Source organism: Lolium perenne, chromosome 7, assembly GCF_019359855.2.
Source record: "Lolium perenne isolate Kyuss_39 chromosome 7, Kyuss_2.0, whole genome shotgun sequence".
Lineage (NCBI taxonomy): Eukaryota > Viridiplantae > Streptophyta > Magnoliopsida > Poales > Poaceae > Lolium > Lolium perenne.
In genome coordinates this window covers 101155248-101227032 of record NC_067250.2, presented here as the reverse complement: position 1 = coordinate 101227032, position 71785 = coordinate 101155248, and the positions used below count along the sequence as shown (strand labels likewise).

At 47.9% G+C, this 71785-nt stretch overlaps 3 protein-coding genes across 3 annotated transcripts; all 3 read right to left on the bottom strand.

Annotated features, from left to right (window-relative positions):
* Nucleotides 1-20949: 20949 nt before the first annotated feature.
* Nucleotides 20950-23243, bottom strand: LOC127315792 (uncharacterized). The gene is made up of 4 exons (XM_071823986.1): nt 23235-23243; nt 21653-22483; nt 21356-21539; nt 20950-21253 (listed from the first exon to the last, which is right to left on the bottom strand). The coding sequence occupies exons 1-4, from the start codon at nt 23241-23243 to the stop codon at nt 21003-21005; spliced, it is 1275 nt and encodes a 424-aa protein (XP_071680087.1). The 3' UTR covers nt 20950-21002.
* Nucleotides 23244-30361: 7118 nt separating this feature from the next.
* Nucleotides 30362-49352, bottom strand: LOC127315794 (uncharacterized). Its single transcript, XM_071823985.1, has 3 exons — nt 49323-49352; nt 33755-34049; nt 30362-32951 (listed from the first exon to the last, which is right to left on the bottom strand). Exons 1-3 carry the CDS (start codon nt 49350-49352, stop codon nt 32239-32241), a joined length of 1038 nt encoding a protein of 345 aa, XP_071680086.1. The 3' UTR covers nt 30362-32238.
* On the bottom strand, nt 30983-32239 carry LOC127315793 (protein FAR1-RELATED SEQUENCE 5-like). Its single transcript, XM_051346246.1, has one exon. It carries the CDS (start codon nt 32237-32239, stop codon nt 30983-30985), a length of 1257 nt encoding a protein of 418 aa, XP_051202206.1.
* Nucleotides 49353-71785: the final 22433 nt, after the last annotated feature.

Sequence of the window (71785 nt, the reverse complement as noted above, 5' to 3'; positions counted from 1 at the left end):
CCAGCAACAACAATAGCAGACAAGTGAAGAGGGAATGGAAGGTATTCCTACAATCCAGGTACACTACAACTTCTTCATTCATGAGTAATTACATGGTCAACAGTATCTTCCCACAGTCTGTGGATATCTAAATTTGTGATATGATTGGCCTAATGTAGGTTAACAAGCCAAATGTTGAGAAAGTCACTAGCAGTGAGGTTACAGGTTGCAAAGCAAATGTAAGACGCAGCTTCTTCTTGCATGATCTGTATTGTAATCATACTATCCAGATGGTGCTGCTAAGTCTTTGATAATTTTGTTTAAATGCAGGAAACTAGATCAACTGAAGAAACACTTGTGAGAAGAAGCCAAAAACCTAGTCATAACTCAGAAGTTGGAGGATCTCAAGCCAAGGTAAAGTATCAACAGATTCATGTCCACTTGGCTCCTAGATGGTCCTGTTAATTGTGTGCACTGATTGTTGAAATGCAGGAAACTAGATCAACTGAAGAAACGCATGTGAGAAGGAGCCAAAAACCTAGTCATAACTCAGAAGTTGGAGGATCTCAAGCCAAGGTAAAGTATCAACAGATTCATGTCCACTTGCCTACTAGATGGCCCTGTTAATTGTGTGCTCTGATTGTTTAAATGCAGGAAACTAGATCAACTGAAGAAACACTTGTGAGAAGAAGCCAAAAACCTAGTCATACCTCAGAAGTTGGAGGATCTCAAGCTAAGGTAAAGTATCGACAGTTTCATGTCCACTTGGCTACTAGATGGTCCTGTTAATTATGTGCACTGATTGTTTAAATGTAGACCACCACAACTCATGAAGATAGAAGAGCCAGAAAAATAAAGGAGATAAAGAGTGTGAAGGAACCTAATAGTTCTATACCAAAGGTATGAGCTGGTAACATTGGTATATTTTTAACTGGTGATAGTAGAAATGGTTATAATAATGTTGTCATATTATTGGTAATTGAAGGTACCAAGACAGGAAGCAATTTATACCCAGGAAGGTGTATTTTATAGCCAGGAAGATGTATACAGCCAGGAAACAATGTATAGCCAGGAAGTAGAAGGGAATCAGTCAAAGACTACTTACAAGCAACTAGAGGCAAATGTTAGAAATTACTCCAGCAGTTGTACTTACTAAATGATTGATGCAAAAACTGAGGCTTATAGGGTGAAATAATAAAATCTGTTATCTGCAGACAACAAGTGTGAACAAGATCATTAAATTTGTTTAAATGGAGAAGGCAGAGGAGAATAAGATGAAAAACAGTGAGGTGAAGAAGAGAAAGAACAAAGGGACAGTCAAGGTGACAAAAGGGATGGATGTTGCATTAACTTCACCATACAGTGAAGCAGTAGCTGCTCTTGGGACTGTTCAGAATGCAGACACAGATGAATTCATTGAGGTTATGATCAACATGGTCTTGAAGAGAACCACAAGGTTACCACAAGCAAAGGGGAGAATGACACTACTAGGTCATGCTGAGGCACACTCAGTCTAGTGGCCAAGAAAAAATGTAAGTTCCACTTGCCTCTTGCCTCTTGAGAATGTCAATTATCACTTGTACTTCACATGATCAATACTTTACTGTCATGAATCAACCATGTGACACAAAACATGCTTGCAGGTCAGCACTGAAGAAGTGGACATGACTCATGCATCAATTATGAGCTGCATGGACAAGAACTTGCACATTCATTCCAGATCAGATGGTAAGGTGCTGACATTGGAGGAACAAGCAGCGAATCGGGAAATGAGGAGGAGAACAGAAAACCCTGACAGTCAGACAACTAAGAGGAGGAGAACCTTCACCTTCAAGTCAAAAGCCTCCATAGGTGATGGAAACAAGGCTGATGATGTGTGACCAGGCCTATGCTTGCTTGCTTGTAAGTTATACAATGTGTTGCTTGCTTGTAACCCTGCCAAGCTGATGCTGGATGATGTGTGTTATGACTGAATGCTTGCTTGCTTGCTTGTAAGTTATGACTGGATGTGTTTTATGACTGGATGTTTCAAAATGTTGACTGAATGCTTGCTTGTAAGTTAAATAATTTGACTGATAAATTGCTTGATGTCTGCTGGCAGTCCAGTAATTCAAAATATGCTTACAAAAAGAAACAGCGGCATCAGGCCTATATGCGTGAAAACAAATTTGGAGGCATTTGCAGAAATGCCGGCAAAAACTATGAACGTCATCTCTGTCGCGTGCCAGAAAAAGTTTCCGCGGCGTCTTCAGCTTGTGCCAGAAAAAGACTCCGCGGCATCTCCAAAAAAATGCCGGCAAAAACCTTCCACGGCACAGACAAAATGTGCTGGCAAAACTCTTAACAGGCACAAACAGATCTTCCTGAAATAGCTATTACTGGCACCAGTACATGTGCCTTGACTTACATACGGTGGCATTTCTTGAAAAGTGCCGGCAAAGACCTACCTCGACTGGAATAAATACACCACTTTTTTTTGTGCCTTGAAAAACCTTTGCCGGCACTTTTGGTGCCTTTGCTGGCACTTTTTTGTGCCGGCAATCTGGGTACCTGACGCATTGACAGGTGCACACGATGGCTCTCGCTCTCTGCGGTGAGCCACCTGTCCCTGGTAGTGCTTCTCCTTGCTCTCCGGCGAGGCGGACGTAAAGCAGGGTGGCCGTGCCGCGCACGGCGACATCCACGACGCGCCCGACTCTCCGAACAAGTTGTTATCACCAGAATTTGACCGAGTCAGAGGTGGGCCGCGATCAAGATGGGCTTGAAGAATATATATGGAAGAAATACGTGAATCGGCCTTTATATGCAAAGTTTGGGCTAGTTGGCCCGTGTATCTGTAATATAGTGGGATACGTGTCGGTTAGTTAGAGTTTGTCTCGTGCACGGTTGGGATTATTCCCACGTTAGAGAGTCTACGGACTATAAATATGTATCTAGGGTTTATGAAATAAACAACAATCACGTTCACCACAAATCAATCTAGGCGCATCGCCAACTCCTTCGTCTCGAGGGTTTCTTCTGGGTAAGCATCATGCTGCCTAGATCGCATCTTGCGATCTAGGCAGTACAAGTTTATTCGTTGTTCATGCGTTGCTCGTACTGAAGCCTTTTTGATGGCGAGCAACGTAGTTATCTTAGATGTGTTAGGGTTAGCATTGTTCTTCGTATCATATGCTATCATCGTGCAACCCTTAGACATCTAGCCGCCCTTACGCCTATCTTAGGCGTAGGGGCGGCACCCCGCTTGTTCATTATTTAGTAGATCCGATCCGTTATGGTTGCTCCTTGTTCTTCAAGGATTAGTTTAATATCTGCATAGTTAGGCCTTACAAAGGGTTGGAGGATCCAGCGACGCGTAGGGTGTAGTTTGCTAGCCCTAGACAGGATGTTCCGGGGATCAACCTCGTGTTGGTTTTTAGGCCTTGTCTAGGATCGGCTTACGATCACCGTGCGTGACCGCGAGGCCCAATCACGAGTAGGATGATCCGATTATGCGGTGAAAACCCCAAATCGTCGTAGATCGTTTTAGCTTTATCTTGATCAAGCAGGACCACCATATATTCGTACAACTTGTGCGAATCATGGGTGGATCGGCTCCTTGAGCCGATTCATAGGACAACCTGAGAGCCGATCGAGGCTCGTATTTAATGTTTACGTGTATGCCATGTAGGAAACTAAGCGAGGCATCTCCATCACCTTCCTGACCAGGTATAGGTCAGGTGGCACGCCCTTGCACCAGCATCGGACGTGCGTGCCGGAGTCTTTGCAGGCCGTCGCTCGGAGGGACCAGGGCCAGCCGCAGCCCTAAGTTGCTCCCGGCTCTCCTGTGTTGCCCATCGCTGCTCGCCGGTGGGTTTCTGACCGCAACACATTCTGGCACGCTCGGTGGGACAATCTTCGACATCAACCACATCGCCATCTACATCTGAGATGGCGGACGGCACTCCAATCACGTACGAGGATCTGACCGAGGAGCTCAAGAAGAAGTATGACGAGGTCAAAGCGATCCTCGAAGCCGACCTCATCGGCTCTTTTCACAGAACCCGTTCACATGGCATCAGGTGGAAAGGGTTCTCGCCTGAAGGTGCGCTCGATGGAATAGACCTGTCCGCCCCGTCAGAAGAACGCACCAGGTCTCTGCGTCAGGAGATTAACTACATGGTGGCTCACTCGCTGCACCGCCACTCTGAGAACCTGGTGAACACTTTGGAGCGTGTCGCTCTTCGGGTGATCCAGGAGATCATGAGGCACCAGTACTCTCCGTCAGGACCAGCTCTCGGGACATACCAAGGAGAGATGCCACCCCAGTCCCGTCCACCGCTGCCATTCGCGTTGGCAGCACCAGAAGTGCCGAATTCACCGGCATTCGTCGTCTACAAGATCGGTGGTGACCCTAGTGACTACCAGTTCTTGCACGAGGCGCCTAAGGAGATCCCTCACGGATACACGTGCACATACGTGCCAGACTGCGGTAACTGGGCGCTCACAAACCAGGCCGCAACAGCAGGGACTTCTGAAAAAACAGGAGGAACGTCAGCGACAGATCTTAAGAAGCAGACGTGGCTAGCTAAATATGCCACTCCGACAAACCTCCAGAGCTCAGCTCCTGCAGTTGGCTCAGAGCTGGAAAAGCAAGCATGGCTGGCTAAGCATGCCACTCCGGCGAATCTTCAGAGTTCAACTCCTGCAGCCAGCACCGCGGATCAAATCAGTACCATACTGAGAGACCAGTTCGGCATGGTGCCGAAAAGGAGGACAATCGGCTATTCCAAGCCGTACCCCGACGAGTACGAGTTGATCCCGCTACCACCCAAATATCGGCTCCCCGATTTCTCCAAATTCAATGGATCAGATGGTTCCAGCTCCATCGAGCATGTGAGCCGATATTTGGCACAGCTGGGCACGATCTCAGCAGCAGATGAGCTACGTGTGAGGTTCTTCGCACAGTCCCTCACAGGATCGGCTTTCGGGTGGTACACTTCGTTGCCACCAGACTCGATCCGGACTTGGAAGCAGTTGGAAGAACAGTTCCACATGCAGTATCACTCAGAGGCTTCCGAGTCTGGCCTTGCCGATCTAGCTCAAATACGTCAGAAGCGTGGAGAAACCGTGGCAGAATACGTCCAGCGCTTCAGAAATCTAAGGAACCGATGTTATTCGGCTCGTGTGACTGAAAAGGAAGCAGTCGAGTTGGCAGTGGTGGGCCTTGCATCACCAATCAAGGATATGGCCTCCCAAGCAGACTACCCTTCACTGGCGCACATGGTTCAGAAACTGTCGGCATATAAACAGCGCCACCCGGACTTGTACCAGGACAAATTCAAGCGTGCGGTAGTCCTGGTTGAGGCAGATGAAGACGAAGGCTCTGCAGGAGATCAAGAAGTAGCAGTGGCTGAATGGACTCGGGGGGCAACCCCCGTGTCCTGCAAATGGGTTAAGCCACCAAGTCCGCCCAGAGGGTTCGATTTTGACGTGACTAAAACTGAGCAAATCTTCGACCTCCTACTCAAGGAGAAGCAGTTGAAGTTACCCGAAGGCCTCAAAATCCCCACGGTACAGGAGCTGAACGGAAAGCCATACTGCAAATGGCATAACTCGTTCTCCAATGCCACCAACGACTGCAGGGTGTGGCATCAGCAGATCCAAATGGCGATAGAACAAGGACGTCTGATTTTTAACCAGTACGCCATGAAGGTCGACACCCACCCCTTCCCCGCCGTTAACATGGTGGAGTGCACTCACCCTGAAGGTTGCCAGCCAGGATTCTCGTTCAACATCAACATGGTAGGACCTGGACACCACTCTGGCAAGGATGGAGACGAGGGCAGCTGCTCTCGTAGCAAGGACACAGAGGAAGCTGCTCCACGCGATCGGCTCCGTCACGATGGCAAGCGCTACATCACAGAGGGAGAAGTAAGGAATGTGAGATATCAACGACCTCTCTCTGATCACCTCCTCAATAAGTATGTGAGTCAATATAGCCAACGCCGACGATCCAGCGACGATGATGATAGAGATCGTCTGGCTAGGGACGCCAGGAGACATCGTCGGCATGATCGCGATGAGGAGGAGTACGAGCGCCGTGCCAAGGAAGAATCGAGGGAGCAAGACGACGAGGATAGGCACTGGGACTGCCCCTTCTTCAGACACTGCTGGGATTCAGGAATGAGCCGATTGCCTACAATCGGCAACTGCCCAGAATGTAGACAGAAGAGGAAGGATGCAGCTAACGTGTCCGTGTTCAAACGTCTAGGGCCTCTCCCGCCTCGGAACAAGCGCGCTGAGTCCCCTCGGGTGGAAGATCTCGAGGATTTGGAAGACGATGAAGAAGAAGAAGAAGACAGGTACCACCGGCCAAGGTGGTGCCCTGATGGACTCAGCCGGTCCCAAAAGCGTAGGGTTCAGCGATTGCGCGGCTTGGAGGAAGCCGAAAGGTTATACCTGCACACGTTAAGGAAGGCGTGGCCTGATCTGGCCGCGAAAATTCAGTGAATCCTGGATGAAGAGGGTCGACCACAAAAAATGGAGTGGCGCCCCAAGCAAAGGAAAGCCGATGATGAAACATCGGCTGGCACAAACATGGTGTTCATCCTTCCTACGGAGTTCAGTGCTCCAGGATTAGACGAGACACCTGTGGCACAACTTGACTGCGGCCCATGGCCGATTATCTTTGAGAAGCCACGAGAAAGAAGCTACAGACATCTGAAGGCCCTGTACTTGCGAGGTTATATCGATGGGAGGCCTGTCAACAAGATGCTGGTGGACACCGGAGCGGCAGTCAACATTATGCCATACTCTATGCTACGTCGGTTGGGACGCTCTAGCTCGGATCTGATCAAGACCAACGTGACATTGAGCGATTTCAACGGCCAAGCGTCTGACGCACAAGGTGTTCTGAACGTGGATCTGACCGTAGGAAGGAAAACTATCCCTACGACGTTCTTCATCGTCGATAGCAAGAGCACCTATGCTGTTCTGCTAGGAAGAGATTGGATCCACGCCAACTGTTGCATTCCCTCCACGATGCACCAATGAGTAATACAGTGGGATGGAGATGAGGTAGAGGTCGTCCAGGCCGATGACTCAGCCGAGATTTCAACGGCTGGCATGAACGCTTGGGAAACAGCAGGCCAAGAGCCACTCTCAGGTATCAATTTGGACGACTGCGAGCGCATCGACGTGACGAAGGGCAGGGTTAGGCTGGTCTTATCCACCGGCCTGACCGTGTAGCAAGAACAAACCGATGAGCAAACATGGCGAGGCCGATCCTTGGGATCGGCCCTAAAGATCTATGAAGGAACATTACAAAACCTTCATTGAGCGCTTCGATCAATATGGAGGCCGATTCCAGCAATCGGCCAAAATTATCCTCACCACATGTTCTGCTTGTGTTCAACATCGATCTACTGGGAAGCGGTTTTACGTCGGCTAATGAGTTAGGAAAAATCAACATTGGTCCTACCGGAGCCGACGTGCAAGTACAGTGCCTTGGCTAAAGAGCCGATATCTGCAGTTACCTGACAGATTCGGCTCGGGGGGCACCTAATCAGATGAACATGTGCAGATGAACATGTGTGCAGTGAGATGTTGGGGGCCGATAGAAAAATCGGCCAGTAAAAAAAAATCAGCGTCACGATAGATAGCCGATGCACGGACATCGACTTTAGAACTAAGAAACAAAGCCGATGCACAGCCATCGACTCTAGTACAATTACACAAGATCTACCGGCTGCGTGTTCAAGACACGGAAGCATCAGATGTGGCATGCAAGGCAGCCTCTTGCTCGTTAAGCCGTTGGTGTTTCGTCTGCAATATCGGCTTTCAACGGAGGAAGAGGCAATCGATGGGGTCAAGAGCGGCTGAATCGGCAGGGTGGCTGTCTCAGAATTACCTGAGTTCAAAGCCTTTTGTCTGATCTGTGCATCCTCACCAGTATTCTCGCCTTGGCTGAGGCTCGGGGGGCAGTTGGCCCGGTAGATGCTCTGTTTTAGAAGCCGATTGGGGCGTCATCGGCTGATCCTTCATTGCAACCTTCTTCAAAAAATGGTGAGTTCTTGCAGAAGAAGATCATTGGGCCTGGTGGGAAGAATTTAAAGGCTCTCTTGAAGACTCCACATTATCCACCAGATCTCAAGGTCATCAGTTGAAGAATTGAAGGATGGATTGTAAAGGACCGATGCGTTGCTATCGGCTCATTAAGCATTGGCTAAGTGGACAAATCGGCAAAATCAGTATGAGGGGAAATCGGCTAAATTGGCTCAAGGGAATCGGCAAAATCAAATTGGGGAAATTCTTCATTGATAAGCAAGATTTCTTACATAAAGAGCTGATTGCTCCCAAAAGGAAGTACTAGGGGATACATTGCCCCGTCTACTACTACTGATCCTATGCTAATGGTCCTATCTATGGGCCGTCGCTGCCCTCGTCGTCACCGTCGTCGCCGCTGTCGGCGCTACTCCCGGCGGGCTCGTCGTCGCTGCTCCAGCGGCCGCCGGCCGGGCCCTCATTGTCCTCATCCTCCTCGTCAGCGTCGTCGTCGTCGCTGTCGAAGTCGCTGAGGTTCCCCGGCCAGGGACAGAAGCGTTTGGCCGGCGGCTCGTCGGAGGAGGTGTCGTCCTCCTCCTCCTCCTCCTTCTCCTCCTCCTCCTCCTCGGGAGAGGTGAAGTCGTCGCAGGAGAAGCGATCGTCATCGCTCTCCTCCTCCGTTCCCCCGTCGGCGAGGAAGCGGAGGTCACTTTCCCCGTCGGTCAGGGACTTGTCGTCCTCAGACCAGACGGAGAAATCATGGCTGGATTCCTCCCCGGCCTCGATGGCACGACGGGTGTTGGCCGCATGGACCTCCTCCAGGTTCTGCTCCGGCGTCGGCTCGCGGGAAGAGGAGGACTGGGTGGAAAGATCCGATGAAGCAGAGGAGGAAGAAGACATGGTGGCGCAGGAGGGCTTTTGGAGTGCTAATGCGAAGGGGATGCGGAAGCGAACTGTTTGGAGCGGTTAAATAAAAGGGGATATAGTGGAAATTCAATGCCACAGCAGTTTCCGAGGAAGTGGTGCTTAACAAAAAAAAAACTGCCAGGTCACGCGGAGAAGTTGAGAAGGCAAGGCATCATGATGAAGGATACTGCGACGGTTCTGCCACGACATGACCCGACGAAGGAAAAGCAGAGTGATTTTGGAATTATCAATTCCAAAACCAGGGGGGCATGTGTTATCACCAGAATTTGACCGAGTCAGAAGTGGGCCGCGATCAAGATGGGCTTGAAGAATATATATGGAAGAAATACGTGAATCGGCCTTTATACACTAGTGGAAAACAGGCCTTTTGATCCGGGTGGTTAGGGCCTTTTGTCGCGGGCGGCCAGCCGCGACAAGCAAGGCGCGATAAAAGGGTGGCCTTTTATCCCGGGTCACTTACGACCCGCGACATAAGGTCCACCACGTGGCAGCCGCGGGGCGCGCAGGGCACAGGCCCTTTTGTCGCGGGCGGTATTACCACCCGCGACAAAAGGCCTTCTACGTGGCGCGCGCACAACGCTTCTGCTTTAGGGTTTGAGGGGTGCAGCACCCCTCCCCCCCCCGCCACCGACCGCCTGTTATTTCATTTTTTTCGTTCGAAAATGAAAGTTGCATATATTTGTACGCTACTAGAAGTTGTACACATTCATTCATTATATATATATATATAGATCGATCAAACAAATATTGGAAGCAGAAGTCGATTCCCCTTACACATATTCGTAGGTTCCCTACATATATGCATGGAGCTCACGATCGACAAACGGTACTAACGACCGTCTATTTGGAGGTAGAACAACTATCTGGACTAAACAAGCCTTTGTTGTTTATTACTTCTCTAACCAAAAGTCCCGCCACTTCCTCCGCGATTCCTAGTGCGTGTTCCTTTGGTTGGAGTCTGTCCCGCATGAAGTCGACCTATATACGAAAATGAGATGAGTATGACTATATCAGTCTTGATAACGAAATATTGATGATAATAAATAAAGTTGTGAATGTTATTGCTTACGTCGAATTTATTTCTGTTCTGCTTCTCAGTGGTTAACATGCGAATGGACTCGCAAACGTAGTATCCACATAGATTCGTCCCATGTGGCTGCTGGGGGCACGCTACGGGGAGTAAATGTTAGCTTCTTTGTAAAGGTAATGTCCTTATGAACATTCTTCAAAGCTTGCCAAGCCCTGCCAGGCAAAAGAATGATTGAATGAGTGGATAATTAATTGATATCTCACGAAAGATAAAGCGCGGCGATGAAGGAAATTACACTTGGAGCAACTTCTGCAAGTCCTGGAACCCGTCCAGGCCTCTACTCAGTGGGTCTCTTACTTCAACTATTCCCTTATCAGGTTGAATGTCTAGTAGAATCCAGTGGAAGCTGCACATGTTATGCATATACGTCAGGAATTACACTTAACATCGAGTAAGAAAAATTGAATGTGCATAAAAGATCATTAAGACTCTCACTCGTAGTTGTAAGGAAACAATATTGAATCACAGAAATATTGCTGCCCCAAAAACCTTAGTAGGTTTCCCCCCGTTTCTTCGCGTTTATGCTTCACCGTTTCAACATGTATTTTATCTGGGTCAACAAACCCAACATTGATAATATTATTACTTTTGCACTCACTGATCTTCAGTCTGCAAAAGAGAACCCATAAGATATAATGAGTATATATATGCAATGAAAACGAACATGAACTGAATGAAAATGAACTTATATGTAGTTAACAACTTACAAGCAATAGCAACTCATGAGAGATTTGTCGAGGGCTTCTAGATATGCAAATTCCGCATATGTGTTGGCAGTTTATGCAGCTGCTCTCTGCTGACCAAGTCGGCCCCGTAGACAAATTTAGGAGCTATATCAGCAGTGGGTAGTGCAGCATCTGCGGCACCAAACAATTCCTCCACGGTAACTCCACATTGAGCCGCTAGAGTTGCAGCTTCTTCCATATTGACATCACCACCATGTTCCTCGTACACCTTGGGAACATTAAACACTTTGAGTGCTGGGATCGATTGTTTGGGCTGAGCACCGAGGAGGGGAACTTCCTTTCTCTTTTTGCCTTTTGTCGTTTGCTTGGCCTTGAGGGGTGCACTTGTTGAACTTGACCTTTTCTCATCTGCACTTCTAGCTGATGATTTGCTCGTGCCAGCAATGTCCTTCTCCTTGGCCTTTTCATCCTTTTTTTGGTCAATTACCTTCGCAAGAGTGCGTGTATAGTCATCCTTCTTCTCGTGTAACTCATACTGCGATGGTGTGTTCAGAAAACTAGTAGCATATTCTATTTGCTTCTCTGTGTATGGCTCTGGCGCTGGAGGTTTTGGCTTATGGAAATGATCATAGTTGTGTTTCGCAACAGCGGCCGCATTTTCCTCGACAGTAAGATCCCAAGGACGGGGGGGAGGAACCTTTGGTACTTTTGGGAGGGGCGACCTCTTGGGGACAGGACTCTTGAAACGCTTCCGGCTGGGTGCATTCCGAGTCTTAGTGGGCGGAGGCGGCGGCGCTGGAGATGGAGATGGAGTACCGATGTCGTGGTCGACGTCGTACCCACGGGGTGATGGTGGCGACATGTGATCAGTAGGAGGAGGTGATGGTGGCATGCGATCACCTGGAGGAGGTGATGGTGACCTGCTGGGACGATCGGTACTAGGTGCTACCCAGCCTGGCAGCCTGATGTTCTTCTTTTCCCAGAGAATGATTTCTCCCAGCACCTCTCTGAGTGTAAGCCCCCCATCACCTCCAGGGATATGGAGCTCCAATGTCTCCCACTGCGGGACAACTGAATCCACCCCGACACGAGCATAGCCAGCTGGAATCGGATTGCCATGCCATGTTGCCGGCTCACCTTCAGGTCCAAATGCCGGTAAGACATAGCCGGCCGCCACCTTAACAGAAACCTTCCTGAACACCTCATGGAGATCACAAGGTGTTGTCTCCTTGATTCCATCCAAGGGGTCGCCAGGACCGGCATCTATCATCATCCGTGTAGGAGGGGCCTCCGAGTCGGCCACGCTGCTGTCTCGTCGCTGAGATATTTCAGCGGTATTATCTGGCGGGCGCTGTCCTTTTAGTTCATTTATCTCCCGCTGCTGCTGCTGAAGCTCCCGCTGCTGCTGGTCAAGTCGGTGTTGGAACTCGGCCATCCGGTCATTCTGCACCTCCAGCTGGCGTTGTTTAGCTCTCGCTCGGCTTCTATAAGTCTCCGCGTCGGCCGGAAACCCAAGCGACCACGGAACACTAGGGCCGAAGCCTCTTGTTCGTCCTCCCTTCTCAGGATTACCGAGGACAAGCGTCAGCAAGTCTTTCTCTCTATCGGGAGCAAACTTTAGTTTTCCCGCCTTTATATCTGTCGTCACTTCAATCCATTTTTGCCTGGGTACCCTAACCCTGGTGTCACTTTCAACAATGTTCCCTGTCTTCATGTCATACTCACAGCCATGCGCGAGGAACCAATTTCGAGCCCTTATGTCCCATCCTTCTCGCGTGGGTTCTGGAGTGATCCCGTTCAGCTCCATCTCAGCCTCTTGTGCATCCCACTTAGGCATGGCTCTTCCGTAGCCCCCTCGCCCCGTATGATGGTGATATTTCTTCTCGCTTGCATTCTTCTTGTTTTTCGCTGACAGTTCACAGCCTCCTCTGATTCTTTGTAACTCACAAATTCTTCCCTGTTATGCTCCTGCTTCGCTAGGTAGTTCTCGAATAATGGAGGCTTCTTGTCTTTCTTATAATTTTTCCATAACCGGTTCTTATACGCCCGGAAAAGTTCCCCCATCTTCTTAAGAGCCCATTTCTTCACTAGCTCTTGCTGCTTAGCATTCTCGGACTCCGATCCCAAATCTGGCAAAGTGAAATGTGCCATCAGGTCTACGAAAAGTGTGTCCTTGTACCTATCGGCAACCTGATTTTCGGACACATTCTTCGTCTTGTTCCATTCTCTCACAGTGATCGGGACACGATCTCTAACCACAACTCCGCACTGATTTTTGAACTTCACTCCGACATTCTCGGTACCACCGGTTGGCCTTCCGGTGATATAGCTTCAATTGTGAAGTGGTCTTTCTTGGTCAACTTCTTTGCCGGGCCTCGTTTCTCTATCTTATCTTCGGAGGCCTAAGAGAATACATATAGAATTGCATTAATGCCTCTATACTAATGCCTCAATACATATGTACATATAGAATTCCATTAATACCTCGTCACCGGAGCCGTCGTCGGCTTCTCCGTCACCGGAGCCGTCGGCTTCTCCGTCACCGGAGCCGTCGGCTTCTCCATGACCGGAGCCGTCGGCTTCTCCATGACCGGAGCCGGCTCGGTCGGCTGTACTCATCGCGGATTATGTCCGCGAATATGTCTTCCTGTTCCAAGTCCCGTTCGAATTGATCCATTGTTTACGCAAAAGAATTAAATCGATAAGTAAATGTTCAAACACAAACCAAACCCTAACCCTAATCAAACACAAACCAAACCCTAACCCTAATCGGCGACACGTGTTTGCGAGAGGGAGAGGGTGTCGGCGGCAACGTGTTTGCGAGAGGGAGAGGGTGTCGGCGACGCGTGTTTGCGAGATGGAGAGGGTGTCGGCGACGCGTGTTTGCGAGAGGGAGAGGGTGTCGGCGACGCGTGTTTGCGAGAGGGAGAGGGTGTCGGCGACGCGTGTTTGCGAGAGAGAGAGAGAGAGAGAGAGGGTGTCGGCGTCGGTTGTTCGCGAGAAGGGAGAGAAGAGGGGAGTTGCGGCGTCGATGGTTTTCGCGAGAGGGAGAGGGGTGTCGGCTAGTGTTCGCGAGATGGAGAGGGGTGTCGGCGAGTGTTGTTCGCGAGAAGGGAGAGAAGAGGGAGTTGCGGCGTCGATGGTTTTCGCGAGAGGGAGAGGGGTGTCGGCGACACGTGTTTGCGAGAGGGAGAGGGGTGTCGGCGAGTGTTGTTCGCGAGAGGGAGAGCGGTGTTGGCGAGAGTGTTTGCGTCGGTTGTTTACAAGCTAACTAATATAAAATTTAAATTAATACAAAATTTAATCTAACTAACTACAAGATTTGAATTAATACAAAATTTAAACTAAGTAACTACGAAATTTGAATTAACTATCTACAAAAATTTAAACTAACTAACTAATACTAAATTTAATCTAAATACTAATACTAATACTAACTAACTAATACTAATTAAAACTAAATACTAATACTAATACTAACTAACTAATACTAATTAAAACTAAATACTAATACTAACTAAACTAATACTAATTAAAACTAAATACTAATACTAACTAACTAATACTAATTTAATCTAACTAAAACTAAATACTAATACTAACTAAACTAAACTAATACTAACTAACTAATACTAATTAAAACTAAATACTAAAAACTTAATGAAAAAAGAGGCCGGGGCATGGGCGCCGGCCGGCACCAGCGACGCCGCGAGGGCGGCGGAGGGTGGCGGCTACCTCGAGGGTGGCGCAGAGGCGGCGGCGGCCGGGGGTGTCCCAGCTAGAGGAGGCGGCGGCCGGAGGAGGCGGCGGCGGCAGGAGGTGGCGCGCGCGGGAGATCTCGTCGAGGTGGCGCGCAGAGGCGGCGCAGTGGCGGAGGTGGCGCAGAGGGCGGGGGCGGCGAAGAGGCGGCTCAGAAGTGGCAGGCGGCGGCCGGAGGCGAGGAAGATGGCCGGCGGCGGCGGCGGTGGATTTCGGCGGCTGACGGCGCGATTTACGCTAAGGAAAATGGCCTCCGGTGTCGCGGGTGGGGCTCCGCCGCGGCGGTAGGTATTTATACCTAGGGCCTTTTGTCGCGGGTGGGGGCTTGACCCGCGACAAAAGACCCCCTTTGTCGCGGGTCAAGCCCCCACCCGCGACAAGGGGGGTCCTTTTGTCGCGGGCCGTGGCTCGACCCGCGACAAAAGGGGGTGGGAGGGGGAGGCGGCCGATCCGCGTGAAGCGCATCCAACGGCTCCGGCCGTTTGAATCCAACGGCCTGGAGCCGTTGGACGCGGATCAGGCCTGGACCGTTTTTGTTTTTCTGTTTTTTGTTTTTCTGTTTTTTGTTTTTCTGTTTTTTTTAAATAAAAACTATTATTTCAATAACTTTTAAATGGTAACTCAAAAAGAAAAGTGTTATATATGAAAATTGATCAGAAAAATCCAATGAACATGAATATGACATCCATAGAACTATTTGCATCTCGCATATATAAATGCTGACACGTGCCTCGCCCGCCGGCCGCCGGCGTGCGACGTGTAGCCACCGCTGACACGTGGCTCACCCGCCGACGCCGGCGTGCGACGTGTAGCCACCGCTGACACGTGGCTCACCCCGCCGACGCCGGCGTGCGACGTGTAGCCACCGCTGACACGTGGCTCACCCCGCCGGCCGCCGGCGTGCGACGTTTAGCCACCGCCGACACGTGGCTCACCCCGCCGACGCCGGCGTGCGACGTTTAGCCACCGGCTGACACGTGCCTCGCCCGCCGACGCCGGCGTGCGACGTGTAGCCACCGCTGACACGTGCCTCACCCCGCCGACGCCGGCGTGCGACGTGTAGCCACCGCTGACACGTGCCATGCCCCGCGTGCGCTATATAGAGCGACGAGTGCGGGCGCAACCACACGTCGCCACCGCCTCCGCTCATTCATCTCCGGGATGCCTCCATGTCGTCGAGGGGCGTCCGGTTTCCGTGGCGTTCGAGTGCATCCGAGCGGTAGGTTCACCGCCGAGATACGCGCGGTGGCTTCCGCCTCACCCTCGGCACGTACAACACGCCGGAAGAGGCGGCGCGCGCGCTACGACTCGGCGGCGTGGCGCTTTCGGCGGCCAGGGCACGACATGAACTTACCGGATGTTTAATCTAAATATGTGGCGGAGTTCCTCGCGGCAACGCCGTTCCTCTTCACCGTCGAGGACCGTCACCGGCATCGCCAGTGCAGCGCCGGATCGCCATCGCCGAGCGCGACGAGCGGTTGATGCGCCGGTGGAGGGCGCGGTCCCCCGACGCGTTCTTTGCTAACCTTAGGGCACAACGCAGGTCCAACAGGCGCCACCGTCGGGCCGTCGCCGCCTTCGAGCTCGAGAACTCGAATACAACTTGGACCGAAAACGACCCTCGGTGGGATGACCTTTGGACGGAGACAACCTCCGACGACGAGTAGAGACTAGACTAGTAATTTATCTATTTTATTGTAATTTCAATAAAGTCGTTGTCGGTTCTATTAGTTTAAATTTAGTTTATAAAGTCGTTGTCGGTTGTTTTTGTTCAATAAAGTGGTTGACACGAAATTTATTACGACTGAACTGAAATTAAAGTACAGAGCTCAACTGAAAAATAAGATACATGGCCAGATTCGAATGTTGGAGCCATTCAATCATAGTCGTGCCTAGTCCTATACACGTCGCCACTGTAGTCATCAAAGTCGCCGACGTCATCGTCGCTAGCATCGGGGTCGCGGTTGTCGAACCTCGGCGGATGACCACGCGTGGGCTGGGATTGAGGGTAGCGCAGGCGGGGGCCACGATAGGCCAGGACGCTCTGGAGAGTCCGGCCGCGCCACCACATCCGACGGCCGGCCTCGTTGAAGTTCGAAGGAGGCGGGCCGTCCTCCTCGTACCTGGCAACCGCCCTCTCACGCCGATTGATGAAGAAGCTGTCCCAAGTCGGGCTGTAGTCGGGATGCCACTGGGGATTCCTCCGCTGCTCAGGCGTGAGCTCGAAATAGTAGTGGTTCGTGATGGCCATCTCGCGTGGCACACCTACAGGGATAGGAGGGACCGGTACGCCTCCGACGCTCAGCAACCAGCCGGTCGGGACGCGGTCATGGGACTTCAGGTTCTGGAATTTTTTCTCCTTCATATTTACTATCCCCTTTATATTCGACGAGAAACCAGACGGAACCTTGATACTGAATAGGGCTTCAAAAAAGATCTCCTTCTCTTGTTTGGTAAGAGCATAGCTGGCAGGCCCTACAAACTGCCCTGGATGATTGCCTTTTATTCCTTTATGCAGTTCCTGGTCCTCCCGTGCTTCTGTTGTATCTTTTGTCTTTCCATACACGCCTAGAAAACCTAGAATATTCACACAAAGATTCTTGGTCAGGTGCATCACGTCGATTGCAGAGCGGACTTCCAGGACTTTCCAATATTCTAGCTCCCAGAAAATAGATTTCTTCTTCCACATGGGCGCATGTCCGTCATCGTCTTTCGGAACAGGTCGACTGCCTGGACCCTTTCCAAAGATAACATTTAAATCCTTGACCATGTCAAATATATCAGCACCACTACGGGGGACAGGCTTCGGACGGCGGTCTGCCTCGCCATCGAAATGCTTGCCTTTTTTCCTTAAGGGATGCTTGCGCGGAAGGAAACGACGATTGAACGGGTACACAACTTTTCTGCTTTTTCCCAAATATTTACTTTCAGTCTCATCTAAACAGTGTGTGCATGCATTGTATCCTTTGTTCGTCTGTCCTGAAATGTTACTGAGAGCAGGCCAATCATTGATGGTTACGAATAGCAATGCTCGTAGGTCAAATTCTTGCTCCGTGTGCTCATCCCACACACGTACACCTGGTTTGGCCCACAACTCCAAAAGTTCATCGACTAATGGCCTTAGGTACACCTCACTCTCGTTGCCCGGGTGCTTTGGGCCTTGGATCAGCACTGCCATCATAATGAACTTCCGCTTCATGCACAACCAAGGAGGAAGGTTGTAGATACATAGAGTCACGGGCCAGGTCTTTGTGTTGCAGCTCTGCTCCCCAAAAGGATTCATGCCATCTGTACTTAGACCAAAGTATAAGTTCCTTGCCTCACCTGCAAAATCCGGGAACTCTCTCCCGATGTTTCTCCACTGCCGACCATCAGCGGGGTGCCTCAACATCGCGTCTTTCTTACGTTCTTCCATGTGCCATCGCAACAACTTGGCATGCTCTTTGTTTCTGAACAAACGTTTCAACCGTGGTATTATTGGAGCATACCACATCACCTTCGCAGGAACCCTCTTCTGGGTGGCTCGCCCTCAACATCACCAGGGTCATCTTTTCTGATCTTATACCGCAATGCACCACATATCGGGCATTTATTCAAATTCTCGTACTTCTCACCGCGGTAGAGGATACGATCATTAATGCATGCATGTATCTTCTGCACATCTAATCCTAGAGGGCAGACAAGCTTCTTTGCTTCATATGTATTGACGGGCAATTCATTATTTCTTGGAAACAGCTTCTTTAATATTATCATCAATTTCTCAAATCCCGAGTCAGTCACACCGACCTCTGCCTTCCATTTCAGCAATTCCAATATGCTACCCAGCTTTCTATGCCCATCTTCACAACCTGGGTACAACAATTTGTGGTGGTCCTCTAACATCTTGTCGAACTGCAACCTCTCCTTATCCGTGTCACAGTCTCTTCTTGCATCGAGAAATGGCCCGACGAAGATCATCATCAACAGGATCATCTCGATGCCTGTTCTTCACCTCCTTCTTCTTCATTGTCGTCCATTGCGGTATCAAAGCATTCGGAGAACATAGATCGATAATACTTCTCATCATTATCTTCTTCCTCATCGCCGTCTTCCATCATAACCCCTTCTTCTCCGTGCTTGGTCCAAACATTATAACTGGACATGAACCCAAACCGAAGCAGGTGGCTCTTAATATCTCTTGAGCAAGAGTAATCCTTCTCGTTCTTACATTTTAGACATGGACAGCACATAAAACCTTGCTTCGACTTGTTGGCCTCGGCCACAAGCAGGAAAGAATTCACGCCCTCTCTGAAAGCGGGAGCACATCGGTTACCGTACATCCATGGATGACTCATCTGCATCATAAGTACAATTATATATGTATCAGATGCAATCACCTTGCTAAAATTAGTATTGTACGGACTATGCATATATATATAGTCGAGAAAATAGTTGCTAACCTTTTTGGATCAAAAAGAGGAGAAATCTTATCAAATAAACCAAGTGGCATCCCTCTCACAAGCATTCCATCAAACACCTCTTGTGCACATGTAGAAAAAATGAGCTAGCATACACCTCCACCTTCACCACCAAGGAAAAAATGAGGTGGGGGGGTGGCTGGCTGCTTCTATATATAGGGCGGGGACATTTTGTCGCGGGCCGTATTACGACCCGCGACAAAAGGGGTGGCCACGTCGCTCCTACCCCTTTTGTCGCGGGTCGTAATACGGCCCGCGACAAAAGGCCGCGACAAAAGCCTCCGCGCGCTCCACATGGTTTCGGGGCGACGTGGCCAGGCCATTTGTCGCGGGTGCAGGCGCGCCCGCGACAAAAGGCTCCCACGGAAGCCCTGTTTTCCACTAGTGATATGCAAAGTTTGGGCTAGTTGGCCCGTGTATCTATAATATAGTGGGATACGTGTCGGTTAGTTAGAGTTTGTCTCGTGCACGGTTGGGATTATTCCCACGTTAGAGAGTCTACGGACTATAAATATGTATCTAGGGTTTATGAAATAAACAACAATCACGTTCACCACAAATCAATCTAGGTGCATCGCCAACTCCTTCGTCTCGAGGGTTTCTTCCGGGTAAGCATCATGCTGCCTAGATCGTATCTTGCGATCTAGGCAGTACAAGTTTATTCGTTGTTCATGCGTTGCTCGTACTGAAGCTTTTTTTATGGCGAGCAACGTAGTTATCTTAGATGTGTTAGGGTTAGCATTGTTCTTCGTATCATATGCTATCATCGTGCAACCCTTAGACATCTAGCCGCCCTTACGCCTATCTTAGGCGTAGGGGCGGCACCCCGCTTGTTCATTATTTAGTAGATCCGATCCGTTATGGTTGCTCCTTGTTCTTCAAGGATTAGTTTAATATCTGCATAGTTAGGCCTTACAAAGGGTTGGAGGATCCAGCGACGCGTAGGGTGTAGTTTGCTAGCCCTAGACAGGATGTTCCGGGGATCAACCTCGTGTTGGTTTTTAGGCCTTGTCTAGGATCGGCTTACGATCACCGTGCGTGACCGCGAGGCCCAATCACGAGTAGGATGATCCGATTATGCGGTGAAAACCCCAAATCGTCGTAGATCGTTTTAGCTTTATCTTGATCAAGCAGGACCACCATATATTTGTACACCTTGTGCGAATCATGGGTGGATCGGCTCCTTGAGCCGATTCACAGGACAACCTGAGAGCCGATCGAGGCTCGTATTTAATGTTTACGTGTATGCCATGCAGGAAACTAAGCGAGGCATCTCCATCACCTTCCTGACCAGGTATAGGTCAGGTGGCACGCCCTTGCACCAGCATCGGACGTGCGTGCCGGAGTCTTTGCGAGCCGTCGCTTGGAGGGACCAGGGCCAGCCGCAGCCCTAAGTTGCTCTCGGCTCTCCTGTGTTGCCCGTCGCTGCTCGCCGGTGGGTTTCTGACCGCAACACAAGTAGATGCCTCATCCAAGGGAGCGGGGTAGCGCGCATACTCGACCATGCAGGCGGCCAGGGATTATTCCGAGTCCACACGGGCGGACCTGTATCGCCTTTGCCATGGTTCTGCTTGCTCTCCGGCGAGTTGGCCATGGAACGAGGCCGTGCACGGTGATGTCCTCGACGCCTCACGCACCCAGCATGTAGATGCCTCAACTGCGACAGCACGCATACTAGTTGATGCAGGCAGCCACCATGGCTCCCGCCCCTGCGGGCGTACCCGTCTGACCTGCGCATGCTCCTGCTTGCCCTCCGGCGTATCAAGCCATCAAGGAACAGACGCACAGAGAAGATAACGGGATTTCTTATCACTTCGCCCGATTTAGCTCTTGTACAGCGGGCCCTACTTTATTGATGGGTTATCAAAACTGTTAATTAATGTTTTTGTGCCTGTCAACATAGATAATTACGGCTTCCTAGGTCTGTTTGGGTCTAATCTCCACCGGTTCATCTGTACCGTCCCTACAATTCATACCACTCCTTCTATTATGAGTGGTAAAAGGTACTATAAAAGAGGCCTATTTTTTTGCTTACACATACATACAAGTATATAGATGCAAGTTTCCACTACAACTTAACTACCGAATTATTATCATATCGTACTCGCTGACCCATTCTTCGGTGCTGGAATCGGTACCAACAGTGTAACTAGAACTACTGACCATGTGTCTGGAACCCCAAAGGTGCCGAGCATATTTGATGTCCAACAGGTTTGCAATATCAAAGTCAATGATATCCAAGGTAGCATCAACCGGACTGCGGAAATTGTATGCTCCAAAAGGTGGGTGGATGATCCTTTCTTCGATACCCTCGCAAAGACTGCAGTGCCCTGACGAAAGCATAAACACACGTCTTATTTCACAATCGCTTCAAAACCCCAAAGGTTTAAGATGCGTGTAGGAGGAAGGGGTGGATGGGCGCAGAAGCTTACCGCTTTGAGAGACAGAGTCCTGCACAGGACAGCATAGCACGACACCCATTGGGTGTTTATATTCTGCAAAGAAGAGCTGTCTGGCTGCCGGATTATCTCTTGGAGTGGCCATGAAATTGATATGTTGGTAATCACGGTCGCCAATGCTGACGCCACAAACAACCTTGAGCTGTAGCTCAGGTCCCTTGAAGGAGTAATTTGGCGCATAGCAATGAGGATTAGATTTAGAACAAGTGACCAAGAAAGGAAAGAGCATATATATGCAGATGTGAATAATGTTTGGATACAGAGACTGACCCCAATGGTGCGGTTCCAGTGATCAATCGCCATGTTGGCGACCTTGCGTCTCCATGATTGCCAGCTTCTGATGCGCTCCTCCCTCTCCACATTGAGCTGCTTGGACTCTGGCACCAGGCAAGCTTGGAGCCGAGGGGCCGAATGTGGAACCAGTAGGGCAGACAGTCGCTCGATATCCTCGGTGGAGAGCACACCGCTGCTATTCGCGAGCAGCTGCGTGACGGCAGGGCTTGTGGCGACTCCGGACTGCGCGAACGCAGCGAAAGCCTCGCAGTTGGGGTGCCTGGCGGCGACAGCGGCCGCGTGGTAGTCACGGCCACGGTCGTCCAGTAGGAGCACGCGAGTAAGGCCGAGGAAGGAGCCCAGCTTGATGTGATCCAGGCTGACGACATCCACGACGGTATCTGCAGCGGCGAAGCGACCGGGGGGAGAGGCAGCGTGGAGCCATACCGTGTTGACGATGACGTTGGAGGCGCCGTCGGGGAGCGGTCCGAAGCAGTGGCCGCCAGCGAGGAGCGCGGGCAGGAGGGACGGCATCGTCTTCGAAGCGCCGTCGGGGCCATTGAAAGGGAGGCGCGCCAGGGCGCGTAGGTAGGCGTCGTGGATGGTGTTCCTCAGGGCCGTCTTCCTCTCCCACGCTTCGTCGTGGGCGACGCCAGGGCCACCGCGAGTGTGACGCGGGAGGTGCCGGAAGAAGAACTGCGCCGCCTCTGGGAGCGCCAGCGGTGGGCGCTTGTTGGAGAGGGACGGCGACGATATGGCCTTCGCCCACCTCGCCTCCAATGGGTTCACCGGCTTCCGCCGCGGACGATCGCGGCGACGAGGGCTCGTCTCCAATCACCTGTCCTCAACCCTCCGATTTGGGAAATTTGATCTGCTGTCCTCGCCGCCATACCTGTCACTGTGATAATAACTATCGAAGCGCCGTGAAAGGCAGATCAAATCAGAACTCTAAGTTGAATCGGATTCGATCTGTTTAGGGGAGCTGGCCGACTTTTTCTAGGACAATTATAAGGTTGTGAATAATAATAATACCTAATTCATAAAGCTCAATTTCTAATACGTGCTATAGCACTGGCTTGTCTTACACGGTGCTCACCCGTCCGCTCCGTCCGATTTAGATCCTACGGCCAGAAGCGATTTCCGACACGTATCAGAAAGCCGAAGCGAATCCCCGTCCTTCTTCCTCTCGTTATTCTCTCCGCTCGCTTCCGCTCGCTTCCGCTCTCGCGTCTGCCGTACTTCCCAGCGTCGCCCACACCAAATCGGACCTCACCGTCGGCGAGTTGGTCTCCGGGAAGCCATCTGCGAGGTCTCATGTAGCATGGGGCACTAGGCGAGAGCAGAATCGGTGGTGGGAACCAGTGGATCGGCTCGTCCTCGCCCGATTTCGCTGCATTCGAGGTGGTGTTAGGTCTGGATTTGGTGTTGTCTGCCAGATCTCTGGATTCTGCGTCTGCTTCTCGTCGGTGTTCTTCGTCAAGTGCTGGTGAGTGCTTCGATTCGGCGCATTTGAGCCTCTCATGTTTCCGATTTTGCGTTTTCATGTGATGCGCGCTCGGTTTTTTTGCGGTGGAGGTACATCCCCCATCCCCGGCTAGGTAGCAATTCATGTCCCCCGTGAGTCCGTTCTAGTTCCCCCACCCACGATTTTTTGATTACACTGTTAGTTTCCCCACCCATGAATTGTTGATTACCCTGTTAGTTCGTTCTAAAATTGTTTCTGCAATGCTTCATACATGCCTTCCGTGTGTGTCCGTACTTGTTTGGTATTGTAGGTGTTGATTATGTGAACGAATAATCTCCAGAGTATATTGCTCAGCTTTTAATTCAGTTTTTGTTCAGGTTGTATTCAAATAATTTTGAGATTCATATGGCAGACTAGTCAAATGTTGTAGATCTGGTTTGTAGGTTTCTAGGTTTTTGTGATTTTTGCACTCATGTGTTTCATTGTAGCTTGTATAAAACCTTGTAGCTAAGTACTTCTCTGTATTGTTAATTTTTTGTTGTTGCATGGCATAGGATGTATATTTTCATGCATGTAATGTATATTTTTAACTGTCTGTTTTTCCAGTGTATATTCATCTGCAAAATATATATTCTCAATTGTAGGATGTATATCCTTATACTTATGATGTACATTTTCTATTTCTGGGTGTTGTTTTTCAAGTTTTAGCTGTCTGCATAGGATGCATATAATGTATTTTTTTACGGTCTGTACTTGCCAATGAAGACACAGTAGTGTGTTGCTGTTGCCACTGAAAGGCTAAGCTGACGGCACAAATTAGTTTGCTCTTTGTGAACTTCAATCATGAATCGTGTTAATTGCTTCCAGTTTTCGAAGTGGTTATGAATGTGAAGGTGAAGCAGAGCCGTATGAATGTGAAGTGGTATTGAAGCCTTGTACTACCTTATTTGGTTTTAGGAAAAAATTAGATAACGGAGGGAGTAGTACTTGTATATCTGAATCTAGTACAGTAACATTTCGTTCCTAGTACAGTTTTCTCTCAAGTAGCAGTTCTCCATCCCCACACAAAAAAATTAGTAGCAGTTCTTCATGCTCGAATGTTGCTGGATATGATCAAATGTGATTGAAAGCATGGTGATAGCGCAAGTGGAGCACAAACAGGGGAGGGGGTAGCACTCCCATTTGCTGGTTCTTGATCACTAACACAAAAGTTGGTTGTCATTAGCTGTAGTAAAGGGTTTAGCTCTTGGTCACCCAGAAGTCGCACAGCCAAACCCTATAGCAAACTGAACCCGCCGCCGCCACGGTGCCACCGCCTCCATCCCATCGCCATTCAACTAGTTTTTGTCTTGCAAATGTACATCATATTTTGTGTAGATGTATATTTTTCTATTTTTCTGTGCTACTGTGCTGTTCTGGAAGTTTGATTGTACCTCTGAGTCTGGTCATGATTGGCTGGGCAGGGCAATTATGGCCACTGTTTGCATGGCGGGTTTTCTTGCATTCACCTGCGGGGAAGGGGGTAGCATGTACAATGTTTATGCTTAGGATGTACATTTTCATATTATTACATCATGTAGGATGTATATCCTTATACATATGATGTACATTTTCTATTTCTGGGTGTTGTTTTTCAAGTTTTAGCTGTCTTTGCCAGTGTATATTCATCGGCAGAATGTATATTCACTTTTTATAGGATGTACATCCTTTACATAGCTGACCACAAAGTATTGAACAATGTTTATGCTTAGGATGTACATTTTCCCAACTTTCTGATTTTACTCAAGCTTTTTTTAGCAAACTATTTTGTCTAAGTGCTGTATATTTCAACTGCATAGGATGTAATAATATGTAGATAACTTCTGTTTTGATCTATGCAGGGTTTTTTTGGACGATTTTACTTTATTTGATCAGCTAAGTTGTAATGAAACCAGTCAATCCAATTGTAAGTTCTGTTCCCTCAATTTTTTTTTTCATTCAATGTTGACTAGGATGATTTAGGGGGGTTGTAATACTTATGGTGCTTTGTTTTCTTTTCTTTTCTCTTTGCAGATACGTTCTAAGACCCCAAAGAGCCGGCAGAAAAGTAACACTAAATTAAAAAGGATGAAGCAGAGGTTACAGTATAAAAATGTGTCTGCGGGTAACGGGCATGACGAGCAATCACCATTGCAGAGTGTCCCTCCTTTGCATGATGTGCACCCAATTGCATTTGAGCCAGCCAAACAGTGGATTGCCCATCAGTTGAAGAAGAAATCCCTGGGGTAGAGACTAATGTTGCTTCCAAGAAACCGAAGGTACATGATAACAAATTTGCTTCTACTTACCGTTTCCTCTTTATTTTTTTATTTTTTGCATGCATTTGGTGGGTGTGCTGTGATGTGAAGTTTATATTTGATGCAGGTCAACTTATTCAACCGTTCTTCTCCAATGAAGGTTGTGAGGGTTTGCAAGGGAATGACGAGCAAGCAGCGTACCTTGATCAGTGAAGCAGAATTTTCCGCCATCCTAGGCATGAAATGCTCCAAGCTAATACCAGAGTTATGCATTTTCCTGATGGAGCACTTCGATCCAGTCGCCTGTGTTCTTGATTTTGGTGATAGGGGGAAGATACCTATTGATGTCCAGTCAGTTGTCAATGTAATGGCAGTACCCATGGGTAATTTTCCTGTCCCATACAAGCAAAATATTGAAGCAACAAGTTCTGTTCTCGAGATGGTGGGGATCAACAATGGCAAGCAACCAACTGTCGCAGCTGTGGAGTTGCAATTAGGGGAAACATATCCTGTTGATGCTGCTTACTTGAGGAAATTTATCATTTACCTAATCTCTTCTGTGTTTGCTCCTACTACTGGAATATATGTTAGTCCAAAGTGTTACCCGGCGGTTATTAACACAGAAGCAATCCCAAGGTTGAACTGGGCAAGATTTATTATTGACATCCTCATTCAGACCGCGAATGCCAAAGGAAGCAAGAATTGGTTTAAGGCTTGCATGCCATACCTCATGGTTAGTTTTTTGTGATTTTGTCTGTTTTTTCTTTTTCCACACATTTCTCAATGGCTCTAGATAACACATACTGATGTGCACTTTCTAATTTGATTTCTAGGTCCTATATGTTGATTCATTGCAAACAAATGCCGTAAAGGTACCAGTTGGTGGACCTCGCATATGTGTCTGGACAAACAAGCTCATAAAGCGTGTCGTAGAGCTGGACACTAACACGGATGGATCGTTTGGAAAATTACCGGTACTACCCCGCTTTTTCCTTATTCTGGTGAAATTTTCTTATAGCCTAAGATTCTGGTGAAAAGTATCTCTCTGTTTTTCGATATTTGTTTTACCTGCATAGGATGTATATTTTACACAACTTTTCTGATTTTGTACATGTAGCTAACAAAATGTTTCTTAAATCTGTTTTGATATATTTCATAAGAAGCTAACAAATGCTTTATACATTTGATGTTTTTATTTTTGTACCTTTAACCCTATAGCTAATTTGTGTCTCCGGTTTCGATTTATACATAAGAAAGAGAATTTGATCCATATAAAACTATAGCTAATTTTTTCACCTTTTTGCATTTGGGAGAAATATACACTGAAGCTTCAAATAAGTTCCAATTGTTACCCTTTTTGCAAATTTACATATAAACTGTATTGTTCCATAGGTTTTTTACCCTCCATACGTTCCATCATATGATGATTTATAATTTTTATTGATAGCATGTATTTTTATATCACTTGCATGATCTCATTTGTTGACCATTTTTCTTTTAAATGTCCCCCAGCTCAAGGCTTGCTTCAGGAACAAGCCATTTTTGTTTTCTGCTGAACCATCTGTTGTAGACATGTTCATCAAACGACATGCACCAATATCTCCAAATGATGAAGTAAGGCTTACCATTTTTTGTTACTTCTAGCGCCATGTTCTACTTGTTATTACAAATACACTAGATTTTCCACTATCCTTTTTTATCTTTTCTTATGTAACAGCAACTGGTAATATACAGAGAAGCTGTTTCTAGCATGTGCAATGTGTTTGAGGATGGTCTTGCGGAATTTGTGAGGTCATTTGCAGTTAATCTAGTGAAGGAAAGCTCTGAAAATCCTCACCAGGCAGAGGAAGATGTGCAGATCATTAGCAAGAAGAGACGTCGTACAAGGCAGAAGGTGACAGAAGCTAGAAATGAGGAGGAGGTGTTACTGGACCACATGGCAGGTACCACAGAAGTGGAGGTTGTTCCAGAAATGGGGATTGTTGCAAAGTCTAAGAAAAGAAAGCCAGATGACAGAATTATTGCTGCTGCAAGGCCTAAGAAAAAGAAGATGAGAGGCTCTGAAATTAATCCGGAAGAGCATGTTGTCATTGAAGATCATCAGGATAATTTTGGCACTGAAGTGCATAAGGAGGAAGCGACTGCAAATTTGTTTGAAGAAAAGGCATTTGGTTGTCAAGCTGACCACATAGTAGGAAACTCTGAACTTGCTGAAGATGAACAACAAACACGAAGCAATGTACAAATGGAAGAACCTGTAGAAGTCAACAAGGATGTGTCAGCTGTAGCTACTCAGGAGACAGAAGTATCCCTTCAACAGACCAACATGGGTGATGCCCTGAGGAATCTCCAAGTTTATGGTACAGGATCTCAATCAAGCACTGAAACTTCTCCAGCTGTTAATAATATGGAAGGAAGTAAAGGGAGCCAAGAGGAAGAGGGTAGCCAAGGTTCAGGCCAACTTAGAACAAAGAGAAAGAAACCAGATTCTTGTAGCCCGATTGGCAGGAGGCCTATCACTAGATCAATGTCACCCATTAAGCAAGATGTTTCCGCCAGCCCGATTGGGAGGAGGCTCACAAGATTTGCTACTGCTGAAGCACGGGCCAATGCTAGCATGAACAAGGTTTCTAACTCGCCATCAAGCGATCAAAGTCACAACCCTATTCACGCTGCAAAGCTTGACAGGGGGATAACCAAGGAATTGGCTGTTCAAACTGCAAATGAAACAAATTATCAGAGAAAGGTGAGAGAGATGGCGGAACATTGCCCATCGTTCGATCTTGGTTTCAGTCAAGTGGAAGAAACAATAACTGAGCAAAAAGACAGTGAACATGCAGTAGATGCGCAAGCAGTACCTGAGAGGGCAGTAGCTGATCAAACAGTAGGTCAGCAACCAGTAGCTGAGCAAGCACTAAGTGAGCAAGCACTAACTGAGAAGACAGCAGCTGACCAAACACTAACTGAGAAGACAGTAGCTGAGCAAACCATACCTCATAAAATAGTAGCTGAGCAAGCTCTACCAGAGAAATCTGTACCTAACCAGCAAAATGTCATGGAAAGACCGGAAGAAGATTCAGAGGTTCAAGAACTTGTTGTTATTTCCAGCAATGATGATAGTGGTGACTCACTGGATAAAATATATGCTTCTATTGAGATGCCTTCCTCATCAGGGAAGGGCATTGTGTTGCAAAATGCAAGAACTTCTCCAAGGACGCCTGGTAGTACCACACCTATTCCGCAAACGAGGAGGGTAGTCAAGCTAGGTCCACATCAGAAGTCTCCATTCGTTGCAAACGCAAAGAAACCGTATGTTCCTAAGTCAGATTCTGAGTTATACGACAAGGTTTGCATGTATGGAGGGAAAACTAAAGATACATTGAACGGCGAAAGGATTATTGATTATGGAGACTTCTACATTTCCCTCAGTGATTTGGCTGACTCTGTCAAGCCTGGGGGTTGGTTAAGTAACTCCACTTGCGAGATCGCGTTGCAAGCACTTTCTACAGAGATGGCCAAGCAGAAAAAATTTGTCATGCCACTTAGGATTGCGGTTAGTGCATTACCACGCATTTTGTTTCCTTTCAATGTTTCCATTTTTCCAGTACTGCCATTGGCATCAGTAGTGCCATTTGTTTCAGTATTGCCATTTTCCTGTACTGTGATTGTGTTCTTCAATGAAGTAGTGCCATTTTGCAGTAGTTCCATTTTATCAGTAGTTTCACTTTTTTTTAACGTGTTATCCTCTTGTTTCCTTCCATATGCAGACAAAACTCAGAAGTGCTGCCACTTGTTTGACGGATAGATCAGTGAAGAAAGCATTCGAGTGTTCTCCTAATCACCGTCTTGATCACAAAGACATGGTAAGTCCCAGGTTTTTTCTTCAATTATTACTTTTCACATATAAACTGTAGTCTTAGAGGAAATAGTTTTAGAGAAAAGATGTAATTACTGTCTGCTTCACTTCGTTCTTTTGGTGAATCTTTTGCAGTGTTTGGATGTAGTTACATATTTTATAGGTGATACAAATCTCGAATGTGATGATTTTTTATACATTTAGGCTTTAATTAAAATTGAGTTGCAAACCTCTTGTTTAGAACAAATTGAGGTATTCATGTTTTTTCAAAACCATGCATGTAATGTTCTCAGTTCTGCAAGACTTGACACCTGACTTGGATGTTATGAATGGGCACTACTACCTTATCGTGCTGAACTTGAAGTCCGGTAGGTTTGAAGTGATGGACTCAATGAGACGTGAGAGTGATCGTGGACTCATGAAAGATTCTCGAACAATCATCGGAAGTATAAAGCATTTGTGGGCAACGAATACAGTGAGTCAAAAATTGATATCTCAAAATATCAAACAGTACACATAAGTACGCCAATGCAGGACACTAAGTAAGTTCTAACATATGCTTTTTTAATTGTTCATCTCAATGTATTCTATTACTTCTTTCTACAGGAAAGTACATTCAGCTTACTAACATTCTTTTTTTCAAGGTATGACTGTGGGTACTTCGTTCTAAAGTTCATTGAAGAATGGAATGGGAGAAAGATGCTAGCATTTAGAGGTTCAGACATGCCAGCTCTCAGGAAGCTTAACTTGAAGAAATGGGTGGACTTTCACAAGAACACAATCAACTGGGAGGAACTTCTCTTCTCATAAGAAGTTAACCAGTGGTACATTCTTCATGTATGGCTCAAAGGTACTACTTTTTGTGGAGTACAAAATGTATTTTTCATGTTTTACATGTAAATTCAGAATTGGATATATATTTTCTCTTCATGATTTGTGATGACCAATCCAGCAAGTACAAAGCATGTATTTTTCAGCATGAAAATTCAGATTTTATGAATGTTTTTAAGCATAATCACTGTGAATGATTGATGTCCATGATTAAGCACCGAAATTACATGAATGTAATTAATTCACAGAACTTGGATATAAGACACCAAATCCCCAGTGCAACAAATAGTTTAGTATTGGACAATGTATAAAATAAATTTTTCACAAAGAACAATTCCACCAGTACTTGATAGCATGAACAAAATATGAATTCCCTTATGTGATTACACCATTTCATGGAAGAAGTCAAATTCTTTGGGCTCTGGTGCTGGTGTTATCTTATATTTGCACATAGTCGCAGTGTGTTGATTAGACCCGCATAAGCTGCATTTGACAACTTTGGATGACTTCAAATGCAAACCAGACTGTTTTCTTTTCTCTGCTGGACGACCTTGCTTTGGAACATATACTGGATCCTGAACATGATCAAACTGCGAAAAACTGTCAAGCCCACCATCATTTATCCCTTCTCCATCTTGAGCAGTAGTAGCATTTTTTCTTTTCTTACGTTTAGCAGACTCCGAAGCTTTCATGTCTAACAATTCTTTCTCTAAAGCTTGCATGTATTTATCTGCTAGTGCCTTCCCCTTATCAGATGTTGATGCAATTTTGGCTACTTTAGTGAAATCATTGCACATAGTTCCATAACGTAGTTGCTGCCTTTCTTTGTTACTCATTTTTCTGTCTACTGGTACCTTTGGCAATTTCAATTTCTCCTCCACGATAATTTCCTCTGGTATTCACCACCTCTTGAGGATGTACTTCTCTGGAATTCTGTCAATGTTACCCAATTGCATCATCACTCTAAAAATATGGCAGCACAACAACCCATCCCTGCTGAACTTGCAGCACTCGCAGTTGTAATTTTCAGCTTCCAAATTAGCCTCTACCCTGTAGCTTCTACTGCCATAGCCATAAACATAATTCTTGATAGGGCTAACATCGTACGTTTCATGACCAACATGTTGTACATTATAAGATGTCACTTTACGAAGCTCCGCACGAAAGCGCAAGTAAATGGGCCGTGTATACACCTGCAAGGCTTGCTCTTCAACTGGAAAATCTCCCCACGCCCTAAGAGTCTTGTCTTCATCCTTGAATTCAACTGCATCCTCCGCTACATCAATCTTTTCTTGCAACTTCATGTACTGAAGGAAGAAATGATGAAAATTGTTGTGCGGGTCAATGTAAGTTTTCAAAACAGCGTTGAACCCCTCACTACGAGCAGTAGTCTGTAGGAACAGAAAGAACCTTTCTTTGAAGTAGGCTGGCACAAAAGTGGCTCTAATATGATATAGATCATAGAGATGGGTGTTGTCCACTACATTGTGTTTGGTAATCATTTGTGCCCACCTAGTTTCGAACTCTTCAACCGACATGCTATAATCAATTATCTCGTTCAACTCTGTCCTTAACTCCTCATGTTTTGACAAGAAGTTGCCCAAAACGGCCTGCGCATTTTGTATAATGTGCCACCTACAATTTCTGTGGCAGCAATTTGGAAATGAGACGAGAACTGCACTTCTCATTGCCGCATCTTGATCAGTTATGAAGTTATCTGGCAGTAGACCACCCATAGCCTCAAGAAACTCCTGAAACAACCAGACAAAACTCTCGATGTTCTCATTCTTTAGGAACCCACATCCTAGCTGGATTGTTTGACAATACCTATTGATTCCAACGAATGGTGCGAAAGGCATATTGTACATGTTGGTCATGTTGGTGCTGTCGAATGAGAGGCAATCACTGTAATTTTTGTAAGCAGCAATCGCTGGCCCATCTACCCAGAATATGCGGTCCACTTTGTCCGCATGATCTGTATGTATGTTGAAATAGAAATCTGGGTCTTCTTTTTTTATCCTTGCAAAGTGAGCTAGCAACAGGGACATGTCTTTGTGCGTGTGTTCTTCATCAATTTTAGCCATGAAATTGCTCACATCCTTACTGTCATAGGGTACATTTGCGAGACCGCCATAGACCTCTCCCATAATCCTCATTACCCAGCAGATAGATTCACCTTATGCAATAGCTGAACAAAATCCTTCTCTTCCTTAGGTATACCTTTATGAGATCTCAAATACTTTTTCAAGGAAAACTTCTTCATCAAACTGTGATTGTGTTCTTCAATGAAGTATGTGACATACCACTTTGTTCCTCTCCTTTTAATCCTCAATCTCGCTTTGCATTCAGTTTTCTTGGTGATGCTTTTGTTCCTTTGCCTAACAGGTGGTGCTTCTAACTTATTGATGTCTTCATTTTTTCCACTCTTGTTGCAAACAAAAAGCTGTTTGTCTCTTTGATCATCAATTTTTGAAACCTTGGATGTACTGCATTTGATGGAAAACCCAATCTTCTTAGCATATCGGTTGTACTGCATCTTCGCATCCTCCCATGAATCATAGATCTTCCCTTTGAAAGGGGTTTTAACTTCAGTTTGGCTGCATGGTGTTGACTGGACTTCACCCTCATCTTCATCACCACCGGAATCATCAGTTGATAGTGTTTCACCAGTTTCCGGGTTTGTGTCAGCAGAAGCACCAGTGTTGCTTCCACTCACATGCTTGCTATGTTCTGAGCTTTTGGTCACATCTGGATTGCTCAAGGTCCTTTGTATGCTGCCTATTACTTCTATTTGCAAATCATGGAACAAACTGACATCTTCGATTACATTGTCACCTTCAATTGCTGGTTCATTTAGATCTAGTACTCCTGTAGAACATTTTGGATCCATATCGGCAATCAAAGTTGTGTATGTCTTAGTTCATATTGTACAAAATGTTTAAGTCTGCCCAAATCACTTGAACATAGCAATTACATTTAAAAAACCAGGGTTCCATAATTTCTTTTGAGCATTTTCACTTGAGCATTTTTAGATGTAAACTAACCATTTTATTACAATCAAATACACAGGTTCTAGAGTGGTGCTGCATGGATTTTTGGAGTGCTTTTAGGGGTAAAATTTCATGATGGCTTCAGAAGTGCTTCTTTTTTATGTCCTGCTCCCAACTGAAAACTTCATGGAATGATGCAAACAAGCAGATGTATAAATCATGCAAAACAGAAGTGCTCTTTGGGTGTATAAACCTAGCTTCCATGCAAAGTTTCTGGATCAATATGTTTGCTATGTTAAGTATGACACATATCTAGGTTAGTTTACATGTTCTTTTGTGTTCTGGATCAATACATCTGATGCATGCACTGGTATGTACATGCCAAGTTCTCTTTGGGTGTCTAAAATTACTTCCAATGCAAAGTTCTGGATCAATTTGATGCTATCTTAAGTTAGACAGGTCAATAGCTTAGCTAACTTTGCATGTTTTTTGTTCATGTTCCTACAAAAATAACATGCTTTTCCTGAACATGAATACTTTTTCATGAATAGAAGTTTTTCCATCCGAATTCCTGATGGCTCAGTTGTTCCAGATCTTGGGCAATAGAAGTAAGAAACACATGTACTGGAAGGTTTGGGAGTTTTGGGGCGAACAAGGGGTGAGATAAGAACAATTTGTTACCTCCAGGTTCTTTGTCCCCAGAATGTTTCTTCAGATCTGCCCAGGTTTGTTCCCAGAATCCTGTTTCTTCAGATCTGCTAGAAGTACTGGGAGGTGGATGGAGAAAGTTGTGCTTCTTGATGAACTTTGGAGGAGGAAGATGTATATTCCTCTGATGGTGGAAGAAGTTTGTCCTCCAGCAATGGTGGTAGTCTTGGTAGAACCTCTCCTGGCAGCAATGGAGGTAAGATCTGAAGCCGTCGTGAGGAAGAAGGATAGCAGCTAGGGTTTTAGGGAGGAATTGGTCGGGGGATGTCTGTTTCTCCCGTTGGCATGTATATTTATTTATGTCGTGAGGCGTTGTGTGGTCGTGGGATGTTCTTTTTTCTGTTGACCGAGTCAAAAAAAAAACGGCGTGCAAGTTGGCATGTGAGGACGGGACGAGGACGAGGGACCACTTTCTATTTCGGGACAGGCTGGCGGGACCACATGCTATTTTGGGAAAAAAACGATTCGGACATGGGGAGCACTGTGGTAGACCACTAGTGGAGAAGAGGCCTTTGGTCCCAAGCAAATGTCCCACTGCTGAACCAAACCGGGTCCAATGCCCCCATTGGACCCGGTTCGTTTCTGCCCAGGATGACCCCACCCGCTGGCGCCTGTCCTGTAGCGGCCTTTGGACCCGGTTTGTCATAGAAACCGGGACTAAAGGGTCCACCGCAGGGCGCGGCAGGCCGTGTCAGTCGTGGGGAACCCTTTAGTCCCGGTTTGTATGACAAACCGGGTCCAAAGGCCCCCCTCTGGCTATATAACCTTGCCCCTGCCCAAATGTGAGCCACACTTAGCCATTTTTTCACTATCTTCACAAGAGGGGTGTATTGCTTTCCTCTCTTCTTCACATGCACAAGAGGTGTTCGATGAAATGCTTAAGAGGATTTGCCACTTGAGTTTACACAAATCAAGCCACACTTAACTTGCTTTTTTCTTCTTCATCGAGGTTAACAACTTTATCCTTTTCATCTGCAATTGATAAAATGCATGTGTATATATACATCGTGATGTTCTGTAATGGTTTTGATCAGCTTAATTATATCATGCAGATGAATCGGCAATGGATGTACATTGACCGACGGTTTGACGAGTTCACTGCGGGCCTGGATAATTTTATGGCCGTGGCGGAGGCAAACAAACATGGTGGCTTCATGTATTGTCCATGTGTGGACTGCAAGAATACCGTAAATTACGCTCACTCGAGTCTCATTCACAGCCACCTTCTGCGATCCGGTTTCATGCCCAGTTACTATTGTTGGACCAAGCACGGAGAAAGAGGGGTTATGATGGAAGACAATGACGAAGAGGAAGAGGATGATGACGGTTATCCCAATTTCCCTGAATACGATGATACTGCAGAAGGCAATGAAGACAATGAAGTAGAAGATCAAGAGGCACCAGATGAGCCTGCTGATGATGATCTTGGCCGGGCCATTGCTGATGCAAGGAGAGAATGTGAAACTGAAAAGGAAAGGTTGGCCTTCGACAAGATGATAGAAGATCACAACAAATTGTTATACCCAACTTGCGAAGATGGCCATAAAAAGCTAGGCAGACACCGGAATTGTTGCAATGGAAGGCGAGAACGGTGTCACCGACTCAGGATTTGGAAAGTTGCTGACAATAATTAAGAGGAAGCTCCCAAGGGGTAACGAATTGCCCGCCGATGCGTACGAAGCGAAGAAGATTGTCCGCCCTCTAGGATTAGATGTGCAAAAGATACATGCATGCATTAATGACTGCATCCTCTACCGCGATGAGTACGAGAATTTGGATGCATGTCCGGTGTGCACTGCATTGCGGTATAAGATCAGGCGAGATGACCCTGGTGATGTTGAGGGCGAGCGCCCCAGGAAGAGGGTTCCTGCCAAGGTTATGTGGTATGCTCCTATAATACCACGGCTGAAACGCTTGTTCAGAAATAAAGAGCATGCTAGGTTGTTGCGATGGCACAAAGAAGACCGTAAGAAAGACGTGATGTTGAGGCACCCTGCTGATGGCTCCCAATGGAGAAAAATCGATAGAGAGTTCCCAAACTTTGCACAGGATGCAAGGAACTTACGGTTTGGTCTCGGTGAGATGGCATGAATCCTTTTGGAGAGCAGAGCTGCAGCCATAGCACCTGGCCTGTGACTCTTTGTATATATAACCTTCCTCCTTGGTTGTGCATGAAGCGGAAGTTCATTATGATGCCAGTGCTCATACAAGGCCCGAAGCAACCCGGGAACAACATTGATGTGTACCTGAAGCCATTAGTCGAAGAACTTCTACAGCTGTGGTCCCTAGCAGGTGTACGTGTATGGGACGAGCACAAGCAGGAGGAATTTGACCTAAGAGCGATGCTTTTCGTAACCATCAATGACTGGCCTGCTCTTGGTAACATTTCAGGACAGTCAAACAAGGGATACAATGCATGCACACACTGTTTACATGAGCTCGAAGGTGATTATTTGGAAAAAGGTCAGAAGGTCGTGTACCTAGGGCATCGTCGATTTCTTAGGCTTACCCATCCCGTAAGAAAGAAAGGCAAGCATTACAACGGTGAGGCTGATCACCGGAGGAAGCCTCCCCATCGTGATGGTGTTGATATATTTGGTATGGTCAAGGATCTAGATGTAATATTTGGAAAGGGTCCTGGCGGACGGTCTGTTCCGAATGACGATGCCGGACACGCGCCCATGTGGAAGAAGAAATCTATATTTTGGGATCTACCCTATTGGGAAGTCTTAGAGGTCCGCTCTTCAATCGATGTGATGCACGTGACGAAGAATCTTTGCGTGAACCTACTAGGCTTTCTGGGTGTGTACGGGAAGACAAAAGATACACCAGAAGCACGGGAGGACAAGCAACGTTGGAAAGACCCCAAAAAGCTGCATGAGAGAGTTAAAGGACGTCATTTATCCAGCTACGCTCTTACAAAAGCAGAGAAGGAAATATTTTTTGAATGTCTTAGCAGTATCAAGGTCCCGTCTGGCTTCTCCTCCAATATAAAGGGAATAATAAATATGGAGAAGAAAACATTCCAGAACTTGAAGTCTCATGACTGCCACGTGATAATGACACAGTTGCTTCCGATTGCATTGAGGGGGCTTCTACCGGAAAATGTTCGACTGCCCATTGTGAAGCTATGTGCATTCCTCAATGCAATTTCTCAGAAGGTAATAAATCCAGAAATTCTACCGAGGTTGCAGAATGATGTGGTCCAATGTCTCGTTAGTTTTGAGCTGGTGTTCCCACCATCCTTCTTCAATATTATGACACATCTCCTCGTTCACCTGGTCGATGAGATTTCCATTCTCGGTCCTGTGTTTCTACACAATATGTTCCCCTTCGAGAGGTTCATGGGAGTCTTGAAGAAATATGTTCATAACCGTGCTAGGCCGTAAGGAAGCATCTCCAAGGGCTATGGAACAGAGGAGGTCATTGAATTCTGTGTTGACTTTATTCCTGACCTTAAGCCGATTGGTGTTCCTGAATCGCGGCATGAAGGGAGACTAAGTGGAAAAGGCACGCTAGGAAGGAAATCAATGATATGTAGGGACGGGATTTCTTTGACTCAAGCACACTACACAGTCCTACAAAGTTCCACCTTGGTGGCTCCGTATATCGGTGACCACAAGAACTTTCTACGCTCCCAGAACCCGGGGCAGTCGAACGATTGGATTAGACGTGAACACATGTCGACTTTCGGCGGTTGGTTGCAAAAACATCTCCTGAATAACAAACATATTGAAGATCAATTGTACTTGCTGGCCCAGACACCATCTTCGACTGTAGTGACTTTCCAAGGGTACGAGATAAATGGGAATACATTTTACACGATCGCCCAAGATAAAAAGAGCACCAACCAAAACAGTGGTGTCCGGTTTGATGCAATAATGAATGAAGGCCCAAATGACACATATTATGGTTACATAGAGGATATATGGGAACTTGACTATGGACCTTCTTTTAAGGTCCCTTTGTTTAGGTGCAAATGGGTCAACAAAACAGGAGGCGGGGTTCAGGTAGACAAGTTGTATGGAATGACAACAGTGGATCTCAACAATCTTGGGTATAGAGACGAACCATTCGTCCTAGCCAAGGATGTGGCCCAGGTTTTCTATGTGAAGGATATGTCTACCAAACCAAGAAAAAGGAAACATAAGGAAACAAATACATCAAATGATGAGCCAAAGCGCCACATAGTTCTTTCTGGAAAAAGAAACATCGTGGGAGTGGAGGACAAGACAGACATGTCAGAAGATTATAATCAGTTTGATGAAATTCCACCCTTCAGAGTGAACATTGATCCAAGCATCAAGTTAAATGATGAAGATGCTCCATGGTTACGGCAACATGTATAGGACCGGATGGAGCGTTATGCGGGGATCTCATGTTAGCTATGCTCCCGTTGTAGGATAACGTTGCATAGAAAACAAAAAATTTCCTACCGCGAACACGCAATCCAAGCCAAGATGCAATCTAGAAGACGGTAGCAACGAGGGGGTATCGAGTCTCACCCTTGAAGAGATTTCAAAGCCTACAAGAGGAGGCTCTTGTTGCTGCGGTAGACGATCACTTGCCACTTGCAAAAGCGCGTAGAAGATCTTGATCACGATCGGTTCCGGCGCCACGAACGGGCAGCACCTCCGTACTCGGTCACACGTTCGGTTGTTGATGAAGACGACGTCCACCTCCCCGTTCCAGCGGGCAGCGGAAGTAGTAGCTCCTCTTGAATCCGACAGCACGACGGCGTGGTGTCGGTGGCGGTGAAGAAGTCCGGCGGAGCTTCGCTAAGCTACGCGGGAGATATGGAGGAGAGGGGGGCGGCTAGGGTTTGGGAGGGGGTTGCCGGCCACTCAAGGGGGGCAGCCAGCTTGTGGTCTTGGGGTGGCCGGCCCCCTCCCTTGGCCCCTCATTATATAGGTGGATCCCAAGTGTTGGTGTCCAAGTCTTCGAATAAGACCCGAAACCAAAACCTTCCATAAGAGGGGAAACCTAGCCCAACTAGGACTCCCACCCAAAGGGTGGGATTTCCACCTCCCATGTGGGGGGGGTGGCCGGCCCCCTATGGTGGAGTCCACTTGGGACTCCACCCCATCTAGGGCTGGCCGGCCATGGAGGTGGAGTCCCATGTGGACTCCACCTTCCTTGGTGGTTTCTTCCGGACTTTTCTAGAACCTTCTAGAACCTTCCATAGAACCTTCCGCGACATTTTATTTCACATAAAATGACATCCTATATATGAATCTTATTCTCCGGACCATTCCGGAACTCCTCGTGATGTCCGGGATCTCATCCGGGACTCCGAACAAATATTCGAACTCCATTCCATATTCAAGTACTACCATTTCAACATCCAACTTTAAGTGTGTCACCCTACGGTTCGTGAACTATGCGGACATGGTTGAGTACTCACTCCGACCAATAACCAATAGCGGGATCTGGAGATCCATAATGGCTCCCACATATTCAACGATGACTTTAGTGATCGAATGAACCATTCACATACATTACCAATTCCCTTTGTCTCGCGATATTTTACTTGTCCGAGGTTTGATCTTCGGTATCACTCTATACCTTGTTCAACCTTGTCTCCTGACAAGTACTCTTTACTCGTACCGTGGTATGTGGTCTCTTATGAACTCATTCATATGCTTGCAAGACATTAGACGACATTCCACCGAGAGGGCCCAGAGTATATCTATCCGTCATCGGGATGGACAAATCCCACTGTTGATCCATATGCCTCAACTCATACTTTAAGTATACTTAATCCCACCTTTATAGCCACCCATTTACGCAGTGGTGTTTGGTGTAATCAAAGTACCTTTCCGGTATAAGTGATTTACATGATCTCATGGTCATAAGGACTAGGTAACTATGTATCGAAAGCTTATAGCAAATAACTTAATGACGAGATCTTATGCTACGCTTAATTGGGTGTGTCCATTACATCATTCACACAATGACATAACCTTGTTATTAATAACATCCAATGTTCATGATTATGAAACTAATCATCCATTAATCAACAAGCTAGTTTAAGAGGCATACTAGGGACTTCTTGTTTGTCTACATATCACACATGTACTAATGTTTCGGTTAATACAATTCTAGCATGATATATAAACATTTATCATAAACATAAAGATATAAATAATAACCACTTTTATTATTGCCTCTAGGGCATATCTCCTTCAGTCTCCCACTTGCACTAGAGTCAATAATCTAGATTACATTGTAATATACCTAACACCCATGGCATTCTGGTGTTGGTCATGCTTTGCCCTAGGGAGAGCTTTAGTCAACGGATCTGCTACATTCAGATCAGTGTGTACTTTGCAAATCTTTACTTCTCCATCTTCGATGTATTCGCGAATCGAGTGGTAACGCAGCTTGATATGCTTCAGCCTCTTGTGTGACCTTGGCTCTTGTGCATTGGCGATGGCACCCATGTTATCACGATAAATGATTAATGGGTCCAATGCACTAGGAACCACACCGAGCTCTACAATGAACCTCTTCATCCATACCGCTTCTGATGAAGCCTCTGAAGCCGCTATGTACTCTGATTCTGTTGAAGACTTCGCCACCGTGCACTGCTTCGAGCTTGCCCAGCTTACTGCAGCACCATTCAATATAAACACGTACCCAGATTGTGACTTAGAGTCATCAGGATCAGTGTTCCAACTTGCATCGGTGTAACCGTTTACAACGAGCTCTTGGTCACCTCCATAACAAAGAAACATATCCTTAGTTCTTTTTAAGTACTTCAGGATATTCTTGACCGCTGTCCAGTGTTCCATTCCTGGATCACTTTGATATCTGCTAGTCAAACTAACAGCATGTGCTATATCCGGTCTAGTACATAGCATGGCATACATGATAGATCCTATGGCCGAGGCATAGGGGATGTTACTCATCCTTTCTCTTTCTTCTGCCGTAGCCGGTCCTTGAGTTTTACTCAATACCTTGCACAGTAACATAGGTAAGAACCCTTTCTTACTTTCGTCCATTCTAAACTTCTTTAGAATCTTGTCCAGATATGTACTCTGTGATAGCCCTATTAGGCGTCTTGATCTATCTCTATAAATCTTGATGCCTAATATATACGATGCTTCACCAAGGTCTTTCATTGAAAAACTATTATTCAAATAACCCTTAACACTGCTTAATAGTTCTATATCATTCCCGATCAATAATATGTCATCTACATATAATATCAGGAATGCTACAGAGCTCCCACTCACTTTCTTGTAAATACAGGCCTCTCCATGACATTGTATAAACCCGAAGTCTTTGATCACCTTATCAAAGCGTCGGTTCCAACTTCTTGATGCTTGCTTCAGTCCATAGATTGAACGCTGAAGTTTGCATACTTTGTCAGCATTTTTAGGATCGACAAAACCTTTGGGTTGTACCATATACAACTCTTCCTCAATGTCTCCATTAAGGAACGCCGTTTTGACATCCATATGCCAAATCTCATAATCGAAAAATGCAGCTATTGCTAACAAAATCCTCACAGATTTTAGCTTCGCTACAGGTGAGAAAGTCTCATCGTAGTCAACTCCTTGAATTTGTCGGAAACCCTTTGCGACAAGTCGAGCTTTATAGACAGTAATATTACCATCAGCATCTGTTTTTCTCTTGAAGATCCATTTATTCTCGACAGCCTTTCGGCTATCAGGTAAGTCTACCAAAGTCCATACTTTGTTATCATACATGGATCCCATTTCGGATTTCATGGCTTCTTGCCATTTGTTGGAATCTGGGCTCATCATCGCTTCTTCATACGTCGCAGGATCCTCATCATTGTTATCCACAATCATGACATTTAGACAAGGATCATACCAATCAGGAGTGGCACGTTCCCTTGTCGATCTGCGAGGTTCAGTAGTTTCCTCGTTCGAAGTTTCATGATCATTATCATTAGCTTCCTCTGTTGCCGGTGTAGGCGGTACAGTGTACAATTTCCGATCTGCGCTACTCGATCAACGAGTATAGATTCATCAATCTCATCGAGTTCTACTTTTCTTCCAGTCACTTCTTTAGTGAGAAATTCTTTCTCAAGAAAGGTTCCGTTCTTAGCAACAAAGATTTTGCCTTCGGATTTGTGATAGAAAGTGTACCCTATAGTTTCCTTAGGGTAACCTATGAAGATGCATTTCTCCGCTTTGGGTTCTAGCTTGTCCGGTTGTAACTTCTTTACATAGGCTTCGCAACCCCAAACTTTCAGGAACGACAGCTTAGGTTTCTTATTAAACCATAATTCATACGGTGTCGTTTCTACGGATTTTGATGGTGCTCTATTTAAAGTGAATGCGGCTGTCTCTAATGCATAACTCCAAAATGATAACGGCAAATCAGTAAGAGACATCATACTACGAACCATATCTAAAAGAGTTCGATTACGACGTTCGGACACACCGTTTCGTTGAGGTGTTCCAGGCGGTGTCAATTGTGAAAGTATTCCGCATTTCTTTAAATGCATGCCAAACTCATAACTCAGATATTCACCTCCACGATCAGATCGTAGAAATTTGATCTTCTTGTTACGTTGATTTTCTACTTCACTTTTAAATTCCTTAAACTTCTCGAAAGTTTCGGATTTATGTTTCATGAAATAGATATACCCATATCTACTCAGATCATCTGTGAAGGTTAGAACATAACGATAACCACCGCGCGATGCTACGCTCATTGGTCCACATACATCGGTATGTATGATTTCCAATAAGTCAGTAGCTCGCTCCATCATACTAGAAAATGGAGTCTTTGTCATTTTTCCCATTAGACATGCTTCGCATCTATCAAGTGACTCAAAGTCAAGTGATTCAAGTAATCCATCAGTATGGAGTTTCTTCATGCGTTTCACTCCAATATGACCAAGGCAGCAGTGCCACATATAAGTAGAATTATCATTAAGTTTAATTCGCTTAGCATCAATGTTATGTATATGCGTATCACTACTATCGAGATCTAACAGAAATAAGCCATTCTTTTGTGGTGCTCGACCATAAAAGATATTATTCATAAAAATAGAACAACCATTATTCTCAGACTTGAATGAATAACCGTCTTGCATTAAACAAGATCCAGATATAATGTTCATGCTCAACGCGGGTACAAAATAACAATTATTTAGGCTTAAAACTAATCCCGAAGGTAGATGTAGAGGAAGTGTGCCGACAGCGATCACATCGACTTTGGATCCATTTCCAACGCGCATCGTCACTTCATCTTTCAGTAGTCTTCGTTTATTCTTTAGTTCCTGTTTTGAGTTACAGATATGAGCAACCGAACCAGTATCAAATACCCAGGTACTAGAACGAGAACCAGTGAGATAAACATCTATAACATGTATATCAGATATACCTTCTTTCTTCTTCTTGACAAGGCCGCTCTTCAGATCAGCCAGATACTTGGAGCAATTACGCTTCCAGTGTCCCTTCTCCTTGCAGTAATAGCACTCAGCATCAGGCTTAGGGCCGTTCTTAGGTTTCATAGGAGGCGTGGCAGCTTTCTTGCCACCCTTCTTGAATTTTCCCTTAGACTTGCCCTGTTTCTTGAAACTGGTGGTCTTGTTGACCATCAACACTTGGTGCTCTTTCTTGATCTCAATCTCAGCAGCTTTTAGCATGCCAAAGAGTTCAGGTAACTCCTTGTTCATGTTCTGCATATTGTAGTTCATCACAAAGTTCTTGTAACTTGGTGGCGGATGATTGAAGGACACGATTAATCCCCGATCTGTTAGGAATCACTATTCCCAAGTCACCGAGTTTCTTCGCATGCCCGGTCATGGCGAGCATGTGCTCACTAACGGAGCTGCCTTCTTCCATCATGCAGCTGAAGAATTGTTTCGATGCTTCATAGCATTCCACGGCCGCATGAGTCTCAAAAATAGCTTTCAGCTCTTTCATCAACTCATGAGGATCATGGTGCTCAAAACGTTTTTGAAGATCGGATTCCAGACTGCATAGGATGGCACACTGAACTTGAGAGTACCGAATTTTCCGAGTCTCGTAAACAGCTTTTACTTCATCGGTTTCAGTTTCTGCAGGAGGGTCACCTAGCGGTGCATCAAGCACATATTGCAGATTTCCGCCGAGAGAGGAAGATCCTCACATGACGGAACCAGTCGGTGAAGTTGCTACCGTTGCTCTTAAGTTTCTCTTTCTCTAGGAACTGATTAAAATTGATTGGGGACGCCATCTCTACAACACATATTTGCAATAGTTTAGACTAAGTTTATGACAAATTGAGTTCAAATTTTAATTCAACATAATTAAAAACCTAGGTGAACTCCCACTCAAAACAATATCCCTCGCATTGTCTTAGTGATCACACGAACCAAATCCACCGCACCTATGTCCGATCATCACGAGACAAGGTGTGATTTCAATGGCGAACACTCAAGGTGTTCATCATATCAACCATATGATTCATGCTCTACCTTTCGGTATCACGTGTTCCGAGACCATGTCTGTACATGCTAGGCTCGTCAAGGCCACCTTAGTATCCGCATGTGCAAAACTGTCTTGCACCCGTTGTATGCACTTGTTGATTCTATCACACCCGATCATCACGAGATGCTTCGAAACGACAAGTCTTGGCAACGGTGCTACTAAGGATGAACACTTTATTATCTTGAGATTTTAGTGAGGGATCATCTTATAATGCTACCGTCGCGATCTAAGCAAAATAAGATGCATAAAAAGGATTAACATCACATGCAGTTCATATGTGATATGATATGGCCCTTTTGTCTTTGCGCCTTTGATCTTCATCTCCAAAGCACGGACATGATCTCCATCATCTTCGGGCATGATCTCCATCATCGTCGGCGTAGCGTCAAGGTCAATGGCGCCGTCTTCATGATTGTCCTCCATGTAGCAACTATTACAACTACTTTGAAATACTACTCAACATGAAATTTAAAGACAACCATAAGGCTCCTGCCGGTTGCCACAATACAATAATGATCATCTCATACATATTCATCATCACATTATGGCCATATCACATCACCAAACCCTGCAAAAACAAGTTAGACGTCTCTAATTTGGTTTGCATATTTTACGTGGTTTAGGGTTTTCGAGAGAGATCTAATCTACCTACGAACATGAACCACAACGTTGATACTAATGTTTTCAATAGAAGAGTAAATTGAATCTCTACTATAGTAGGAGAGACAGACACCCGCAAAGCCTCTTATGCAATACAAGTTGCATGTCGAACGAGGAACAAGTCTCATGAACGCGGTCATGTAAAGTTAGTCCGAGCCGCTTCATCCCACTATGCCATAAAGATGCAAAGTACTCAAACTAAAGATAACAAGAGCATCAACGCCCACAAACCATTGTGTTCTACTCGTGCAACCATCTATGCATAGACACGGCTCTGATACCACTGTAGGATAACGTTGCATAGAAAACAAAAATTTTCCTACCGCGAACACGCAATCCAAGCCAAGATGCAATCTAGAAGACGGTAGCAACGAGGGGGTATCGAGTCTCACCCTTGAAGAGATTTCAAAGCCTACAAGAGGAGGCTCTTGTTGCTGCGGTAGACGATCACTTGCCGCTTGCAAAAGCGCGTAGAAGATCTTGATCACGATCGGTTCCGGCGCCACGAACGGGCGACACCTCCGTACTCGGTCACACGTTCGGTTGTTGATGAAGACGACGTCCACCTCCCCGTTCCAGCGGGCAGCGGAAGTAGTAGCTCCTCTTGAATCCGACAGCACGACGGCGTGGTGTCGGTGGCGGTGAAGAAGTCCGGCGGAGCTTCGCTAAGCTACGCGGGAGATATGGAGGAGAGGGGGGCGGCTAGGGTTTGGGAGGGGGTTGCCGGCCACTCAAGGGGGGCGGCCAGCTTGTGGTCTTGGGGTGGCCGGCCCCCTCCCTTGGCCCCTCATTATATAGGTGGATCCCAAGTGTTGGTGTCCAAGTCTTCGAATAAGACCCGAAACCAAAACCTTCCATAAGAGGGGAAACCTAGCCCAACTAGGACTCCCACCCAAAGGGTGGGATTTCCACCTCCCATGTGGGGGGGTGGCCGGCCCCCTATGGTGGAGTCCACTTGGGACTCCACCCCATCTAGGGCTGGCCGGCCATGGAGGTGGAGTCCCATGTGGACTCCACCTTCCTTGGTGGTTTCTTCCGGACTTTTCTAGAACCTTCTAGAACCTTCCATAGAACCTTCCGCGACATTTTATTTCACATAAAATGACATCCTATATATGAATCTTATTCTCCGGACCATTCCGGAACTCCTCGTGATGTCCGGGATCTCATCCGGGACTCCGAACAAATATTCGAACTCCATTCCATATTCAAGTACTACCATTTCAACATCCAACTTTAAGTGTGTCACCCTACGGTTCGTGAACTATGCGGACATGGTTGAGTACTCACTCCGACCAATAACCAATAGCGGGATCTGGAGATCCATAATGGCTCCCACATATTCAACGATGACTTTAGTGATCGAATGAACCATTCACATCCATTACCAATTCCCTTTGTCTCGCGATATTTTACTTGTCCGAGGTTTGATCTTCGGTATCACTCTATACCTTGTTCAACCTCGTCTCCTGACAAGTACTCTTTACTCATACCGTGGTATGTGGTCTCTTATGAACTCATTCATATGCTTGCAAGACATTAGACGACATTCCACCGAGAGGGCCCAGAGTATATCTATCCGTCATCGGGATGGACAAATCCCACTGTTGATCCATATGCCTCAACTCATACTTTCCGGATACTTAATCCCACCTTTATAGCCACCCATTTACGCAGTGGTGTTTGGTGTAATCAAAGTACCTTTCCAGTATAAGTGATTTACATGATCTCATGGTCATAAGGACTAGGTAACTATGTATCGAAAGCTTATAGCAAATAACTTAATGACGAGATCTTATGCTACGCTTAATTGGGTGTGTCCATTACATCATTCACACAATGACATAACCTTGTTATTAATAACATCCAATGTTCATGATTATGAAACTAATCATCCATTAATCAACAAGCTAGTTTAAGAGGCATACTAGGGACTTCTTGTTTGTCTACATATCACACATGTACTAATGTTTCGGTTAATACAATTCTAGCATGATATATAAACATTTATCATAAACATAAAGATATAAATAATAACCACTTTTATTATTGCCTCTAGGGCATATCTCCTTCACCCGTTGTTGTTCCGTGGCTTTGGGGGCACACCCAGCGCGGCTCAGGACCTGGTCGGCGCCCTCTAGGACCCGGTCTGCGCGGTTGAGTGGTTGTAGTAGTGATTGATATGTATTAGGGTTAAATAAACATGAACCCGATCTATGTATGCATGTAACTGCAGTATCTGCTTTCAGCACTATATTATCGATCCTTAGTTAAGAACTACACATATGTAACTCCATTTTCAGTTTTCTGCATTATCCTTAATTTGATCATATGATGGTTCCTATGTATAGCTTGCAGGTCGTTGTAGAAAGCATGGACAGAGATGAAATTCAAGAAAATTTCATGGAGGAACTCATAGCAAACGGTACTCTGGATGATCGCGACGACGACGTTATTCCAGATGATGGCGGTGACGATGTCACCGCAACTTATTTGAATGACTCTGGTGAGGGAGCGGAGGATATTGAGGAAGAAGATCCTAGTGGCGCCGGTGAGGAACAAGATCATCATAATGGCTCCCGAACTGTAGTTATCACCGAGGTATATAAATTAATTAAGCCGATGTTGATCGACTAGATGCATTAACTAATGAAATTGTACTGACTATGAACTATTTCTTTTTTAGCCCTCCGGATCGAGCACTTCTTCTGTAAAGTCGAGGAAGCGAGGCCCGGCCAAAAAGTTGGATGACGGTGTTAGGCACGACATCACCCACATCGAGAAGGATGGTAAACCGATTGCTCCAGAGAAAGGTGCAAAGTCATTTATAGCTCAATGCGGAGTGCTTGTTAGGGACCACGTCCCGATCACCGTTCGAGAATGGCACAAGCCGAAGGGACTAGTGCTGTCTGCAGAGGAAGAAGCTCAAGGTCTTTATATCGATGATGTAGCCAAAAACAGCATTATGAACAAGCTCATGTCACATTTCAACATAGTACCCGAAGAGGGGGGTGACGCTGAAAAGGCCAAGATGGAGCAGGCCCTCCGCGAGTTTGGCAAGAAGAAGATGGCCGAACTATTCAAGAGCCACAAGAAAAGATTGCGCCGCCTTATCAAGTTAAAGAAGACTCGGACGGTGAGAAGGTAAAAAATCACTGGGACGAATTCGTGAAGTACAGCACGGAGTCGAAGAATTTTTGAGAAGGTCGGAAATAAATAAGGCAAATGCTGCGTTGAAGCTATATCACCAAATTACGGGTCCAGTGGATACAGGCTAACCGTCCTAAGTGGCAGGCAGCTGAGGCGGAACCGACCGATAAAGGGATCAGATTAGGGACACACGGTTGGATCGAACGGTGCAAGGAGTGGTTCTACGGGATTGGGGGAACGTTGGATCCAGAAACAGGGAAGTGCATCTATAAGAAAGCTCATCTGAAGGTTCCCATTGATGCCCTGGAAAAAGCACATAGGGACGTGGAGGCGGGGTTGTTCCAGCCCGAAAGAGAGAACGATGAGCTGACACGCGCCCTTGGGAACAAAGAACACGGCGGACGAACACGAGGCACAAGAGGCTCCGTTCCGTGGAAGTATGGCTTTCTGCGGAAAGGAAGAGATTTCCTGATAAAAGCCATGAGAGGAGGAAGGCAAGGGAAACAGACCGCACGGCTAACTTAGAGGAGGGTATTAGCACCATGCAAGCCCAATTAACCATGGTAACCCAAGTACTTACATCTCGGATGGCTCGGGGCAGGCTGTAGATCCTGCACTGCTCAATGCCCTCGCCCGCTGCAATCTCAACCACACCGGAAAAGCAGCGTGGCTTCCTCTCGGCGAGGTGGATAATGATGATGATGATGACCAGGTGGTCGAGCCTCCTCGCTACCCCCCCGTGGATGATCTCACTGAGAGCCATCCTTGTGAGCTGCATGTTAAAGTTTTCAACCTATCCTTCAAGGCGGCGGTCGGCATCCTCTTACCTACAAGGTCTTACCATTGCCGTCCGATCCAAGACGACTTTGCTGTTGTGATGGTGGATGAAGTGTTGAGAGAGTATGAGGGGTTGGTGCTTGAGCACCCTGCAGGTGAAGATGGGGAAATCAAAGAACTGGGAGAAGCCCGTAGAACCACCGTGCAATGGCGGAAGGAGAACATTGTGTTTCCAGGTGAGAAGCCAACAAGCAGGCCACCTCCGCCTCCTCCGCCACCTGTGCAGTCTCCTCCGCGTGATGATTCTCCTCTGCGCGATGATGATTCCCCTATCCATGACCAGTCTCCTCCGCGTGAAAATACTCCGCCGCCTCCTCCTCCTCGTCAGGAGACTCCGCCGCTTCCACCTAAGCAAAAGAGGAAGCAGTCCGCGGCACCTCCTACAGCTCCGAAGAGATCATCAACTCCAATGAGGGCACAGACTCCAGAGTTGTTACCACATGAGCAGACTGAGGAGCAAAAGGCATTTCTTGCGCCGAAGAAGATGTTTATTCCACCGCAGACAGTGAAGCACTTTGCCGAGACGAGAATGAAGAGACCTGAGCTGAGAGCTGATTATGACCGCTCTCTTGGACAGTCCTCTAGAGCGAGCAAAGAAGCAAAAAAAGTCGCCCAGCCTTGGACAAAGAGACATTCAGGCCGCACCCCACTTCATCGTGGAGCCATATCATGATCCAGAGACGGCATCGATGATCGAACGGGCGGCTAGAGCTCAGGGAGCATCAGTTGAGTACGAAGATTACTATCCAACGGCTCAGGTGGTAAAAAAGTATAGATACGGATCTGATCTCGTCAAACCTGGTGAGCTCGCGCGTCTAGGGACTCATATGCGAAGGTTGCATGACTGGTACCTGAAAGCCTGTCGAAGATGTGAAAGCTACATCACGGTGTATCTTAGAGATGAGCATTACTTCCGGGGGGAAGACGAGATAAACCTTGAGTTAGAAGAACTGTTTCAGTTATTCAATCAAGACGCCCTCGACAAAGCTGTCATCAGTTGCTACTGCCTGTAAGTGATTTATTTGTGTAATTAAGTTTGTAGCTCATTCATTTGCACTAACAAATATCCTCATTATATTCTTTGTGTACGCTATACATTTAATTATGCAGAATGAAGAAGCTGGAATACAAAAGAGGCAAGCTCCTACCGCTGGGGTTCATAGACCCAAACACAGTTCATGAAGTTACGGTTCGACGGTACCCCAAGGACACAGAGGACAACATCGTAATGTTTTTAGAGAAGCAAGCAGACAAAGAGGATATATTCTTTCCCTACAACTTCAAGTGAGTGTTATATATAACATACATTATGCTTGTGCACCTTCCACTTTATTCTCGTAATCATTAAGCTATGCTTGTGCAGTTTCCACTTTATTCTCCTAATCATTGATCTTCACCTTGGAGTCGTAAACGTCATGGACTCGAAACGTAAAGAATATGCGGAATGGGCGGACATGGCTGCCATCCTCCAGAGGTAGTTTCAATCAATTTCGTATTGGCATCTTCATCTGCTCTAATTCAAAGATATCATCAACTAATCAATTACTCATTTACTCATTATTTTTTGCCGGGCAGGGCTTGGAAACGGTTCATCAATACTGTTCCGGGTGAATGGAAACCGGAGCTTACATTTAGAGATTACCCTGTAAGTAGTACTATATATATATAGCTATGTCCGTGAAACTTTATATATGATATTTACTTTCAATACGATGCTTGATTATTAGTTTGATCGAACTATTTTTTCGTAAAGTGTATGAGGCAGGAACAAGGGAATAACTTATGTGGATACTACGTCTGCACCTTCATGCGTGACATGTCCTGTCCCAAGGGTGGGGATGCCCAAATACACCACACTCGTGTACGATAACAAATTTTCACAATTAATCTTAATTAGTACCATCTATTGTATTGAGTTCCATTCATATATTGATCTCCTTTTTTAAATATAGATGACACGCCTGCGGGACACTCTCATAACAGCGGATCAAATAAAAGCAATTCAAGAGGAAATCGCGGGATTCTTTATTACCGAGGTCCTTACCCCAGGTGGAGAGCACTATCGGAAGATCGTGACGGCGGAGGATATTCGTTCAGGAGATGTTGTATTGTAAATATGCATGCATTACGTGTACTGTGTTGACTATGTCGTGTACTGTTGACGATGTCTATATATATTCATGACGATTTTTTGTGGTTTCTTGAATGATATATATATGCATTGCCGAAACTCTGCCGCGGCAGAGAAACGCCCTGTCGGCAGAGAAACGCTGGTACAGCCTAAATCTGTGCCGCGGCAGAGAAATAGCAATTCTCTGCCGCGGCAGAGAAACATAGGCCCGGTTCGTACCACGAACCGGGACCAAAGCCCTTCCACCGCGAGCTCCCTGGCCGCACCACGTGTCGAGGCCTTTAGGCCCGGTTTATCTTTGAACCGGGACTAAAGGGTACCCCCTTTAGTCCCGCCTAGTTGGTCCCGGTTCGGGAACCGGGTCTAAAGGCCCAAATGGACCGGGCCTATTGCCCTGTTTTCCACTAGTGGACTATATGGTGCTATAGCACTGTGTAGCCACGTCCTTCATAAAGGTACCATTTTTCTCTGCGTATCTAACATTTTCAAAAATATAATGTTGTTTTCCAACATTTTTCTGCAGTATATCCAGCATTTTTTTTCTAAATTATTCAACATCAGCGAACTTTACCGACAGCAGTGCGAAACGTTTTTGTCTCGCGCATGGCGATATCAGGGCGACCTAGGTCGTGTCGGCCGCCGCCGCTGCGGCGGCTCCGTTCTCCGGTGTTCTCCAGCATCAGTCCCCGCGTAGGGTGTTTGTCCTCCCCCGGTGTCCATCCGGCGGTGAGTTTCCGAAGTTCTGTTCCGATCTGAAGCTGTGCTGTGGAATAGTTTGGTTGTTCGTTTGGCTCTGATCTGCATGGTTGTACAATCCCCATCTAGGGTTGATCGTTCTGGTACTGGTTTGTTCGTTTGGATCTGGTCCCGAGATCCGATCGAAGGTTCTGGTGTTTTGTGCAGTGTGGCCTGTTGGAGCAGCGTGGTCTGGTTTGCTTGGCTTTGGCCCGTGTGCAATTTTTAGGCTAAAGACCAAGTGGTTTGAGACAGACAAAAAACCACACATACGGGAAGATGGTACTTCAGTTCCTGTTCCTAGCAGCTCTGTAAGACCGGCGGCGTTCTTAGAGCGAGATAGCTGCACACAATGAATTGTTGTGGATGGAGTTGTCGTGGTATTGGAAACGCCGCGACAGTTCACGACCTTTGTGTTCTACAAAGGACACATCGTTTCCGGTTGATTTTTCTATGTGAAACTAGACAGAAAAGTGACAGAGTCCGTCGCCTTGGCCTCCGAGGTTTTGAAGGGGTGGATAGTGATGCAATGAGTGGTGGTTTGGTCCTCTTTTGGCATGAAAGTGTACACGTGGAAATTAGAGAAGCTAATTCAAGATTTATTGATGCTTTTGTTTGTTTCTCGGCAGAGGAACCATTATTTCACGCTACTTTTGTCTATGGAGAACCCCGTGTGGAGAATAGACATCGGATGTGGTTGCTCTAGCTACCTTGAAGGCATCCTCCTCGCTCCCTTGGATGCTCATGGGGGACTTTAATGAAGCCTTGTGGCAATTTGAGCACTTCTCAGCTTGCCCACGTGCCGAGCCTCAAATGGCAGCGTTCCGAGACTGCCTTCAACTTTGTGACGTAAATGATCTTGGCTTCACCGGTTTGCCGCACACGTATGATAACAAGCGGGCACGGAGGAATAATGTTCGCGTTCGGTTAGACCGGGCAGTAGCTGATAATTCGTGGAGAGATATCTATTCAGATTCGGAGGTGGTGCACCTTGTTTCACCATGTTCTGACCATTGCCCAATTTTGTTGTCGCTGGCTAGGGAGGTTCCGACTGCGCCACGAGGCAAATGTCTTCAATATGAAATATATTGGGAACGAGACCCTGCTCTAAAAGAGGTGATTGACTCAGCGTGGAATGGCTTGGGGCAGTTTTCTGACTTGGGAGACATCAGCAGAGGCCTCAATGTGGTGATGAGACGCCTGCATGAGTGGGGTAGTAGGAAGTTCAGCAATAACACTCGAGAACTTGCTCGGTTGCGAGATAAATTGAAATATTTACAGGACACTGATGCTCCTAGAGAGGAGATACGAGCGACTACAGGTACGATGAATGAGATTTTATACCGCGAGGAGATGCTATGGATGCAGCGTTCACGTATTAATTGGTTAAAGGAGGGTGATCGAAATACTAAATATTTCCATCACTGTGCAGTTTGGAGAGCCCGGAAAACTAAAATAGCAAAACTACGCGATGATAATGGGGTTGTACAGACTACTCCGACAGAAATGCAACGCATGGCGGTGTCTTATTTCAAGTCAATGTACACAAGAGATCCCTCTATTAATGATGAAGTTATTACCTCTTTGATTCAAGAACAAGTTACGCCAGAGATGAATACACAATTATGCATGGACTTTTCGGATGAGGAGATATCTGATGCTCTTTTCCAAATAGGTCCAATCAAAGCCCCAGGACCTGATGGTTTTCATGCACGCTTTTATCAGCAAAATTGGGGATTACTTCGTACTGAAGTTATCAAGGCTGTTAAACGGTTTTTTGAAACAGGAGTGATGCCGGAGTGTGTTAATGACACTTCTATTGTACTGATCCCAAAAGTTGAATATCCAGTGGAACTAAAGGAATTCCGTCCCATAAGATTATGCAATGTTCTTTATCAAGTGGTTTCCAAGTGTTTGGTGAATCGACTACGTCCTATTCTTGGGGATCTTATTTCTGAAAATCAAAGTGCTTTCGTTCCGGGTAGGATGATCACAGATAATGCACTACTGGCTTTTGAGTGCATGCACTTCATGGAACATGGTACATCGCTGAACTCTCCTTTTTGTGCTTACAAGTTGGATTTGTCCAAGGCTTATGATCGAGTTGATTGGCAATTTTTGGAGAATACAATGTTTAAGATGGGGTTTTCTCACCGGTGGGTAAAGTGGATTATGGCGTGTGTTACCACGGTGAATTATTGAGTCAAATTTAATGGAACCCTTTTGGAAGCATTTTCTCCTAGTCGAGGTTTAAGACAAGGAGATCCCCTCTCCCCGTTCTTATTCCTTTTTGTTGCTGATGGCTTATCATCTTTGTTGAAAAAAGAAGTCGAAAGTAATGGCATTACCCCCCATAAAGGTGTGTCGTCGAGCCCTGGGTATTTCACACCTCTTGTTTGCGGATGATACATTGTTATTTTTCAAAGCTAATGGAGATCAAGCTTTAAGGATCAAGCAAACGTTGGATACTTATGCTGCTGGTACAGGTCAAGTAATTAATCCTTCTAAGTGCTCTATTCTATTTAGTGCCTCTTGCCCACAGTACACACAAGTTCAAGTTCGCCAAATTCTTGGGGTTGAACATCAAACTTTTGAAGCAAAGTATTTGGGTCTTCCAACTCCGGATGGAAGAATGAATAAAGGCAAATATGAAAGCTTACAAGAACGTTTGAGTAAATACTTGATGGAGTGGGGTGACAGTCTTCTTGCCCAAAGTGCCCGCGAGATCCTTATCAAGGCTATTGCTCAAGCCTTGCCCACTTATGTGATGGGTGTTTTCAAGCTGCCTATGTCGGTGTGTGAGGATCTAAATCGTTTGATCAGGAATTACTGGCGGGGTGCTGATCGAGGAAAAAGGAAAACCCACTGGGTTGGTTGGCCGAAACTGAATCGGTCTAAGAAACAGGGGGAACTTGGTTTTCGTGATATGAGGTTGTTTAACCAAGCACTTTTAGCCCGCCAGGCTTGGCGTTTAATCATGTTCCCGGACAGCTTATGTGCAAAGGAACTTAAAGCCAGATATTATCCCAATGGTGATCTCACTGACACGGTATTCACCGGTAACCCGTCGTCTACCTGGACAGCTATTGCTTATGGCTTGGAATTACTGAAAAAAGGGCTTGGTTTGGCGGGTCGAAAACGGACAACGGATCCGAGTATGGCGGGATAGCTGGATCCCACGTGGTTCGTGTTGCAAAGTTTTGACTCCTAAAAGAAATAGCCGCATCCGACGCGTTTCGGAGCTGCTGGATACTCATGGAAACTGGAATACTGATTGGGTACGTAGTACCTTTTATCCTATTGATTCTGAACTTATCCTGAAAATAAAACCGTCAAGGCGAGGTGATGATGATGTGTTAGCATGGCAATTGGAGAAATCAGGTATTTTCTCCGTGCGGAGTGCGTATAGGCTAGCACTGCAATCTACGCCAGATCGAGCAAGCTAATTTTCCTGCTTCGAGTAATTTGCCAGATGGTGAAAACCCCTGTTGGTCGAAGATTTGGAGTGCAGCCGTACCTCCAAAGGTAAAGATTTTCGCGTGGAAGGCAGCTTCAAATGCTCTTGCTACAGAGGCAAACAAGCTGGCCAGGAGAATGAGAGTCACAGGCTTCTGCAACATTTGTGGACGGGTGAAAGAAGATACAGCTCATGCCCTTTTCTCGTGCTTGCATGCTCGGCAGCTCTGGTCATCGATGAGGGAAGTTTGGCTCTTGCCTTCTGATTCGGACATGCAAATACATTCGTCCAACTGGTTCTCCAAAATCATCAACAATATTACAGCACAAATGCTAGAAAACACACTCCTAGCATGGCGTGCATGGTATGCACGTAATGAGGTTACTCATGGCAAGCCTTTGCCATCTATTGAGAGTTCACGAAACTTTTTGTGTAGCTATTTGAATACTCTAAAGAATGTTGGGGAGCTACCAGTAGAAACAATTCTGAAGGGAAAATCTGTGGCGCTCTCCACCTCCCTGGTGCCTTGCAGTCAAAAGAAGAAACCGCCTGATAAACCTTGGTGTCCGCCACCTCCTGGTTGGGTTAAACTAACAGTGGATGACGGTTCGGCAGGTTCGGGTATGATTCTACGCGATGATTCTGGTCATATAATTTTTTCGGCTTGTCGGTCTCTGTTGAGGTGTGAAGATGCGCTAGAAGCAGAAATACAAGCATGCTTGGAAGGACTAATGCTATCCCTCCAATATAGTGAGTTGCCAATCATCATTGACACGGATTGTTCCCAGCTGGTTGCGACGGTCCAAGACCACTCTCTTGATCGATCATCACTCATGCATCTTTTTTTTGGAGATTAAACGCTTGTCTAGTCAAAATAGAATTTGCAAATTTGTAAAAGTGGATAGGTCTCAGATTAGGGTTAGTCACTGCCTCGCTAATTTAGCGAGAGAAGAAAGCCAAACTGTCATATGGCTAGGTTCAGGCCCTGATATCATGCTTCAGGAGCTGGAACTTGAGCGTTCTGTAACCTTTTCTGAATAATAAAATCCCCTTTTACCCGCAAAAAACATTGGTACAACCTCTTTGTATCATATACGAAGAATTATTGTATCACTTTGCACGTACTTACACACCAAAAAAAGATGTAACAGATCTTGACAGAACATGTAACATTGAAAAAATCCCCCACAAAATGGTCTTCTCTTCCAACAATGGAGGAACCACCATGGACGAATAGAGCTTGTCGGTCACCAATTCGCCACCGTTAGCACCCTGGAGACCATTTGGAGGCAGATCAAGAGTAGCGGTCACCATCGGCGCCATCATCGCCAAGCTCACAGCTGCCGGCAGCGTCAGGAGCGGAGGCGGGGCAAAGTTGGGCAGCTTCCGGCCATGGCCGCGCGGGGCAAAGAACCTACGACGGCGGCCAGCGACGGAGGAGTAAGGGGTAGGGCGCGGTCACGGAGGAGCTAGGTCAGGGGCGGTTGGGCGGCTCACCGGAGGGAGTGGGCACTAGTAGGAAAAGCCTTATAGGTGAGATCTTAGTTTTGTGGCGCACTAGTCAACTATGCGCCACAGAAAGTTTTTTTGTGGCGCACCAGACACGGTGCGCCACAAAAATAGCTTATTTTTGTGACGCACTACTAGACCATGCGCCACAGAAATAATGGGTCCCACATCCTGCCACTACCAAAAATTGGTGTCGTTATTTCTATGGCGCATAGGACTGTGTGCGCCACAGAAGTAAGTGTTTCTGTGGCGCACTGGTTCTGGTGCGCCACAGAAATAATTGATTCTTTGGCGCACCTGTGCTGGTGCGCCACAGAAATAGCGCCTTTTATATCATGTTGTACCTCCTCCCCGCCCGTACGCCTTCCTCCTCCACCCATCTTCCTCTCCCTACCGCCGTGCACCGCCGCCTTCCATGATGAGCGATGTCGTCGCTATCGCCGTCGCCGCCGCCTTCCTCCGCGAGGGCCGCATGCCGCCACGCTCCACCCATTCCCGCCACCAGTAGCACAAGCCGCCGCTATGGCGTGGAGGAGGAGGAGGGGCTGCCGCATCAAGGAGGAGGGGTCGGCGCCGCGTCAAGGAGGAGGAGCCGCCGTGCCCTCCTCCTCCTCCACCCCTGCCGTCGTCGTCAACCTCCTCCTCCACCCCTGTCGTCGGTGAGCTCCACCTCTCCCCTCCCCTCCCTCTTCCTCTACCCCTGCTCTGGATGTGTTGTTGTTGTGCTCGATCTGGATGCTGTTGTGCTGCTGTTGTGCTCTGGATGTTGATGCTGCTATGGAGAAAATTACAGAGAGGATGATGTTGTGCTCGATCTGGATGTTGTTGTGCTGCTGTTGTGCTCATCATGAATAAAAACAGTCCAACATTCTTTCTGTTTTACTCTGCTGTTAGCTATATATTATTTCTATGCTCTTCCTGTGATGATGAATCATGTGGATGATGAGCCTCTTGTATTGCATTGGCAGCAATTTATAGTCCTAGCTTGCTCTAAGATTCTACAGAATGCAGAAATAGTACTACTAGTTGTTTGCCAGTATTAGCACAAGTGGTTACTGCTAATTGAAGATGCTTGTGTTTGTGTTGTTGTAAGTTTGGAGCAAGCAGCTGGCATGGCATGTGAGAGAGAACATGAGAGAGTTCTTGGGGGCAGAGATGATGGCAACATCAGCACTGGTCCTGCACTGGTCCTGCTTTGAATTAGTAAGATCAAGTAGTGGCTTGAGTTCCTGTTGGTAATCAATACCAACAAAGAGCTACTTCATTTTAAGTAGAATTTCTTTTAAGGACTCTAGCTAGATTAGAGGGGGAAAAGATTGCTGCTTTGCCGCCTATGATAATGGATCATCAAATGTTTCCCTTTGTCCCTGGTTGCCTCCTTAGTTGATGCCTTATGATCCAAATGATCCAAGTCCCTTGCATGATCCCATTTGTCCCTAATGTTGCTTAAGATGAATAAATTCCCTCTAATCACCATTTGGAGATCAAGACTAGTTCTTGATTTCCATTAGCTAGACTCCAATATTAAAAATGTCTCCTAAATATGGAGACAAACATTTTAACATTACCCCAATGTTATTTCTCTCAAATGGACAGTTTCTGATGGTATGCTTGCTCCTCACTGCTTTATCAATTCCCTACCGATCCTAAGTACCCATGAATATCTGGTGACTATTCAAGTTTCAATGTTGGTTACTTTTCCTCTAGTGCAAGACATGGTTGAGCTGATGTTTATCCACTGTTGGCCTTTATTCTTGGTAGCTCAAAGTGTCATGCACATGTGGCTTTACCTTATGGGTGTACTATTATTTCGGGCCTCTACTATTTAACTATATTGTTAAATTATATGTTTGTATTTTGTTAATCTCTCAGTGGCTGACAGTAACTAAAATAGCTTATGCTTAATTAGTCGGATGTTGAATTAGTAAGATCAAGTAGTGGCTTGAGTTCCTGTTGGTAATCAATACCAACAGAGAGCTACTTTATTTTAAGTAGAATTTCTTTTAATGACTCTAGCTAGATTAGAGGGGAAAAAGATTGCTACTTTGTTGCCTATGATAATGGATCATCAAATGTTTCCCTTTGTCCCTGGTTGCCTCCTTAATTGATGCCTTATGATCCAAATGAACCAAGTTCCTTGCATGATCCCATTTGTCCCTAATCTTGCTTAAGATGAATAAATTCCCTCTAATCACCATTTGAAGATCAAGACTAGTTCTTGATTTCCATTAGCTAGACTCCAATATTAAAAATTTCTCCCAAATATGGAGACAAACATTTTAACATTACCCCAATGTTATTTCTCTCAAATAGACAGTTTCTGGTGGTTTTTAAAAAACCAAGTGATGAATAATCCCTTGGTTTATACCAAGTGATGAATAATCCCTTTGGAGCATCTGCTCCATGCTATGTGTGTTTGAGCATCTTGACTTATGTCACCATGGTTGCTGGTTTGGTGGTGTTTTTGTACTTGCCGATGATTAGAATGTTTGGTCGATCACTACTCTCTGGGGTGGCGTGAGTGAACCTGGTGTGATGGTGCAAATATCAATTTGTTGTGCGTCCTACTTGGCTTCGTTTACGCCATCCCTGAATGTTATTTGTTTCGACCAACAAAGTATGAGGCATATGCTATCTTGTTGATACCACTTGGCTCTTTCTTCCATTTTAGTGCCGATGGTTAGAATGTTTGGTCACCTATACACTCCGGGGCGGCGCAAGCGAGCCTGGTGTGATGGCACAAATATCAATCTCTTGTGCATCCTACCGTCCTCGCTTACTCCATCCTGGAATGTGAATATTTGTTTCGACCAACAAAATATGAGGCATATGATATCTAGTTGAGATACCACTTGGCTCTTTTTTCCATTTTATATGCCGATGGTTAGAATGTTTGGTCACTCGTACACTCGGGGGTGGCGCCAGCGAGCCTGGTGTGATGGCACAAATATCAATCTCTTGTGCATCCTACCTGGTCTTGCTGACGCCATCCCTGAATGTTAATATTTGTTTCGACCAACAAAGTATGAGGCATATGCTATCTAGTTGATAACACTTGGCTCTTTCTTCCATTTTAGTGCCGATGATTAGAATGTTCGGTCAACTGTACACTCCGGGGTGACGTCAGTGAGCCTGGTGTGATGGCACAAATATCAATCTCTTGTGCATCCTACCTGGCCTCACTGACACCATCCCGGAATGTTCATATTTGTTTCGACGAACAAAGTATGAGGCATATGCTATCTAGTTGATACCACTTGGCTCTTTCTTCCATTTTAGTGCCAGTAGGATGCACAAGAGATTGATATTTGTGCCATCACACCAGGCTCACTAGCGTCACCCCGGAGTGTACAGTTGACCAAATATCAATCTCTTGTGCATCCCGGAATGTTCATATTTCTTTCGACCAACAATGTATGAGGCATTCCATTTAGTTCGTACTAGCTACTTGTCTCTTATTTGAGTTGGCACTTCTTAATTGCATTGGCCGATGATTAGAATGTTTGGTCACTTGTACACTCTGGGGTGGGGCCAGTGAACCTGGTGTGATGGCACAAATATCAATCTCTTGTGCATCCTACTTGGCTTCGCTGACCCCATCCCTGAATGTTAATATTTTTTTCGACCAACAAAGTATGAGGCCCTTGTTATTCCATTTCCTTTGGTATTTTCAAAATGCCGATGAATAAAATGCTTGGTCACCGTACACTCGGGGGTGGCGTAAGTGAGCCTGGTAAGATAGCACAAATATCAATCTCTTGTGCATCGGACTTGGTCTCACTTACCCCATCCCTAAATGTTAATATTTGTGTTGACCAACAATGTACGAGGCATTTATTCCATGTCTCTTGTGCATCGGACTTGCTGGTCTCACTTGGTCTCACTTTCTTCCATTTTAATCATAGTAGGAACCGGATGAAGACCCCGATGCAAGCGAGCCTGGTGGGTAGAGAGGAGGGAGTAAAGGAGGAACCAGAAGACCACTTTGTATCTCGAAATTGTGAAATTTGTATGAATTAAGAGTTGTATGTAAAACATTTGACACTTGCCACTATATATGTATCTCGATCGGGCTCTAAGTAATGTGATGATGATGTCTATATTATATCTGTGCAATGTACATGCTATTTATATTATATCTGCATATTTATGTATGTTGTTGTATATAACCTGTATATTGATGTATATAACCTGTATGTGTATAGCAGGCAGTACAAAATCGAGTCTAATACGAGCAAATTCTGTGGCGCACTGAAAATCAATTATGTGGCGCATCATTTTCCGTGGCGCATCTAAGCCATCATGCGCCACAGAAACCTTAATTCTGTAGCGCATGGTCAGGTGCGCCACAGAAACCTTATTTTTGTGGCAAAGTTTCTGTGGTGCGCCACAGAATAGGTATTTTGGTGCGCCACTGATGAGGCTTTCCCTACTACTGGGGAAGGCGCGCCCTTACACGGAGGAGCTCGGCTGTCGTGTGTAGGAGTTTCGGCACCCTAGCACTGGATCTCGCGCGGAGGAGCAGGTGGGCGGGCGACGCTAGAGAAGGGGCAGCAGCGCGTCCCTTGGTGTTCAGCTGCGGCGTCCTTAGGCGGAGGAGTGGTTGCGGCAGACGTTCGATGTCGTGGATGTGACCATGGAAGGCGCTACATTGTGCAGCACCTCGCTATAGGCCGTACTCGCCGTCCGAGTCGACCGTGGAGTCCACGTCGGCGTAGCGCTTAGCGGTGCCGGTCAGCCATTGAGATGTTGTCGTCGTGGTGAACGAGCAGATGCCATGGGATGGCTTAAGTTGGGGCCGAATGGGCGCTAGAGGATTCGGGGGAGGGTTTGTGATTAGATGGGATGAACTTCCGGATGCTTTCCTCAAGAACTCAGCCAAAGGCAGTGATACAAGAAGAAACACACAAGGAAGAACTCTCCTCTAGATCACTCTCTTCATTGATCTCCACAGGATACAGGTTTTTGGATATAAAGTTCCTCCAGAGATTGATCCTCCCGGGTACGGGTGTGCCCCCTCTCCTTATATAGGGGAGAGGGTGGCTTACAGAGCAAGAAACCCTAATGGCATCTTTGACTGGACAAACTACGTTACAAAGTAATTTTAATCATAGATGACGCCGGGGTCTTCTTTAATCAGGGAGGCTGACGTCCTCCGGCTTCTTTCAGCTTCACCTTCCTCTTTGGCGCCAGGGCTTCGTTTAAAGCTACTTTGCTTAGCTCATCTTTGTAATCTAGCTCTGAAGAGAATCTTTGACCAGTCTTGCCGACATGCTCTTCTTACCGGTAGCCCGGTGTCTTCTTTACCCGGTTCCGGTATACCCCTCTTGGGGATACCGGCTTAGCTTTACTTAGCCAAACACTTATCTTTGTGCTTCGGTATAAACATTAAACCGGTATCTCGATGGCTCAAACCATCCGGTTTGGCATGCCTTTGGCATACCGGGGGTCATCCCCCCAACATTAGTCCCCGAAGCTGGTATAGTCTGGCGGATTCTATCCAACAGACCATGCCAGGTTCCCATATCGAAAGGTACCGGTTTAATCTTTTCGGTGGTTAGCCTAGATCCGGCATCTTTTCCCGGACTCACGTCTTCTCTCTTTGCAAGGTATTTTCCGGTATCTTTTTCTCCAGTAACTTAGACACTAAACCTCTCCTCGGCGAAGTCGAGAATTTCGCGGGTACAGTGCATGTCAGTGACATGCGCACTGTACCTGACGCGCCAGTGTCAGGGGTCACTTCCCTTCGGCTTCTGCGCCCATATTAAATGCGACACAACGGATCCAGGCTACCGTTCCAGATCCGTGTGGCTTCTCTGTGGCCTCTTATTTTCCGCGCGTGTATCGTCGCTCCACGTGGCAGCCCACAGAGCGAACCGTCGCGGCACAACGGTTTCCAGCCCACTATCTCCTCTTCCTTTATAAGGGGAAACCGCTCCTTCTTCCTCCTTTCTCCGCATTCCCAACTTCCTCGCGCGCACAGAGCTCTTCGCCCTCTCGCGCCTTCGCCGCTTCCGTTCGCCGCCCGAGCTTCGCCGCCCGGCGAACTTCCGCCGCTGCTCCGCCGAACCTCGCCGAGCTTCGCCACGCGGAGATTCCTCGAAGTACATCTGTTGCGGCTGCAGCATTTGTGCTCCGTCGAGCTTTTCTCCGCCTGCTTGTCGCCGGACTTCCTCAGCAAGTGCTAGTCCGCCGCGCCATCAGCGACCTTCTCCCTCAGCAACTCCGCCGCCTCAGGTTAGGCTCGACTCGCATTTACCCCTCTTTTCCTTGCTTTCCAGATCTTGGGCCGGTAGAATATTTACTTCCTCTTTTCTTTTGCTTTTTCTCTTACTCGTAGATCTTCACGCAAGGGTAGATCTTGGGGATTCTGTTTTTCCGGGTAGATTCACATGTCTTGCGAAGAGTCTCTCTCCGCGTCATCCTCTAGTAGTCATCATAGCGAATCTTCCGACGGGCTAACTGCTGATCTTGCCCGGATGGATACCAATGCCGACAACGATCAAGAGGCCGGCAGCACTAGCCAAGGCCCCGGAATAGATCTTTGCGGTATCACACGCGGAGCCTGGAAAGGCTCCGACATCACACAACATGAGATCGACTGGCTCTACCGGTCCAGGAGGATACCGGAAGGAGTATCCTGCCGGCTTCCCGGCGACGAGATCGAACCGGTACTCCGGCCCGGTGAGTTCGTTGTCTTTCTCGCTCACTTCGAGCGCGGCTTCGGCCTTCCTGCTTCTGACTTCTTCCGTAGCTTACTGGATTTTTACCAACTCCAGCCTCACCACCTTCCCGGCAACGCCGTTTTCTATCTTTCTTGTTATGCCACCTTCATGGAGGCCTACATCGGCATCCGTCCCACTCGTGAGACTTTTGCCGCTTCTTTGCTCTTCGGATTAACTCCGTTCAGGGCAAGGAAATTCCTAAACCCAAACCCCCCGTACAATGTGGGTCTTGTATCATCGGCTCCCGCCAAGGGAGCCCCTTCTTCAAATTCTCTGGTCTCGAGTCATGCCGGTTATGGCAGGGGACCTTCTTCTACGTGAAGAACGACGGCGCCGCAGATCTTATCAATCTGCCGGCCTTTAATCCGGCGCCGCCCAGAAAGTTCAACTGGAGCTTCTATCCTGGGACGAATCACATCGAAACGAACCGGGTAGTACGCTTCATGGAGAAGCTGATGAAGGAGACAAACATCTCCTCCGACGACATCATCCGCGCCTTCATTTCACGCCGGGTGCTTCCTCTTAAGCGCCGGGCTCATAAGATGAGCGAGATGTACGGTCCCGGCGATCCTACCAAGATCACCGGCCTCCCTCTCAGCAAGGAGGATATAGTTCTCAAGGCGACGCAGATCTGCCAGACTGCCATGCCGGATGACTGGGAGTGGGGCTTCCTGCCTCTTAGCTCCACTAACCCTCCAACTCAAGAAGTAAGAGTTTGTGCAACCCGGGTTGTTCTACCGGTAACTTTTATGCTTTGGCTAACCTTCTTTTCATTTGTTTCAGGCCAAAGACCGCTTCCCCCGCATCGAATCGGATCGGAAAGGCCCTTGTCGGAAACGCCCTCTGGATGCGGTGGACCCAGATCCCTACATCCACTGGACTGATCTGAAGATGGGCCGGACGCACACCTCGTGCCCCGGTAACTCCTCATCTGAAGCTCCCGGTTCCACCGACGATCTCACTGTGCTTGAGGTAGCTCTCTTTTCTGGTCTCTCATACTTTACTGTTATTCCTCCTCTGTAGATGCTCCCTCAGCCAGCACCCAACCGCAGGTCCACGAGCACGCGGTCCCTTTGCAGGCCGAGGCCGGTCGCGAGTTTCTGGAGAAGCTCGTTCCCCAGGGCCAGAAGAACAAAGCTCCGGCATCTGATGCCGGCTCGAGCCAAGCTCCTTCCGCCAAACGCTTCCGGACGGAAGCCTTTGCGGGGAAAGTAGCAGACAAGAGGCGCTACAAGGGAAAGGCCATGCCAGTCTCTTCTGGGTAAGCTTTTGTTCCTCTGTTTGCTTTGTTTTTCAAACTCTTGCCTTTGGTTGCTTTTTCCAATCTTTTCTCTTTTCTTGTTCAGTCCTGCGCTCAAGCTCGGCCCAAGGCCTGAGAGCTCTGAGGGAACCGCAAGGACCTCATCTCCTCCTCCTCAGTCAAGCCCGGTGCCAACTGGTACCGGCGACCCTTCTGCCTCCCCTCTGGGAGGCACTTCAAGTTCGGGGCGCGCGGCCCCTACACCGCCTGATCACCGCGCGGAGGAGGAACTCATCTCCCCTCCAGAGAAACAAGATGTCGGCGCCAGCAACATCGGCGCCGATGAAGAAGCTGCTGGGCGGGCGGAACCTCTGGTTCCTCCCGTCCCGAAAAGAAAAAAGAAGAAGACCAAGGAGTCTTCCCCCCTCCAAAGCCGCGCCGGACTCTTCCGCGCCGGCAAGCTCTATCTTGGGTCAGGATGCGCCTGACGCTCCTTCCTCGCCCAAGACCACGCCTGCGCCACCGCCGGAAACTCCCAGCGCCGAAACAACCGGGGCCACGCCAACGCCGCCACCAACAGCCCTGAAGATCGCCAAGGGGAAGGGGACGGTTTCCGGCACTTCATCCGCCGGCCCGCAATCCTTGGTGCTACACGCCGCCCGCGCCGCTGTCGTAGCCGGTTAGAAGGCCACCGGCCTGCTTGGCCGGATAACTGAGTTCAAGCGCGAAGGCCGCGAGCTGGGGCATCTGCTGCCCTACGCTGAGAAGTGGAATGCTGCAGATGTGTCCGCAGCTACACGCGGCCTGGGAAAGGATTGGCTTCCGGCGCCTGACCCCGCTGGCCCTCGGTGCTCGGAGGAGCACTTCATGCGGCTGCGGCGCGCCGTGAAAGAGCTGGATAGCGTGTGGTATGATGCCACGAACAACATGATGGTAAGTCTCACCAAACTTTTTTTGATTTTTTAATCCATGCCGGTTTCTCTTTTTTCGGATCATGTCTATCTTCCCAGTTCCCGAGTTTCGTGTTGAGAGCGTAGCTCTTAGCGCGAAACTTAGGTAAAAACGCGCGAAACCGGCATAGCCAGTCCCCGAGTTTCGGGTTAAGAACCTAGCTCTTAGCGCGAAACTTAGGTAAAAACGCGTGAAACCGGCATAGCCAGTCCCCGAGTTTCGGGTTAAGAGCGCAGGTCTTAGCGCGAAGCTTTAGTTAACACTTTTTCTTGAACAGAGCACGGCCGACGCCCAGAAGATCCTCTTTGAGGAGCTTCTCTGGGAGCACCGGGACCTTGCTGAAGCGCACAGCAAGTGCCAAGGTAAGCTTCTGTGCCTCCGGCATCTTTTTTACCGGAAGGTTTTCTTTCTTAGCACTTATAACTTTCTGCTTTAACAGCTATCCCGGAAGCTTCCATCAAAGCCCTCAGGACTCAGCTCGCCGCACTCCAAGGTACCACTCCTTCTTTTCCGGTTAACTTGTTTCCTCCTCATTTTACCAGCTGTAATTTTGGTAACATTTTCCTTCCGGGCTCTAGATGAAAAAGAGCAGCTCATCCGGCAGCACCGCGAGGCTCTGGACGCCCAAGAGACTTACTCCAAGGGGCTGAAGGACCAGCTTATCCAGCTTGGGCTCAAGCACAACGAGGCGATGAAGGCCGCCCAAGCCACCGCTGAGGCTAAGCTGAACGAGGCCCTGGAGGATGCCAACAACTCCACCGTGGTGCTGCGGGCGGAGCTAGAGGAGGGAGCCAAGGCGCGCAAAGCAGCCGAGGATCAGGCCGCGCGCTTGGAGGGAGAGTAGAAGGAGTATGACCTTTTGGTCATGCAAACCGACGCACTCGCTCTTCGTAAGTTCTTCTTTTTTCCTTGCCGGCTTCTGCTTACAAGCTTATCTCCTCCGGTAGCATGTGCTTATCTTTTTTCCTTTGTCTTGTAGGGATCTTTCCGGATTCGCAAGCGTATGCGGTGAAGAAGGTAGCAGAGCGCCGGGTCGCGCAAGCGTACCAGAACCTGGATGCGCCCTGGGACCCCTATGACCACTTGGTCGCGCTGAATGCGCGGGTCTCCCACATGCGCGCTGTGGACCGGAACCTCTCCGACATCCCCGAGGTGGCCATCCAGCTCTTCAAGGTGCTTTGGCCCGAGGAGGAGGTGCCGGCTAACTTGTCGCTCACCAACGACCGCCTGAAAGGTGCCGATCGGAGAATCCGGGAGTGGCAATGTTCAGCAGCTCGTGCCGGAGCGGACTCGGCGCTACGCGTCGCCTGCTCCTGGTACCCGGACTTGGACCTGGACGCCCTCCTTGGCGTGCGCGAAAACGCTCCAACCGATCTGGATCCGGTCCTCACCGCGAAGCGGCAGGATCGAGCCTACCGGATCGCGGAGTATGCCGCGATGCGCACCTTCATCCCTCCTCCTCCAGACGTGAAAGACTATCTCAGCGATGAAGAGGATGAGGAAGATGAAGATGCTGGAGCTGGTGACGCGCCTCCGGAAGGCCCTAACGCCGGTGATGCTCCGGTTGCCTGAACATGTTTACCTTGTTTGGTTGTGTCCTGCTTGACTTAAAACAATGCTCATCAAATTCTACCCCGGTATGCCGGGGGTTATGGTGTAATATAAAACTTAGCCGTCCTTTTGGTTGTGCTACAACGACTTATGCCGGTATGTTATACCGGTAGCATATTAACTTATGTTTGTCTATTGTCTTAACATTTTGTTCGTTACTTGTTTTTATCCTGCACCGCAAAGATTCCGGAATTGTTTCCGCATTCAATCCGATGCACACTTGGCTCTTTTGCTTTGGCTCTGCCTGCCTTCTCTGGGCGTTCTTTGGCGTATGAGCACAAAGTTCTTTTACCAAGCAAGCACTTTCTTGAACTTAGAAATAACTCAAAATTTTCACAAAAAACCGGTTTAACCGGGGTTAGTTAAATTTTTCCGGATTTTTCGTTCGCACTCTCTCTTTTTGCAATTCACGTGCTTAATTCCTACCGGTTTATCTTGCTTGCCATGAAGCCGGGTTGCAGACAGCAGCAGAGTCGAAGACTCCGGTAGGTTTAGCACGCTACTAAACCGGAAAGAAAAAATGTTCAACAAGCAACCGGTAAACTGAAAAAATAAACATATTGCATGCGATTTAGGTAGTCCCCGAGATTCATTCGAGGTTCCGACATCTTTTATTCATAACATATAAGGTACAAAAAGGAACTTCTTACACCACAACTTCAAGAGTAGAAGGGACGCAACAGGGCTACGTTCCATGGACGCTTGGTCTCCTCTCCGGACCTGTCGGCCTTTCCTTTTTTCCATTCCTGTGCATCGATCAAGTAATAGGCATCATTGTGGAGAGCTTTGCTCACAATGAAGGGTCCCTCCCATGGGGGTGAAAGTTTATGCCAGCCTTCAGTGCGCTGCTCTTGTCGGGGGGAAGACACCGGGTAGGGCAATGGACGCGGAGCAGCCGGCTGGCCACTGGCCGGCTCGCTGCAAAGGCCGGCTGAGGTGCAACCGGCTGGCGCCGTGGCCGGCTGGTCCGGAAGCCGGCTGGCTCTAGGTCCTAGTCGGCCTGGCTACGGCCGCCAATGCTGTAGCTGGGCCGGCTTCTACAAGCCATATCCGACTGGGGGTTTGTACCTCAGACCGACTCGAGGCTGGCGAGTCTTGCACTAGAAGGAACCGGGTTGGTGATCCGGGTTCCCAAAGTCCACGCTGACTTCATCTTCCGTAAAGCTCGGGGCACTGTGGAGCAATAGTGCCACGCGCCGGACAGGCCATCATGGTCCACGTCGATCCGTACTGGCTACAGTGGCTGATGGCGACAGGGACACCTCCTCTCCATACCGCTGACCTCGGCAGCCGGATGGGACAGGCCATGAGGCCTCAACGGCTCCTGACGTCACTGCCTCGGGAAGGAGCGGAAGCCGGAGCCGGCCAAGCCGGCCAGTAGACTATAGGGTCTTATATGTAAAGTGCCGGTGCCTATATAAGCCGTACTACCCCCTCTCGTGCAGGGGATCGATCATTCTCACTTCACTTCCACCCTTAGCGCTGCCCTGTGAGAGAGACATCTATCTTCCTTAGCCTCCCAGGAGCAGCCGGACACAGCTCAAGGAGCAACCTTGTATTGTGTGATCATCATATACACTCTAGCAGGAGTAGAGATGTTACCTCCACCGGAGGCCTCGAACCTGGGTACGTCGCCGTGTCGCTCGTTCCCATACCCGCATCCGGATACCGCCGTGAGGTCTCTCAGGAACCACCTTCGTTAGCCACCCTATGGCATATGCCGTGACGATACCACGACATTTGGCGCCCACCGTGGGGCCTTCAGCATCCTCGGCCGGTGTCTTCATCCGGACGGGCCTCACCATCACCAACGGCGAGCGAGTCGCTTCAGGCTTGATCTGGAGATTCGGCTCCCTCGACTACGTCAGCGACAACGCTGGCTGCTTCGCCGACCGGCCCTTCCCAGCCGGCGGCAGCGTCATCTCCTTCGGCGGCCACGACGTCTATGTCGCCACCGTCGCACCGCCGCGCTACCCGCGGCAGGTGCTGCGCTGCGCAAGCCCTCCTCCGCGAGCCGGCAGCAGCGCTCCCGCCAGCCCCGCCGTCGTGCAAGTCATGATGGCTGGCGAGGAGCTCCCCACCAAGAACCCGCGCACCCGCGGCCCCAACCTGGAGCGCAACGTCGACCCCAACGCCTCCGGCTCGGGCCCAAAGGCGCCTCCACCTCCATCCCGACTGGACGAAGTCCGGACGAAGTTGAGCTCCCCGCTCACCGCAGGCGGCGACGCCGCCACCGTCGAGGCGGACCTGGAGGCACATCGCCTGCTCCTCCTCCAGCAGGCCGACGAGCTGGCTGCAGCCAAGCGCCAGCTGGCCATCACCCAGCGCGAGTACGACCACGCCCATGGCTTCACGCCAGGCGGCAACAACCCTAGCCGGGCCGGCATGATCCGCAAGCGCGGAGGCGGCCTAGGCGCCGAAATCGAGCGCGACGGCGCGGAAGCGCCGGCTCCGTCCACGGAGCTGCCCGTCTACAACACCCCCGACAAGAACATCCTCGCAGCCGAAGCCGCTGCGAAGGAGCTAGCCCTCCTCGAAGGAGAAGAGCTGCGCCGCCAGACGCAGCGCGTAGCTGAACTGTGCCGGGCTGCAGCTGAGCAGACCAAGGACCCCAGGTATGGTTCCACGAAAGCTCCTCCCGTCCGCGCTGCTGCAGGCACCAGCAAGGACCCCCACAGAGACACGGCCGAGTCCGCCTCGCCCGCACCAAGCCGGCGCAGAGACTCCCGCGCCACCCACGCAGGTTCAAGCTGGACAAGCCGGCTGGACAGCGGCCACAGCGGCCGCAGCCGCCCACCACCGAACCGGAACGAGGAGCATGACTCCGAGCTGGTAGCGCCAAGGCGCCAGCACAGGCCGGCTCCCGAGCGAGCCGGCACTCGCCAGCCGGCACGTTCCCGGCTGGGCCCCCGCATCGAGCCCGTCGACGCCCGAGACCGCCTCGATCGGCTGGTCGAGTCCCGCATCGCGGAAGAAGAGGCGCCGGCTTGCCCCAAGTGCTTCGGGCCCCGCATCGCCAACGAGCCCATGCTCGACGGTTTCCAGCTCCCCCGCGACACACCCAAGTACGACGGCACCGCCAAGCCGGAGGACTGGCTGCAGGACTACTCCACCGCAGTCGGCATCTCCAGAGGCAAGAAGCGCTGGGCGGTGCGCTACTCCCCCTGATGCTGGTCGGCTCCGCCCGCACCTGGCTCAACAACCTGCCAGCCGGCAGCATCAACGGCTGGCTTGATTTCGAGGAGGTGCTGCACCCGGACTGGTTGGCGAACCCGGTCCTGGTTTTGAAGAAGAACGGCTCCTGGCGCATGTGTATCGACTACACCAGCCTGAACAAGGCGTGCCCGAAGGACCCCTTCCCCCTGCCGCGCATAGATCAAGTCATAGACTCGACTGCCGGCTGTGAACTGTTGTCTTTTCTAGATGCCTATTCAGGCTACCACCAGATTCCTTTGAATCCGGATGATCAAATAAAGACGTCGTTCATTACCCCGTATGGGGCTTATTGCTACACGACTATGCCGTTCGGCTTGAAAAACGCAGGCGCCACCTACCAAAGGTGCATGCAAAAATGCTTGCAGGATCAAATCGGCAGAAACATTCACGCATACGTGGATGATGTCGTTGTAAAGACCAAGGAGACGACTACCCTCCTTGATGACCTGAGAGAAAACTTCACCAATCTGCGAAGATTTCGGATGAAGCTCAACCCGGCCAAGTGCACATTCGGCGTGCCGTCTGGCCAGCTCCTTGGCTACCTCGTCTCTCAGCGAGGGATCGAAGCCAACCCGGAGAAGATCAGTGCCCTGGAGAAGATGGAACTGCCGCAGTGCCTCAAGGACGTCCAGAAGTTCGCTCGCTGCCTGGCCTCCTTGAGCCGCTTCGTCAGCCGGCTGGGGGAGAAGGCACTGCCCCTATACCAATTGATGAAGAAGGCGGACAAGTTCGTCTGGTCACCGCAGGCGGATGAAGCCTTCCGTGACTTGAAGCGCGTGCTCTCAACCGCGCCAATCCTTGCAACGCCGGCTTCAATGGAGCCGATGCTGTTGTACATCGCAGCCACCAATCGAGTGGTTAGCGTTGTCCTGGTGGTGGAGTGCAAAGAAGCCGGCAGGGAGCAGCTGGTCCAGCGCCCAGTCTACTACCTCAGCGAAGTGCTCTCCCAGTCGAAGCAAAACTACCCCCACTACCAGAAGGTCACCTACGGCGTGTACATGGCGGCCAAGAAGCTCAAGCACTACTTCCAAGAGCACCCCATCAAGGTGGTTTCTACAGCACCCTTGGCGGAAATCATTGGCAGCAAGGACGCCAATGGCCGGGTTGCCAAGTGGGCTCTAGAGCTAGCCGCCCACACCATCCTCTACGAGCCGCGCACATCCATCAAGTCGCAGATCCTCGCGGACTTCTTCGTCGACTGGGCCAAGATGCAATACCTGCCGCCTGTGCCGGATTCCACGCATTGGAAGATGCACTTTGATGGCTCGAAGATGCGCAACGGCTTGGGAGCCGGCATCGTCATCACCCCTCCCAAGGGAGACCGG

What these genes read in the sequence shown, in the direction of transcription:
- LOC127315792 (XM_071823986.1), bottom strand. An exon ending in ACTGGAACCGCACCATTGGG is followed by an intron (nt 21,540 to 21,652) that starts GTCAGTCTCTGT and finishes TACTCCTTCAAG; the next exon opens with GGACCTGAGCTACAGCTCAA. An exon ending in GGACTCTGTCTCTCAAAGCG is followed by an intron (nt 21,254 to 21,355) that starts GTAAGCTTCTGC and finishes TGCTTTCGTCAG; the next exon opens with GGCACTGCAGTCTTTGCGAG.
- LOC127315794 (XM_071823985.1), bottom strand. Translation starts at nt 49,352, where the DNA reads ATGCCTTTTGCTCCTCAGTCTGCTCATGTG. An exon ending in CTCCTCAGTCTGCTCATGTG is followed by an intron (nt 34,050 to 49,322) that starts GTAACAACTCTG and finishes CGGGAGAAACAG; the next exon opens with ACATCCCCCGACCAATTCCT. An exon ending in TGGGGACAAAGAACCTGGAG is followed by an intron (nt 32,952 to 33,754) that starts GTAACAAATTGT and finishes AATGTTCTACAG; the next exon opens with GAGTACTAGATCTAAATGAA.
- LOC127315793 (XM_051346246.1), bottom strand. Translation starts at nt 32,239, where the DNA reads ATGAGGATTATGGGAGAGGTCTATGGCGGTCTCGCAAATGTACCCTAT.